The sequence below is a fragment of the Nomascus leucogenys genome, chromosome 10 (assembly GCF_006542625.1).
Source record: "Nomascus leucogenys isolate Asia chromosome 10, Asia_NLE_v1, whole genome shotgun sequence".
Taxonomy (NCBI): domain Eukaryota; kingdom Metazoa; phylum Chordata; class Mammalia; order Primates; family Hylobatidae; genus Nomascus; species Nomascus leucogenys.
The window spans coordinates 638,788-697,153 of record NC_044390.1 but is presented as its reverse complement, the minus strand read 5'-3'; the positions used below and the strand labels follow the sequence as shown (position 1 = coordinate 697,153).

The following is a 58,366-nucleotide window of genomic DNA, read 5'->3' as shown; positions in this document are numbered from 1 at the left end:
GGTTCCATCTTCCTGGCTCCATCCGTCTCCAGGCCATTGCCTGTGCCCCTCTCTGTGCCTGTTGCTCTCCCCACCGCATCCCACGGGTGTCAGAAACAGTTGAAACCGGCTTTGCAAAATTATAACTGAGGAAATTATGACAGTGAAAGAAATGAGACCTAACTGACTCCATCTTGCTTCCAACCTTTCAGCTGTCCTTGTTCATTCCTGGGCACAGGCTGAATTAACTTAGGGAAGGAATTCAGTTCATGGTTTCACTCTGAAACAAAATTGATAATAGCCCTTTCCTGAAAAGACCCCCTTCTTGCCTGGAGACCAACCTGCCTTTGCAGGACTAACAAATTAGCTACAAGATTAGAAATTACCGTTTAGGGGTCATGCAGCTTCTGGCTCCAAGAGTCTGAACCTCCCCAAGTTGCTCCTGAAGATAATGGTACTATTATAAAACCTAAGATCAGTTCTTGGGGTATTTTGCAGATCCAGCACTGGATGGATCAGCTGACAACACACAGACCGGTAATCTGGGTCAATCAGTTCTGCCATCCCACCCAGAACAGAAAACAGCATGAAAAACTCACTTTAACTCCCTGTGAATCCATCTCCAACCTGACGGATCAGCACTCCCCAGTTCCCAACCCTTACCGCCAAATTAATTTTGAAAACTCTGATCCCGGAACGCTCGAGGAGACTGATTTGAATAATAATAAAACTCCTGTCTCTCGAACAGCCGGACGGCTCTGCGTGAATTACTATTTCTCCATCACAATTCCCCAGTCTTCATAAATCGGCTCTGCCTAGGCAGCTGGCAAGGTGAACCCATCGGACGGTTACACAAGGACCCCTCCTGCGAGCGCCTCAGTGTCCCTACGCTGGGTACCGGCTACAGACCCGTGAGCAGGAGCCGCTCCCTCGCTGGTTTAGGACCTGGGTGACGATGGGGTGACCTGAGGACATAGAAGGCGCCACAGTTACCTGAGTTGGGTGCCTCGGCGCAGCCGCTGCCATCGGACTACTTGGGGAAGCACGGCCCGGGAGCAGTGGTCGCCGTCACGGGGCTGCAGAGCCGCCTCTGGGCACCGAAGACGATTCCTCTCCAGCTTCTAGGTTCAGTCACCGCGGTCCCACCCAGCACTCAGGGGCCATAAACTGGGGAAACACCCGCATCACCAATACATAGCCGCTACTAGAGACCCCGGAAGTCTCGGCCTTCCGTTACGTGCACACGTGGAAATGCCTTCTTTCCGAGTGCTCATTGGCTCTGACCGGCTGTCGTTTAACGCAGAGCTTCCTGGGTAATGTAGTTCCCCACTTTCCAGGAGGCTAAAGAGGGTGATACCGACAATCCGTCTGCAGGAAAAGCCGGCCGTCAGGTCAGGGGCTCTCCTTAAAAAGCGCACCCGGCCGGGCGCGGTGGCTCACGCCTGTAATTCCAGCACTTTGGGAGGCCGAGGCGGGCGGATCACGAGGTCAGGAGATCGAGACCATCCTGGCTAACACGGTGAAACCCCGTCTCTACTAAAAATACAAAAAATTAGCCGGGCGAGGTGGCAGGCGCCTGTAGTCCCAGCTAGGCGGGAGGCTGAGACAGAAGAATGGCGTGAACCCCGGGGGGCGGAGCCTGCAGTGAGCCGAGATCGCGCCACTGCACTCCAGCCTGGGTGAAGAGCGAGACTCCGCCTCAAAAAAAAAAAAAAAAAAAAAAAAAAAAAAAGCGCACCCTTCTGGCCGGGCGCAGTGGCTCAAGCCTGTACTCTCAGCACTTTGGGAGGCAGAGGTGGGCGGATCACGAGGTCAGGAGATGGAGACCATCCTGGCTAACACGGTGAAACCTCGTGTCTACTAAAATTTCAAAAAAAAAGTGAGCTGGGCGTGGTGGCGGGCGCCTATTGTCACAGCTACTCCGGAGGCTGAGGCTGGAGGAGAATGACGTGAACCTGGGAGGCGGAGCTTGTAGTGAGCCGGGATCGCACCACTGCACTCCAGCCTGGGCGACAGAGCGAGACTCTGTCTCAAAAAAAAAAAGGCGCCTTTCTAGGACAGAGGACGGGTCTCACCTAGCCTTAGAAGCCGTATTGAGATTCCTGGAGACTAGTGTCTGTAACTAATCACTCAAGAATTTGGAAAAATACTACTTCAGATTTTGGGGAGCTCAAGGTAAATAATAGGGAGGTCAAGCTAAAATTATTACTTAGGATTCTCCCAAAGGCTAAAAATCCAAATTACCATACCCTTTGAAACAGTCGTTCAGTCGCAAAATACCTGCACTGGAAGCAGAGGCTGATAAACTTTATTATAATGTTTCCGAAGGCCCTCAGAAGCATTAGAGTCTCTAAGGCAAATCAAGGACGTTAGAGATGTGCTCCCCTAAAGCAGGAGTGCAAAGCTGAATCTCTGTGATTCCTACAGAAAACAACTCTCCTGCTGATAGAATCTGTGAACGGAAAATCTTGTGGCCTCAAAATTACTAAGCTAAAGGGAAAAGTCAAGCTGGGAACCGCTCAGGGCAAACTTGCGTCCCATTCTATTCAAAGTCTTCCCTCTCCTCACTGAGATAGATGCCTATTCTGATTGCCTCCTTTGGAATGACTTAACAGAAACTAAAAAGAATGCAACTATTTGTCTCTCTACCTGTCTACCTGTGACCTGGAAGTCCCCTCCCTGCTTCGAGTTGTTCCCACCTTTCTGGTCGGAACCAATGTACTTCTTACATATATTCACTGATATCTCATGTCTCCCTCAAAGGTATAAAACCAACTCTAGCGGTCCGGCCGCAGGGGTTATTCAGGGATGCACCGAGAAGTAGTGAGAATGATGAAAGAAAGACACAGAGAAGCGGGATTAGGAGGGACGGTCCCCTGATAGGGAAGCGACCCAAGCTCTGGTTTATTCAGTGCTTTTATACATGCCAGGGGTCAAAAGTCCACACAATAATTGTTTTTGTCTTCAATTGATGCGGCCTCCGCAGTCTGTCCTGTGCTAACCATTAACTATGAAAAGCCATTCACAGCACTTCACTGAGCTGGTAAGAACAGGAAGCTACCCATAACAGGATCTTCAGTGGTCAGGTCTTTGCCATGCCACCTACTTCCCTGTCTGCAGGCTTTGCCAATGCATGGGAATGTGAATTTGGCTCCCCACAACCAACCTGTACCCCAACCACCATGGGCACATGTCGTCACGACTTCCTGAGGCTGTGTCACGGGCATGTGTCCTCAACCTTGGCGAAATAAACTTTTTTTTTTATGAGACGGAGTCTTGCTCTTTGGTCAGGCTGGAGTGCAGTGGCGCGATCTCGGCTCACTGCAACCTCTGCCTCCCGGCTTCAAGTGATTCTCCTGCCTTAGCCTCCCGAGTAGCTGGGAGTACAGGCACGTGGCACCACGTCAATTTTTGTAGTTTTAGTACAGACGGGGGTTTCACCTTGTTCAGGATGGTCTCGATCTCCCTTGTGATCCGCCTGCCTTGCCCTCCAATGTGATGGGGTTACAGGCGTGAGCCACCACGCCTGGCCAGCAAAATAAACTTTTTAAATTAACGGAGACCTGTCTCAAATTTGGGGGGTTCACAAATCATTGTAGCATTCAAGTAATTGAACAACGCTTTTTCCCACTTAGTATCCTTTACTTGATATTCTCATATTCAACTCCTTTTAGTAATTTGACATCAGTCTTGTAAAGAATAAGGCTGGGCACGGTGGCTCACGCCTGTAATCCTTGCACTTTGGGAGGCCGAGGCAGGCGGATCACCAGGTCAGGAGATCGAGACCATCCTGGCTAACACAGTGAAACCCAGTCTCTACTAAAAATCCAAAAAAAAAATTAGCCAGGTGTGGTGGCACACACCTGTAGTCCCAGCTACTCGGGAGGCTGAGGCAGGAGAATCGCTTGAACGCGGGAGGCAGAGGTTGCTGTGAGCCGAGATCGCGCCATTGCACTGCAGCCTGGCAACAGAGCGAGACTCTCTCTCAAAGAAACAAAAAACGATAAAATAAATGGTATCTTGGTAGTGGTGATGGCTACAGTCTGTAAAAAGTACAGGTTCCTCTTCAAAGACTTTCCTCCCATCTAATTAGGAATAAATAGTAACTTCTCTTAGAAGCAAAATTTATTCAAAGACCTGTGCTAACATTCTTAAATATCTGCTAGCCGTAATAAAGAAAATCTATGTACTTTATGTTCTTAGCTCCCACAATTTAGCCTAAATATTTGCCCTGGCATGTTTATACTGGTCCAAGCAAGCATTGTCATAGCCTGTTCCTCTTCCTTGTTTGAAGGTGTTTTTGCCTTTCTTAGCATTCCACAAGTTAATTCCTCCTTCGTTTTCCTCCTGCCTTTGCCTCTAAGTTCTAAGTTGCTAGCCAATCAGGACAAATACAGAATGTGAATTTCTATTTAGCCAGTGGAAACCAGCCATAGCAGTAAGGTGGATGCGTCAGGTTATAAATGACCCTGTCTCCTTTGTTCAGTGTACTCTCACGGCAAAACTGCTGGCGAGTGTAGCGTTTCTGCAGAAAGTAAAAATGGCCTTGCTGAGGAAATTAAATTTATGTTCAAGTGCTATTTCTTTACGGCACCAAGGAACAAGCATTTCGAACAGTCCTTAAAGTTGGTGCTCTCCATCTGGTCATACTGGGCATTTGTAAAAGCCATGAGTTCATGTCATTTATGGGAAGTGATTATCATTGATTTATCTTAAGAGAGGAGGGAGTGTTCTGCATGAAAAATTAATATTACATGAGAGAAACAGTTGTAAATTCCAAGATACAAAAGCCTGTTAATACTGACTAGGTAGGCTGGGCGTGGTGGCTCATGCCTGTAATCCCAGCACTTTGGGAGGCCGAGGTGGGCAGATCATGAGGTCAGGAGATCGAGACCATCCTGGCTAAGATGGTGAAACCCCGTCACTACTAAAAATACAAAAAATTAGCCGGGCATGGTGGCGGGTGCCTGTAGTCCCAGCTACTTGGGAGGCTGAGACAGAAGAACTACTTGAACCCAGGAGGCAGAGGTTGTAGTGAGCCTAGATTGTGCCATTGCACTACAGCTTGGGCGACAGAGCAAGACTCCGTCTCTCCACGCCCCCCAAAAAATATAAAAAGCAAAAAACAAGAAAACACTGACTAGGTAATTACTAAACAGTTTTGACAGAAGTGGGTCTACGGAAACATCAGTAGATGGTGAAAAAACTTACGACCTCAGAAAAATGTTAGCACCGATGTCCAAGAGATTAAATTATGCTCAGCACATAATTGGAATGGTCAGTCTGATGGTTTTGGCTTCAAAATGAGATTCTTCTTCTTCTTCTTCTTTTTTTTTTTTTGAGACAGAGTCTCACTCTGTTGCCCAGGCTGGAGTGCAGTGGCGCGATCTCAGCTCACTGCAACCTCCGCCTCCCGGGTTCAAGCGATTCTCCTGCCGGGTGTGGTGGCTCATGCCTGTAATTCTAGCACTTTGGGGGGCTGAGGCAGGTGGCTCGCCTGAGGTCAGGAGTTCAAGACCAGCCTAGCCAACATGGTGAAAACCTGTCTCTACTAAAAATACAAAAATTAGCCGGGTATGGTGGTGCACACCTGTAATCCCAGCTACTTGGGAGGTTGAGGCAAGAGAATCACTTGAACCCGGGAGTCAGAGGTTGCAGTGAGTGGAGGTTGCACCACTGCACTCCAGCCTGGGTGATAGAGTGAGACTATGTCTCAAAAATAAATAAATAAAAAGATGCCTCAGCCTCCAGAGTAGATGGGATTACAGACACCCACCACCACGCCCAGCTAATTTTTGGATTTTTAGAAGAGATGAGGTTTCACCATGTTGGCAAGGCTGGTATCAAACTCCTGACCTCAGGCGATCTGCCTGCCTTGGCCTACCAAAGTGCTGAGATTACAGGCATGAGCCACCATGCCTGGTCAATCCCCTTTGAATTAAGTTGGTTCATACAATCCTCCATCCAACCTCATGGGATGACGGGTAATTTTCTCACAAAGGAATACTTGTTTTCTGAAAGGAGTTGTTTATAGGTTAAGCAAAACCAATTTAAGAGCCTTCAGCAAAGTACTATGAAAAGCTTCTGTTAATTTCGCCAGGTGAGAGACAGGGTCTTGTTCTGCTGCCTAGGCTAGACTGCAATGGGGCAATCATGGCCCACTGTAACCTCAAATCCCTGGGCTGAAATGATCCTCCCGCCTCAGTCTGCCACACAGCTAGGACTATAGGTATGTGCCACCATGCCCAGCTGTTTGGTACAGACAAGGTCGTGCTGTGTTGCCTGGCTGGTCTCTATCATGCTTGATCCCCACCCTATTGACTTCAATAAGGATGGCACCATGTCCAAGAAGTGAATGAGAGCCAGAGCTAGAAAATGAGACATAGAGCTAGGTGTGTGGCTCACGCCTGTAATCCCAGCACTTTGGGAGGCCAAGGCAGGCAGATCACCTGAGGTTGGGAGTTTGAGACCACCATGATCAAAATGCAGAAACCCCATCTCTACTAAAAATACAAAATTAGCCAGGTGTAGTGGCACATGCCTGTAATCCCAGCTACTTGGGAGGCTGAGGCAAGAGAATCGCTTGAACTGGGAGGTGGAGGTTGCAGTGAGCCGAGATCACGCCACTGCACTCCAGCCTGGGCAACAGGAGCAAAACTCCATCTCAAAAAAAAAGAAAGAAAGAAAGAAAATGAGACACAGGGTTTATTGAGGGCTTAGATACAGGGCAGTCCAGGAGCGGCAGGCTGGACAAGGAAACCACTATCATTTGTAAGAAGCATGCAGTTTATATAGTATTTTCACTTATCACCCTCCACCTAGCTCAAAACAAAGGGCCTCATTCCAAGGAACAGGCCAGGGGTTCAGAAACCTCTGGGTTGGCCACTCCTGGATTCCTTCATTTGGAATGTTGAACCAACACTCTTCTTAGACCACAGGGTCATTCTGAGGGTGTGCTTGAGTTACTGCTGTCAGGTGTATCTGTTAAACAGTGTTGAACTCCTGGCCTCAAGGATGTTCTTGCCTTAGTCTCCCAAAACACTGGAATTAAAGGCATGAGTCCCTGGACATGACAAGATGGGTTTTTATTAATCTCTTTGTTAGTTTCATCAATCCAGAAGACAGGGGAGGGTATGCAAAATAAAAATGTTAGAAGATGGGCCACACTTTACAAATTGAGATTACGTCTCCAGTTAAATGAGTTCCCCTATTGCTGTGTAATTCACAAGAAATTCTCCAAGAGGGAGTTACCAATCCAACACATATTTACCCACGACTTCCACGGTGGCTTTTCTGTAAGGATATGCTTGAACCCAATGAGAGAACATGCAGATCATAATCAGTTCATATTTATAATCTTGGGCTGGAGGCAAATGCATACAGTTTACCAAATATGAAAAGGTGAGGTGGGCAAAGGGAAATGCCCTTGAGATCCCTGAAAAGAAAGAAAATTCAGTTATACATTTGATACTTAAATATATGGGACACCACTTCATTAAATTTGAAGATAAAAACCAAAAGCATGCCAGGCTCAGTGGCTCAACCTGTAATCTTAGCATATTGAGAGGCCAAGGTGGGAACATCCCTTGAGCTCAGGAGTTTTGAGAGCAGCCTGGGCAACATGGTGAGACCTAATCTCTACAGAAAAATTTTAAAAATTAGCTGTGCGTGGTGGCACATGCCTATCCTAGCAACTTGGGAGGCTGAGATGGGTGGACGACCTGGGTCCAGCAGGTCAAGGCTGCAGTGAATTGTGATTGTGTCACTGTACTCCAGCCTGGCCAACAGAGTGAGACTGTCTCAAAAAAAAAAAAAAAAAAAAAAAAAAAAGAGTCAGGCACTATGGCTCATGCCTGAAATCCCAGCATTTTGGGAGGCCAAGGCAGGCCAGTCACAAGGTCAGGAGTTCGAGACCAGCTTGAACAACATGGTAAAACCCCGTCTCTAGTAAAAATACAAAAATTAGCCAGGCATGGTGGTGCATGCCTGTAATCCCAGCTACTCGGGAGGCTGAGGCAGAAGAATTGCTTGAACCCTGGAGGCGGAGGCTGCAGTGAGCTGAGATCGTGCCACTCCAGCCTGGGCAGACAGACGGAGACTCCGTCTCAAAAAAAAAAAAAAAAGAACCAAAAGCGACTTTCTAATTCATTGCAGACGGGAGTATTTTTCTATTTAGTGACACACTCACTTAACCCATTTATGCCAAATATATATATATATATATATTTTTTTTTGAGACCGAGTCTTGCTCTGTCGCCCAGGCTGGAGTGCAGTGGCGCGATCTTGGCTCACGGCCAAGCTCCACCTCCCGGGTTCACGCCATTCTCCTGCCTCAGCCTCCGGGGTAGTTGGGACTACAGGCGCCCGCCACCACGCCCAGTTATTTTTTTTATATTTTTAGTACAGATGGGGTTTCACCGTGTTAGCCAGGATGGTCTCGACCTCCTGACCTTGTGATCTACCCGCCTCGGCCTCCCAAAGTGCTGGGATTACAGGCGTGAGCCACCGCGACCAGCCAGGATGCAAATATTTTTTGTGAAAAATCAGACCTTGTTGATGACCTTAAGCAGTAGGATATAAATAACTCCCACAAGCTTAGCATTCCAGTAAGAACACTAGCCATAAATGGGCTAATCAGTATTAAAATTTTTTTTTTTTTGGAGACAGAGTCTTGCTCTGTTGCCCAGGCTGGAGTGGAGTGGCGCGATCTCAGCTCACTGCAGCCTCTGCCTCCTGGGTTCATACGATTCTCCTGCCTCAGCCTCCCGAGTAGCTGGGACTACAGGCACATGCCACCATGCCCGGCTAATTTTTTTTTGTATTTTAGTAGTGACAGGGTTTCACTGTTGTTGCCCAGGCTGGTCTCGAACTCCTGAGTTCAGGCAAACCACCGGCCTCGGCCTCCCAAAGTGCTAGGATTACAGGCGTGAGCCACCTTGCCAGGCCAATAATAATTTTTTTTTTTTTTTTTTTGAGACAGAGTCTTGCTCTGTCGCCCAGGCTGGAGTTCAGTGGCGCGATCTTGGCTCACTGCAAGCTTCGCTTCCCCGGTTCACGCCATCCTCCTACCTCAGCCTCCCGAGTAGCTGGGACTACAGGCGTACGCCGCCACGCCTGGGGAATTTTTTGTATTTTTAGCAGAGACGGGGTTTCACTGTGTTAGCCAGGATGGTCTCGATCTCCTGACCTTGTGACCGGCCGGCCTCGGCCTCCCAAAGTGCTGGGATTACAGGTGTGAGCCACCGCACTGGGCCAATTTATTTTTTTTTTTTGAGACGGAGTTTTGCTCAGTCGCCCAGGCTGGAGTGCAGTGGCGCGATCTCGGCTCACTGCAAGCTCCGCCTCCCGGGTTCACGCCATTCTCCTGCCTCAGCCTCCCAAGTAGCCGGCTAACTTTTTGTATTTTTTTTAGTAGAGACAGGGTTTCACCATGTTAGCCAGGATGGTCTCGATCTCCTGACCTCGTGATCTGCCCGCCTTGGCCTCCCAAAGTGCTGGGATTACAGGCATGAGCCATCGCACCCGGTAATATTTTTTTAAGACAGAGTTTTGCTCTTGTCACCCAGGCTGGCGTGCAATGGCATGATCTTGGCTTACTGCAACCTCTACCTCCTGGGTTCAAGCAATTCTGCTGCCTCAGCCTCTCAAGTAGCTGGGATTACAGGTGCCCACAACCACATCCTGCTAGTTTTTGTATTTTTAGTAGATAGGGTTTCACGTTGGCCACGCTAGTCTTGAATTCTTGACCTCAGGTGATCCGCCCATCTTGGCCTCCCAAAGTGCTGGGATTACAGGCAAGAGCCACCACGCCAAGCATAATTTTTTCTTTTTTTCAGACAAGGTCTTGCTCTGTCACCTAGGCTGGAGTGCAGTGGTGTGATCATAGCTCACAGCAGCCTTATCTCCCAGGCTTATGTGATCTTCCGGCTGCAGCCTCCTGAGTAGCTAGGACTACAGGCGCACACCAGCACACTCCACCATTTTTTTTTCTTGAGTTTCGCTCTTGTTGCCCAGGCTACAGTGCAATGGCGCAATCTTGGCTCACCGCAACCCTGCCTCCCAAGTTCAAGCGATTCTCCGGCCTCAGTCTCCCCAGTAGCTGGGATTACAGGCATGCGCCACCACGCCAGGCTAATTTTGTATTTTTAGTAGAGACAGGGTTTCTCCATGTTAGGCTAGTCTCAAACTCCTGACCTCAGGTGATCTGCCGCCTTGCCCTCCCAAAGTGCTGGGATTACAGGTGTAAGCCACTGTGCCTGCTCTATTTTCTTATTTCTTAATGTAATGGAAAATAAACAAAATTCATTTTTGTGAATTTTTTTCACAAAAGCTCACTTTTGTGAAGCAACAGACATGAATAGACACTTTAAAAAGAAATACCCGTGTATTTAAAAAATGAATTTTTTTTTTTTTTTGAGACAGAGTCTCACTCTGTCGCCCAGGATCGAGTGCAGTGGTGCGATCTGGGCTCACCGCAAGCTCCGCCTCCCGGGTTCACGCCATTCTCCTGCTTCAGCATCCGGAGTAGCTGGGACTACAGGCGCCAGCCACCACACCTGGCTATTTTTTTGTTTGTTTTTTGTATTTTTAGTAGAGACGGGGTTTCACCATGTTAGCCAGGATGGTCTCGATCTCCTGACCTCGTGATTCACCCGCCTTGCTCTCCCAAAGTGCTGGAATGACAGGCATGAGCCACCGGGCGCCTGGCCTATTTTCTTATTTCTTAATGTAATGGAAAATAAACGAAATTCATTTTTGTGAAGCAATAGACATGAATAGACACTTTATCTAAAAAGAAATACCCATGTATTTAAAAAATGAATTTTTTTTTTTTTGAGACGGAGTCTCGCTCTGTCGCCCAGGATCTAGTGCAGTGGCGCGATCTTGGCTCACCCCAAGCTCTGCCTCGCGAGTGGCACACGCCACCACGCCCGGGAAATTTTTTATATTTTTAGTAGAGATGGGGTTTCACTGTGTTAGCCAAGATGGTCTCAATCTCCTGACCCTGTGACCCGCCTGCCTCGGCCTCCCAAAGCGCTGGGACTACAGGCGCCAGCCACCATGCCTGGCTATTTTTTTTTTTTTTTTTTTTTTGTATTTTTAGTAGAGACGGGGTTTCACCATGAGGATGGTCTTGATCTCCTGACCTCGTGATTCACCTGCCTTGGCCTCCCAAAGTGCTGGGATTACAGGCGTGAGCCACCGTGCCCGGCCTACAAAATGAAAATTAAAAAGGCTAACCATACTCTCTCTGTAAGAATTCTCAGACACTGGTGGTAGGAATACAAAAGGAAGGAATCATTTTAATTTAGATCAGTTTGGTATCTTTTTTTTTTTTTTCAGACAGAGTTTCGCTCTTGTGGCCCGGGCTGGAGTGCAGTGGTGCGATCTTGGCTCCCTGCAACCTCCACCTCCTGGGTTCAAGAAATTCTCCTGCCTCAGCTTCCTGGAGTACCTGGGACTACAGGTGCATGCCACCATACCCGGCTAATTTTTTATTTTTAGTAGAGATGGGGTTTCACCATGTTGGCCAGGCCAGTCTCGAACTCCTGACCTCAGGTAATCCACCCACCTCAACCTCCCAAAGTGCTGGGATTACAGGCGTGAGCCACCATGCCCAGCCCAGTTTGGTATTTTCTTTTCTTTTCTTTTCTTTTTTTGAGACGGAGTTTCACTCTTGTTGCCCAGGCTGGAGTGCGATATCGGCCCACTGCCACCTCCGCCTCCCGGTTTCAAGGGATTCTCCTGCCTTAGTCTCCGAAATAGCTGAGATTACAGTCACACCTCAGGTGATCCGCCCACCTCGGCCTCCCAAAGCGCTGGGATTACAGGCGTAAGCCACCACGCCCAGCCTGGTATTTCTTAAAAAGTTTTACCTACCATGTGACTCAGACACTGCACATGGAGATATTAACATAAGAGAAGTAAAATATATGGATATGAAGAATTATATTCAAATATCTGTATCAGTATTATTTATAACAGACAAAAGTGAGAAGCAACTCAAATATAAAGATGGATTAATATGCAAACACCGATGTTTCACAGCATGTCATACTTCTCAGGAATATAAAAGGAATGAACTAGTCATATATCATCACTAATAGCAAAATAAATGACACAGTAGAGAACCCAAAAATGAAAAGAGGAAATACTTTAAGATATCATTCATATAAAATTCCAGAAAATACCAACTAACTTGTTTTAAAGCATACTAAATCAATGGTTGTCTGGAGAGCAGAGAGAAACACCCCATTAAAAAGCTCAGCCATGCACGGAACACCCCATTAAAAAGCTCAGCCATGCACGGTGGCTCACACCTGTAATCCCAGCACTTTGGAAGGGCGAGACAGGCGGATCACTTGAGGTCAGGAGTTCGAGACCAGCCTGACCAACACAGTAATACCATCTCTACAAAAATACAAAAAAAATTAGCCAGGTGTGGTGGTGCATGCCTGTAATCCTAGCTAATAGGGAGGCTGAGGTGGAAGAATTTCTTGAACCTGGGAGATGGAGGTTGCAGTAAGCCGAGATGGCGACATTACATTCCAGCCTGGGTGAAAAGGCTCTAGGTAGGACAATATAGGGAGGCCTCATCTCTTTAAAAAAAAAATAGTAATAATGCCAGATGCAGTGGCTCACACCTGTAATCCCAGCACTTTGGGAGGCCAAGACATGCAGATCACTTGAGGTCAGGAGTTGAAGACCAGCCTGGACAACATGTTGAAACTCCGTATCTACTAAAAATACAAACATTAGCCAGACATGCTGCTGCACGCCTGAAGTCCCAGCTACTCTAGAGGCTGAGGCAGGAGAATCACTTGAACCCAGGAGATGGAGATTGCAGTGAGCCAAGATCACATCACTTCACTCCAAGCTGGGTGACAGAGTGAGAGTCTGTCTCAAAAACAAAACAAAACAAAACAAAAAGCAGCCATGGTGGCTCAAGCCTATGATTCCAGCTACTCAGGAGACTGAGGTGGGAGGATTGCCTGAGCCCAGGAATTTCAGATTACAGTGAGCTATGATGATGTCACTGCACTCCAGTCAAGTAACAGAGTGAGACCCCGACTCCAAAAAGAAATAAAAAACAATAGGCTCCAGGTAAATATGAAGGCGATGGATAAGTTATACTTTCAAGGATTTCTTTTTTGTTTTTATTTTTTGAGACGGAGTCTCGCTCTGTCACCCAGGCTGGAGTGCAGTGGCGTGATCTTGGCTCACTGCAAGCTCTGCCTCCTGGGTTCATGTCATTCTCCTGCCTCGGCCTCCCGAGTAGCTGAAACTACAGGCACCTGCCACCATGCCTGGCTAATTTTTTTGTATTTTTAGTAGAGACGGGGTTTCACCGTGTTAGCCAGGATGGTCTCGATCTCCTGACCTTGTGATCCACGCGCCTCAGCCTCCCAAAGTGTGGGGATTACAGGCATGAGCCACCGCGCCTGGCCACTTTCAAGGGTTTCTATGAAAGTCTCAACTTACCACATGGTACAGTTTAAATATGTATAGTTTACTGAATGTCATTTATTCCTTATTATGGCTTTAAATAATTGGTTCAAAGGAAAAATGTGGGCTGGACATGATGGCTCAGGCATATAATCCCAGCACTTTGGGAGGCTGAGGGGAAAGGACTGCTTGAGGAGTTCGAGGCTGCAGTGAACTATGATCTCGCCACTGTACTCCAGCCTGGGTCACAGAGCAACACCTTGTCTTAGAAAAAAAAAAAAAAAGAAAAACATGGATTTTCTATTATTTTTGACAAAAATGCTTGACAACTATATAAAATCTCCTCATGCCCTAAGTGCGGCAATGAGTCTCTGCAGCAGCAAATACTGATAAGCCAGGAAGGCCATTTTCACCTCATTAAACTGGAACACTGGTTGGTCACAAAGACCACATCACTGGACTAAGAGATCTCCCTTCTCCCTATCCTCTTCTTCTTGCCAATGCAGGAATTGCCTTGAGGTGAACAGCTGAGAAAGGGTACAGGAATCCACAAATCCTTTATATTATTTCCTTTGACAATGGCCTCAACTACACAAGATTCATAATTATGGAGGTTCTGAGAATTTCTGTACCTGACGGTCCACCATACATAGTAACTGAATCAATGTGGATGACGTGCATTCCAACTCTGTTCTTGCAGTGTCCTCCACTGCCTATAAATGCAGAATAAATTATGATTTCCTGTTATAATCTCATAACCTGGGACACCACCCTACAAAACGGTGGATATCAGGGCACATGGCTGCATTGCAGGACCTAGGGAACAGATTTCCCTCAGCAGTACTGAGCAGAATGCAATATCCCTTGTAAAAGAGAGAAAATTTTCGTGTTGATCTCAGAAGCATCAGAGGATGTCACAAACACTGTTCCCTTCACAGGTTGATCTACAAACCCAGAAATTATTGGAGTATCTAGTCAAGAAATAAGGACCACAAAGTTCTGGAGTCTTTGGAGGCCTTGGGCAGCCATGAAAACTATGCCACAAGTGAAAAGACAGTATATTCTGTCATCATACTGTCCCCTCTGAGGCACACAAAGTCTAGTGATCCCAACAAAAGCTGTTTGCCCCTTATGACACCAGAACCCAGCTGTTTCCAAACCACCCCAAAGAGTAAATACAACTCTCAAGATTGAAGGAAGCTTAAACAATAAGGCCTTATTCATTGCGCAAATCAGAGCAATGGGAGGCAGAATGTTCTTTGGTTGGAACTTAAGAGCCTAAAGAATCACATGAGACCCGCCGGGCGCGGTGGCTCACGCCTGTAATCCCAGCACTTTGGGAGGCCGAGGAGGGCGGATCACGAGGTCAGGAGATCAAGACCATCCTGGTTAACACGGAGAAACCCTGTTTCTACTAAAAATACAAAAAATTAGCTGGGCATGGTGGCGGGCGCCTGTAGTCCCAGCTACTCGGGAGGCTGAGGCAGGAGAATGGTGTGAACCCGGGAGGTGGAGCTTGCAGTGAGCTGAGATCACGCCACTGTACTCCAGCCTGGGCGACAGAGCGAGACTCCGTCTCAAAAAAAAAAAAAAAAAAAAAAAAAAAAAATCACATAAGACCCATAAAGTCCCTGAAAAAGGTAGTCCATCTTTTCAAGCTGACAGAAGACCCCTCTGGACCAGTACTGAGACAGATCCATGGTCTCGCTCATCAGAAAGGAATGACAGCTGAGACTACTCACCAATTCCTCTGGCCAATGAAAGACAACCAAGGTTTACTTCCAGAACATCATGGGGTGAATGAATGATGCACGGTGAACACCTGCCTCGTGGCTGACATAAAATGGATTTGCCAGCTAACTGACAGTCACATAAGTCTGGCAAGGGAACCCGGCAGGGTGAAAAATGCCACAGCTCCAACATAATTGAGTTTATGCAGATGCTGAAGGTATGTCAATTTAGGCAGATGGCTCCCTCATAAGGCATCTCCTCCAGTGTTATGTTTTACAAGAAATAATATTTCCTGTATGTGTACGGTGTTCTCCTTATGAGAACAATCTGTTACCCAATGACAGAAGGTGGAAGGCTTTCTCACATTCATTGCACTCAAGAGGCCCTTCTGCAGGGTGAGCTCTTCTGTAGGTAATAAAGCAAGACTTCTGCATAAAGACTATCCCACGTTTGTCACACTCATAAGGTTCTGATCCAGTAAGAACTCTCTGATCAAGAAGATGCACAGAGGTTTAGCTAAAGAATTTCCCAAATTTCTTTCACTCGTAAGGACTTCTTTCTGTGTGAACTCTCTGATGTCGAAGGAGAGAAGAGCTTCGATGAAATGATTTTCCACATTCACTGCACTCATAAGGCCTTTCTCCAGTATGAACTCTCCTGTGTTCAGTAAGACTGAAGGTTTCGGCAAAGGATTTCCCACATTCACTGCACTCATAAGGCTTTCCTCGAGTATGAAGTCTCTGGTGTTTAAAATGTGCAGACCTTCGAGTAAATGTTTTTCCACATTCACTGCATTCATAAGGTCTTTCTCCAGTGTGAACTCTCCTGTGTTCAAGGAGACTGGAGAAGAATTTCCCACATTCTCTGCACTCATAAGGTCTTTCTGCAGTGTGAGTTTTCTGATGTCGAAGGAGGGAAGAGCTCTGATGAAATGACTTTCCACATTCTCCACACTCATAAGGCCTTTCTCCAGTATGAACTCTCCGATGTCGAAGGAGAGAACAGCTTTGAGGAAATGACTTCCCACATTCACTGCACTCAAACGGTTTTTCTCCAGTGTGAACTCTCTGATGAATACGAAACCCAGAGCTGTCTTGAAATGATTTCCCACATTCATTACATTCATATGGCCTTTCTCCAGTGTGAACCCTCTGGTGTTCAATGAGGTGGGACTTGCCCCTAAATAATTTCCTACACTCCCTACACTCATAAGGCCTTTCTCCAGTGTGGCTTCGCTGATGCTGAATGAGGTTGCCCTTTCGACTAAAAGATTTCCCACAGTCTCCACACTCGTAAGGTCTTTCTCCAGTGTGACCTCGCTGATGGTTCCTAAGGTGTCCCTTTCGACTAAAAGATTTCCCACATTCTCCACACTCATAAGGTCTTTCTCTAGTGTGAACTCGATGATGTTCAGTGAGGGTGCCCTTTTGACTAAAACATTTTCCACATTCTTCACACTCATAAGGTCTTTCACTAGTGTGACCTCGTTGATGTTGAATGAGATTGCCCTTCTGAGTAAAACATTTCCCACATTCTTCACACTCATAAGGTCTTTCTCCAGTGTGAACTCGTTGATGTTTAATGAGGGTGCCATTTTGACTAAAAGATTTCCCACATTCTCTACACTCATAAGGTCTTTCTCCAGTATGAACTCGCTGATGCTGAACAAGGCTGCCCTTATGACTAAAAGATTTCCCACATTCTCCACATTCATAAGGTCTTTTCCCAGTGTGAACTCTCTGATGATTACTGAAGCCATCATATTTGCTAAAGGGTTTCCCACATTCGCAGCAATAACATTCCTCTCTAGGGAGAAGTCTCTGCTGTTGAACAAGTACGTGTTTGGTGTTAGAATGTTTCATGCATTCCCCACAGCTGTAATGAGTATCTCCCCACTGAAAGGAAGACTCACACTCAGTTTTGCTGTTTGACTTCTCCCCAGTGTGAGTGGCCTCCTGCTGCAGTAATCCTGAGCTGGGCAAAAAGTCCTTTCCACTCTGAATGAAGACAGATGACTCCTCTGACACATGGAACTTACACCTCTTCACAAACAATGCTTCCTCAACACTGCGTCTATAGGGTTGCTCTCCAAGGTACTGATTCTGGTGCTGATGGTTTGAACTATCATACAATTTATTCCCCCATGCCTCACACCTGTGCAGTTTCTGCTTGTGATGTGTCCCCTGATGATCTGCCAAGTGCAAAATGTCTCCCAAGATTGCGCCACACATTTCACAAGAGTGGGCCTTCTTGGGAGACACACCTGCCCTAGGAGTGCTGACCTGAGACACTCTTTGTATAGAAATGCTCCTCTTAGAAGGTGCCTCCTCATCTTCTGATCTGCACCAACAACCTGAAAGCAAGAAAATGCTGATGAATTCAAGTTAACTCTGGTGGGAAGGCACAGCCCACCCACAAGCGTGTCTGACAAACCAAGGAATTACTCCATGGAAATATTTGCAGGAACAGAAAGTTGGCTTCACGTGGAAGATGAGGCTATCATTACTGGGCTATAAAGGTCACAGAATGTCGGCCTCATGATATGAAGGGCATTAGCATACATGCAACACAGAATTGAGCCAGGGTCTACAATTTATTTTTTTTTCTTCTTGAGAGACAGGGTCTCACTCTGTCATCCAGCACAGAGTGCAGTGGCATAATCTCTGTCTCCTGGGTTCAGGTGATCCTCCCACCTCAGCCTCCACAGTAGCTGGGACCACAGGCACACACCAATACACCCAGCTACTTTTTGTAGAGGTGGGGTTTCGCCTTGTTACCCAGGCTGGTCTCAAACTCCCAGGTTCAAGAAATCCACCCACATCGGCCTCCCAAAGTGCTGGGATTACAGGTGTAAGCCAATGCACCTGGTGTATAACTCTTTCCTTTGCAAACCACTTGTCTGCAGGAAATTATCTGATGACATGTTAATGCTATATAGAAGGCTATGTCCAGGCCTAAGAAAATGATTACAAGACAACAGCTCTTGGTGAGAACAGTTTAACAATTTGCACACACTTGACCTGGCGTGGTGGCTCAAGCCTGTAATCCCAGCACTTTGGGAGGCCAAGGTGGGTAGATCACGAGGTCAGGAGATCGAGACCATCCTGGCTAACACAGTGAAACCCCATCTCTACTAAAAATACAAAAAAATTAGCCGGGCGTGGTGGCAGGCGCCTGTAGTCTCAGCTACTCGGGAGGCTGAGGCAGGAGAATGGCGTGGAGGCAGGAGAATGGCGTGAACCCAGGAGGCGGAGCTTGCAGTGAGCTGAGATCACGTAACTGCACTCCAGCCTGGGCGACAAAGTGAGACTCCGTCTCAAAAAATATATATATATATACAATTTGTACACACTTTCTAATACACAATGTGTATGCCAGTATCGGACAGCACTCCAGAAGTAAACATGAGAAAATAAATGGGTGAGATGTGGAGTCTAGAGACTGGAAGATTCATTGGGGGATGGACATCAGAGTACAAGTGACAAGGTGTACAACTGACAAATTTGATGTTCTCAAGAATGGAGAGGAAAAGACAGAAATAGTGCCTACTGGCCACAAAAATACTAGTCAAATAGAATAGGTTTCTGATACGATTTGAATAAAATCTCAAACTCATGCCCTCCCACCAGGTGCCACTCCTCAGTGACAGGCTCCCTCTGAGCACATCAGGCTAAGCCTGGATTCAATTGCCTCTTCTGCAGCACTGAGGACTCTCCATCCCACCACCACGATGATGAAGTACATGGAACCTGCATGACTAAGGCAAAGATAGGGCAGAACTGGGGCAACTAGCCTCTGTGGCAGCAAATATTGATGAGCCAGGAAGGCCATTTCCACCTGATTAAATTGAAATGCTGGCTGGTCACAAAGGCCACATCACTGGACTCCCTATCCTCTTCCTCCTGCCAATACGTGCTGGGTAGTTTTCAGCAACAGTGGTTCAAAACATGACAACACACAGGAAAGGAAACTAATTACTAAAAACAGAATTTCTTTTTTTTTTTTGAGACGGAGTCTTGCTCTGTAGCCCAGGCTGGAGTGCAGTGGTGCAATCTCAGCTCACTGCAAGCTCCGTCTCCGGGGCTCACACCATTCTCCTGCCTCAGCCTCCCTAGTAGCTGGGACTACAGGTGCCCGCCACCACACCCAGCTAATTTTTTTTGTATTTTTTAGTGGAGACGGGGTTTCATCGTGTTAGCCAGGATGGTCTCCATCTCCTGACCTCATGATCCGCCCGCCTCAGCCTCCCAAAGTGCTGGAATTACAGGCGTGAGCCACTGCGCCTGGCCTAAAAACAGAATTTCTAAGGAGGGTCTTGCCTTTGGTCTATGTAGGCAGTGACAAAGTGAGTGATGGCAATTCCTGCCACAGGCAGGCATCAAGTAATGTCAGCTAAAGGAAGGAAGTAGAACCTGGACACACAGGAGTTTCAGATCTGGAAAAGTCAAACAGCAGCGTGGGGACATGCAAGGTGAAATGCATTAGATTGACTACAAGACACCTGACTCTGACTCCTTCCCTGACAATCTGCAGCAAAGCAGGTATTGGGGCTGCTCAAGGAGAAAAGGCAGTACACAAACCTCAGACCTACCAACCACAAAACCTACCCAGAGAAGTGGGGAAGGAAGCTGTGCCCATGGTCCTGACATGATAAAGACAGTCTTGCCAATGGGAAAAAAGGGGAAGGGCAGAGATCTATTCAGGAAATAGGGGAGGGTGTGAGGAACTTACCCAGGGAGGATATAAGTACCCAGTTCTCCAGCATCACATCATGGTAAAGGCATCTCTGAACCTCACTAAGGAGACTCCATTCCTCCTGGGAAAAGTTCACAGCCACATCTTCAAATGCCACAGTGCCGTGCTATGATAGTGACAGATGAAACCACAAACAGCTCCTACGCTGAGGTACCACAATCCACCTCTCCCACACCCCCACCCCCTTGCCCATCCTCCTCCCAAGATCCTTAGCACAGAGGAGAAACTAGTCCACTGGTGCCTTTGTCTCTTCGTGGGCCCACTGGTCACTCAGTATAGCCATCAGCAATTAAGAAGTAGGGGAAAAATAGGGATCTATGCTGTGTTTTTTTTTTTTTTTTTTTTTGGAGACAGAGTCTCACTCTGTCACCCAGGCTGGAGTGCAGTGGCATGACCTCAGCTCACTGCAACCTCTGCCTCCTGGGTTCAAGCAATTCTCTGCCTCAGCCTCCCGAGTAGCTGGGATTACAGGCACCCACCACCATTTCCAGCTCATTTTTGTATTTTTAGTAGAGACAGGATTTCACCATCTTGGCCAGGCTGGTCTAGAACTCCTGACCTCGTGATCCACCCGCCTCCGCCTCCCAAAGTGTTGGGATTATAGGCGTGAGCCACCGTGCCCGGCTATGCTGTGTTCTTAACATAAAACGGTCCACCCCCTCCTGACAGCTAATGCCTCTGGTATATCCGAGCTCACATAAAGCCCAATGCAGTTGCCTGGGTCCATTAGACATACTCCCTCTCTAAATACACATCCTTCTTTTTTTTCTGAGATGGAGTCTTGCTCTTGTTGCCCAGGCTAGATTGCAGTGGCAGGATCTCAGCTCACTGCAACCTCCACCTCCCAGGTTCAAGCAATTTTCCTGCCTCAGCCTCCCAAGTAACTGGGATTACAGGCGCCCGCCACACCTGGCTAATTTTTGTATTTTTAGTAGAAATGGGGTTTCACCATGTTGGCTAGGCTGGTCTCAAACTCCTGATCTCAGGTGATCCACCCACCTCGGCCTCCCATAGTGCTGGGATTATAGGCATAAGCCACCATGCCCGGCCTTACACATCATTCTTTAGACAGCACAAGCACATGCCATGGCCACCCCAACATGACATCCCCCAACCATCAGCCTCTTTTGGCCTTAACACAAATTACAGTTTTGGTTTCTTTTAGTCAGGTTCTCCTTTGGTCGCCCAGGCTGGAGGGGAGTAGTGTGATCATGGCTCACAGAAACTTCAAACCCCTTATCCCCAGGCCTCAGCCTTCTGTGGAGATGGGATATTACGTATTTGCAACATCAACCACTTTCTTTTAAGAGATAGGGTGTTGCTAAGTTGCCCAGGCTGATCTCAAACTCCTGGCCTGAAGCAATCCTCCCACCTCAGCCTCCCAAAGTGCTGGGATTACAGCATGAGCCTTCAAGCCTGGCCAACAACTTAAAGTATTTTAATCCCCTTCTTTTCTTTCTACTGTGCTGAGTGGGATTCTCCCCTTAGGGTTATAGTGTTGGGGAAACAATTGACACCTGAGACTGCACAGATGCCATCAACAGCAATTTCAAAATCAAATAACTCACAGCCTGGCAGAGAGGGCCACATGGGGGTTGCACTGTGGACAACAGAGGGAAACCAGGGACAGTGTTATGCACACTTTGTAGGATGAAGAGGGTGTGATAGCCCCTGATTTCTCAGGAGGGTGCCACTGACTTGCTTAAATAATTCTGAGTAGAAATGGAATTGAAACCCAGTACAAAGTATAATCAGAAACTGTGCCTGATCCCTTAATGAAAAGGGTTGTTAGGCCAGGATACATTATCCAATAGAACAGAGTGGGAAGGGGATTTGTGCTCAGGCCATTTGAGGTCATACAGTATCACCACACACCAAGGTTGCACATCACACTGGGCTTTCATTTTCGGCCTTATGACACAACGTGGCTGACAGAATTCAGGGTATGCTTGGCAAATTCAAACAGGATCCAACATTACCACAGAATTCTCATGGCTCCCAATAGCAATGCAGTCCCAAGTCATTCTGTGAAGGCCTTCTTGCATGGCTCCACACCCTCACAGAACCAGGTGGGGCTTTAGATATCCATGGCCCTATTCCACTTCTGTGTTGCACTTGGTGACCCCTCTACAATGACGACTATCCTCTGTCCACTGAGAGTCATTTAAATCCCACTCCCTTGTTATGGAGAATGGTCTAAGAAAAATGGAAAACAAAAGAAAAAACTGAAATAAAATCCCAGCCCATCAGTTGTCCACCCCAGGCCTAGTGTCTGTCACAGAAAACCAAATAAATTTACCCTAAGCATATATCCACCAGGCTGAATGAAAACCCCCAAGCACCAACAAAGTTTTCTCAAAATCTTGGTGAGTCCACAGAGTGGTTTCTAAGTACCAGCCTTGGCCCAAGTGTCATCTTCCTTCAATTATTTCTATGCTTCTGCTTACATCTCTTATCTATTCTACCCTTGGAAGTCTATGCCCCCTGACAAACCATGTTGTCTGACATATCCTGTCTTCATGAGCCCTTGCTTCCTTCTCCTGTGGCAATGTCAGCCAGGGAACCAAGCAAGAAATTCAGCCCTCAGCCTGCAACCACCCCTTCTTGGCTCCCACAAAAGATTTACCGTGATAATTTGAAGTGGTTCAATGTCATAATGGAGGCTAAACTACCTCAGACTTTTAACATGGTCAAAACAACACTCTTCATATCCCCAGTCAATATTATACCTACTAACTACATGCTCATCTCAGTTGATGCAGCTTCCATCACTGCAGATGCTAAGACCAAAAACCTTGTGGTCATACCTGATTCCCTTTTCATGCCCTCACAGTCCATTAGAAAATCTAGTTGCCAGCCGGGCTTGGTGGCTCACGCCTGTAATCTCAGCACTTTGGGAGGCCGAGACGGGTAGATCACGAGGTCAGGAGATCGAGACCATCCTGGCTAACACGGTGAAATCCCATCTCTACTAAAAATATTGAAAATTAGCCGGGCGTGGCCGGGCACAGTGGCTCACACCTGTAATCCCGGCACTTTGGGAGGCCGAGGCGGGTGGATCACGAGGTCAGGAGATTGAGACTATCCTGGCTAACACGGTGAAATCCCGTCTCTACTAAAAAAAATACAAAAAATTACCTGGGCATGGTGGCAGGCGCCTGTAGTCCCAGCTACTCGGGAGGTTGAGGCAGGAGAAGGCGTGAACCCGGGAGACGGAGCTTGCGATGAGCCAAGATCGCACCACTGCACTCCAGCCTGGGCGATACAGCGAGACTCCGGCTCAAAAAAAAAAGAAAATCTAGTTGCTACTTTACAAACTGTGAATCTTGAATCCAGCCACAGCTCTTTACTCATTAATATGGTTCAATAACCCTCACCTGCATTATGGCAGGAGCTTAAACTCTGATCCTCCTTCCTCCTCCCGCAAACACAGTGTGTTCTCTTCTTTGCAGCCAGATGATGCCTGCAGACAAATGGGACTGTGGTAACATCACCTCCTCGCCGCCCTCTTGCCTCCCCACCGAATTTTTACCTCTAAGTATTTCATGACCTGGTACCAACTCTGTAGTTAACCTTCAAAGTATGTTTACATGGGTTGACAGAAATGGGAATACCTCCATACATTCTGTGTCATGGACTTAGGATTCTGGGTTTAGGGTTTCTCCAGTGTTCTCAGATCAAAGGACTGAAAAAAATGGCACGTAAGAGTCCCAGGACATCACAAGCTAGAGAACATGTGAATGGGGAATAAGGCCAGTGAGGGAATGGAACACCCTCCAATTCCCTCTGTGGGTTTTTTAAATTTTTTTTTTTTTTGAGCCAGAGTTTCGCTCTTGTTGCCCAGGCTGGAGTGCAATGGCTCACCGCAACCTCTGCCTCCCGAGTTCAAGCAATTCTCCTGCCTCAGCCTCCGAATAGCTGGGATTACAGGCATGCGCCACCACGCCTGGCTAATTTTATATTTTTGTTAGAGATGGGGGTTTCTCCATGTTGTTCAGGCTGGTCTCGAACTCCCGACCTCAGGTGATCCGCCCACCTCGGCCTCCCAAAGTGCTGGGATTACAGGTGGGAGCCACCTCGCCCGGCCCGCTCTGTGGGTTCTTTACGTGCTTTTGTAGCCAGGAGTGTCTGAGGGGAAGGCAGTCGTTAGAAAGGGGGATCTGATAAGTTCAGGTCTCCTTGAACCTTTTCTTATCGCTGGAGCCAGGTGACCTCGGACTGGTTGTCTGACCTGCGTGTCTCAGTGCAAAATGTCATCTCTACCATCTATGTGATCTATCAACAAAGGAGACAACCTCCCAGAACCCCAAGGTCCTCATCCCCTCTACTATGTTCTTCCTTTGGCCTTTGGGAAACCTTGAAAGCCTGGACTTGGATCGCATCCCTCCTTTCTTCGAAACTCTCCATGGCTTCTAGCGTCTTCAGTGAATACACAGCCACCAGCCTGCTCTTCCAGGAGGAGCTTCGCCTCACACGTTGTTCCCTACAGGCGCCTGTGGACCCCAGGTTCCATCCTCCCGGGTCCGTCCATCTCCAGGCCATTGCCCGCGCCGGTCCCTGTGACTGTCGCTCTCCCCACCGCATCCCACAGGTATCAGAAACAGGGAACTCTCCCGCGAACGCCTCAGTATCCCGACGCCGGGTCCGGGCTGCAGACCTGTGAACAGTCGCCGCTCCCTCGCTGCTTCAGGACTCGGGTTAGGATGAAGTGACCTGATGGCAGGGAAGGCACAATTACCTGAGCCGGGAGTCTCAGCGCGGCCGCCGCCATTCGAGTACGCGGGGAAAGCACGGCCGGGAGCGGCGGGCGCCGTTAAGGGGCCTAAGATCCGCCTTTGTGCAGCAAGAAGGACTCTTCTCCACCTTCTGGGTTCAGACACCGCGGTTCGGACCCTTAGCTCCAGCGCCTCTCACCTCACAAACCGCACACACACACCCAACATTAACCAAAATGGTCGCTACCAGAGAACGCTGAGAATCCCGCCACTACGTTACGTGCGCACACAGAAACGCATTTATTTTGAGCTCTTACTGGTTCTGTCGCGCTGTCATTAAATGTAGAGCTTTCTGGGTAATGTAGTTCCCCAGATTCCAAGGTAGTAAAGCTGCCGCTTCCCAAAGGCGCTTCTGCAGGGAAGTCCCAGCTCCACCTCAGGGGGTTCATTAAAGCGCGCATCCTTTTAGGGCAGAGGATGATCTAGCCCCTCCTTAGAGGCCATATTGAGATTCCTGGGGAATCCCTGTTTGTAACTGACCACCTAAGTATTTGCAAAAATATTAATTCACATTTTTGGAAATTCAAGCTCCCAGGCGCTAAAAATATTGTGAATGCCCCCAAAGGCTACAAATCCAAATTCGTGTGTCACTTTATACAATCGTTTAGACACAAAATGCCTGCACTGGAAGCAGAGGCTGATAAACATTACTGTGTTATAATTCACATGAATGCACTCATGTTACCGGATGGAAAGTCTTGACTGTGAGTTGTCCAGGTTGTTGGCACATTGAACAAAGTGAACAAAACACACAAAAAAAAGCAACGAAAGAACGGACCAATGAAAGCGCAGATTTATTGAGGTGAAAGTACACTCCACAGAAGTGGAATGTAGGTTTGGGAGCAGGCGACCAAGCGGCTCAAGAACCCCGATTACAATGTTTTTTAGGGTTTTATTAGGTTGGTGCAAAAGTAATTGCGGTTTTTGCCATTAACAATAAGCTAGAATTTTATAATACCCCAAGAGCTCTTTAAAGGCCTCCAATCCTATGAAGGATTGGTGCACACGCAGAGGCTGAAGTGGAGACTTCTGTCTTGTTACGACAGGAGTGAGGATGTGGCCTGTGTGCTGCCTCATCTTGCCTAGAACTAGCTGCACCTGCTGTTCTTTTGCTTATGCCTTCATCCTTGGTTACCCTAATTCCCTATTCTCCTGCCTCACTCTGAGGCAATAGAGTTGGTTTTTCAGTCTGCCAGGGGCAAAAGAGAACTAATCCAGATAGGACCATGCCAAGGAAGATAGAGGAGAGGCTAAAGCAAGAGTACAAAGGTGAATCAGTCGTTCCCACGGAAAAACAACTCTCCTGCTTATATAGTCAATTATTGTGTCCAATTCATTGAGCAAAACATTTATTCATGTAATATCCCTTACTTGGTATTCTAACTTATATTTTCAACCCATTTTAGGAACTTGAAGTCAGTCTCAGGTAAAGAACAGTGAGAGAAATCCCACCTTGGTATTGGTAATGGTGGTGATGATATCCACCTGGAGACATTGGGCGTATGTTAAATTATCGAGCTTGTATCTTTCCTGGGAAGTGATTATCATTTCTTTCTCTTGTGACAGCGGGGAGTGTTCTGCATGAGGAACTAATATGACACCAGAAAAAGAGGTGAAATGCCAGTTACAGAAACTTATTACCAACGACTATCTAATAAATGTGATGACAGAAATAGCTCTATTGAAACATTAGTGGATGGTGAAAAAAATTTACCCTTCACAGTTTTCTTTTTTTTTTGAGACAAAGTCTCATTTTTTCCCAGGCTGGAGTGCAGTGGTGCCATCTCGGCTCACTGCAACATCCACCTCCTGGGTTCAAGCAATTCTCCTGCCTCAGTCTCCCAAGTAGCTGGGATAACAGATGCCTGCCACCACACCCAGCTAATTTTTGTATTTTTAGTAGAGACAAGGTTTCACCATGTTGGCCAGACTGGTCTCGAACTCCTGACCTCTGATCTGCCTGCCTTGGCCTCCCAAAGTGCTGACATTACAGGCGTAAGTCACCGCTCCCAGCTGACTTTACAGGGTTTCGCTGTTGTTTTTGAGGAGTTTCACTCTTGTTGCCCAGGCTGGAGTAAAATGGTGCAGTTTCAGCTCACTGCAACCTCCTCCTCCTGGGTCAAGCAATTCATTCTCCTGCCTCAGCCTCCCAAGTAGCTGAGATTACAGGTGCCTGCCACCACACCCAGCTAATTTTTGTATTTTTAGTAGAGACGAGGTTTCACCATTTTGGCCAGACTGGTCGCAAACTCCTCACCTCAGGTGATCCACCCGAGGTGGCCTCCCAAAGTGCTGGGACTACAGGCATGAGCCACTTCGCCCAGCCCAGAAGTTTTAACAATGATGTCTAAGAAGAGATGGAATTAAGGTCAGCATGTGATTAAAAATGGCCCCCTTGTTGGTTTTGTCATTAAAATGAGACTTTCTTCTTTATTAAAAACATTGAACAATACCGGTGAAGAAAAACTGTGCCTGTTCACCCACCTATTTGGGAGGCTTAGAGGGAGGATCACTTCAGCAAAGGAGTTTGAGGCCAGCCTGGGCAGCAGAGCAAGACTCTGTCTCTAAATAAATAATTTAATGAATAAGTAAAAACAGAAGGTGAAATTTGCAGTATAGTATTATCCTCATAGAATTGTGTCTCCCTTTGCCTATTATTCTGTGTGTGTCAATTATGTTACACGTTTTTCATCTCACAGGAAAAAAAGTCAGATTCTATACAGATCTGTACTTTGCTTTTCTCACTTAGCAATATGGTTTGAACAATGAAAAGCTTCTTTTTCACTTCGCATTTGAAATCTGCTTATCTCCACATTCTATTTTTTTTTTTTCCTTTTTTGAGACAGCATCTCACTCTGTTGCTAAGGCTGAAGTGCAGTGGCACGATCAAGGCTCACTGCAGTCTCAACCTCTCAGGCTCAAGTGATCCTCCCATCTCAGCCTTCAGGAGTAATTGGGACTACAGGCATGCACCACCACAACCGGCTAATTTTTGTATTTTTTGTAGAGATGTGGTTTTGCCATGTTGCCCAGGCTGGTATCAAACTCCTGAGTTCAAGCAATCCTCCCGCCTTGGCCCCCCTAAGTGCTGGCATTATAGGATTCGGCCACTACACCTGGCCTATTCATCTTTTTCTGATGTAGAACCCACTCAGTGACAGTGTAAGGAAAATGTCAAGAGTCAAGAAAGAGGCCAGATGCAGTGGCCACGCCTGTAATCCCAGCACTTTGGGAGCCCAAGGTGGGCAGATCACTTGAGGTCAGGAGTTTGAGACCAGCCTAGCCAATATGGCAAAAAACCGTGTCTACTAAAAATATAAAAATTAGCTGGGTGTGGTGGCGCACACCTGTAATCCCAGCTACTCAGGAGGCTGAGGCAGGAGAATTGCTTGAACCCGGGAGGCAGATATTGCAGTGAGCTGAAATCGTGCCACTGCACTCCAACGTGGACAACACAGCAACTCCGTCTCAAAAAAAAAAAAAAAAAGCCAGAATACAATACACAAGCAACTGAAGTATTTCAACAGCAAAGAAACCCTCAAACAATCCAATTTAAAAATGTCAAACGACCTGAATAGGCATTTTTCAAAAGACAACATACGAATGGTCAAAAAATACATTAAAACACACTAATCACTATCTGGGAAACGCAAATCAAAACCGCAATGAGGCATCACTCTCCCCGTTTAGGATAATTATTATAAAAAAGACAACAACAGATGCTGGCAAGGATGCAGAGAAAAGGAAACTCATGCCCAGGCGCAGTGGCTCACGCCTGTAATCCCAGCACTTTGGGGGGCTGAGGCAGGTGGATCACCTGAGGTTGGGAGTTCAAGACCAGCCTGACCAACATGGAGAAACCCCGTCTCTACTAAAAAATACAAAATTAGCCAGGGTGGTAGCACATGCCTATAATCCCAGCTACTCGGGAGGCTGAGGCAGAAGAATCGCTTGAATCCAGGAGGCAGAGGCTGTGGTGAGCCAAGATCATGCCGTTGCACTCCAGCCTGGGCAAAAAGAGCGAAACTCCGTCTCAAAAAAAAAAAAAAAAAAAAAAAAAAAAGCCTGGGAGACACAGCAAGACTGTCCCCCACCCCCACAAAAAAAAAAGTTGATCTCTTAGAAGTAAAAAGTAGAACAGAGGATACTAGAGGCTGGGAATGGTAGTGGGTAGGCAGGAATAGACAAAGATTGGTTGAAAGCTACAAAATTACAACTAGACAGGAGGAATAAGTTCTAGTGTTCCATACCACTACAGGAGAACTAAAGTTAATAATATATAATTTCAAGTTGTTAGGAGAATGGCAATTGAGACTGACTGTTCCCAATATAAAGGAATGACGAATGTTTGAGATGATGGATATGCTAATTACTCTGATCACTCTAAATTATAGGTATCAAAACATCACTATGTACTCCAGGAACATGTACAATTGTAATTTGTCCATTTAAAAACAAAGAATTTTTTTAAAAAAGAAACCATTTAGTTTTATGTGTGGATATGAGAGACAAAGTAGTATGTACACATATAAACTTATTTGTATAAAACAAAATTCAGAGAACATATACTAAATATAAAGCATGGTTATTGAAAATACGTATTTATTTATTTATTTATGTCTATGAATTTTGCAGGGACACTTCTCAGTCCATAACAGCCCTATGTGTGTTACCTAACCTTTATCCCTTGTGAACATTCTGATGTTTTAGGAGGTTGGAGTTGAAGGTAAAAAATTTTCCACAGTCACTACACTCATAAGGCCTTTCCCCACTGTGAATTCGCTGGTGATTAGTGAGGTTAGAGCTCTGGCTAAAGGATTTTCCACATTCACTGCATTCATAAGGCCTTTCTCCAGTATGAACTCTTCGGTGTTTAACGAGGCTAGAGTGGTTACTAAAGGATTTCCAACATTCACTGCACTCATAAGGCCTTTCTCCGGTGTGACTTCTCCTATGTCTAATGAGGCTGGAGCTCTGGCTAAAAAACTTCCCACATTCATTGCACTCATAAGGCCTTTCTCCAGTGTGAACTCTCTGGTGTTGAAGGAGTGTAGAGCTATGGGTAAATGACTTCCCACATTCCCCACATTCATAAGGCCTTGCTCCAGTATGAACTTTCCAGTGTGAAATGAGGTAGGATTTACAGGTAAAGGATTTTCCACATTCACTGCACTCATATGGCCTTTCTCCTGTGTGAACTCTCTCATGTACAATGAGGTCAAATTTCCTGCTAAATAATTTTCCACATTCATGACATTCATGAGATCTTACTCCAGTATGAACTCTCTGGTGTTGGAAGAAACGAGATCTGTAAGTAAACAATTTCCCACATTCACTACACTCATAAGGCCCTTCTCCAATGTGAAGTCTCCGGTGTTTAATAAGGTGACAGCTCTGGCTAAAAGATTTCCCACATTCACTGCACATATAAGGCCTTGTACCAGTGTGAACTCTCTGGTGTGTAATAAGGCTAGAACTATGGATAAAGGATTTCCCACATTCACTGCACTCATAAGGCCTCATTCCAGTATGAATTCTCTGGTGTGTAATGAGGCTAGAGCTATGGCTAAAGGATTTCCCACATTCACTGCACTTGTAAGGCCTTTCTCCAGTATGAACTCTCTGATGTATAAGAAGGTCATACTTCCTGTTAAATAATTTTCCACATTCATCACATTGATGAGGTCTTACTCCAGTGTGAATTCTTCGGTGTGTAATAAGGCTAGAGCTTTGCCTATAGGATTTCCCACATTCCCCACATGTATAAGGCTTTTCTGAAGTGTGAACTCTCAAATGATCACTGAGGCTACAGCTTGTGCTAAAAGATTTCCCACATTCACTGCACATGTAAGATCTTTCCCTAATGAGGTGGTCTCCCTGGTGCTGAACACGTACATGTTTGTAGCTGAAAGCTTTCACACATTCTCCCCAGTTGTAATGATTTCTCACACTGTGAAAGGCCACTGCACTCTTGGTTCTGTTTGACTTCTTTCTGGTGTGAGCAGCCTGTTGCTGAAGAAATCTCGATCTCGCCAGGAAATCCTTCCCAACCTCCTTGCAAGTGAAGGGCTTCCCAGATACTTCAAATGTGCAGCTGCTCAAAAACATGTCTCTGCCCCCATTGCTTCTGAAGTGTTTCTGTCCAACATGCTGCTTCTGGTGCTGATGAAGGTATGCAGTAAATTGTAATTGTTTCCTACGTGCCCCGTCTGTATACAGTTTCTGACCATGGTGTGTACCCTGGTGCTCAACCAAGTGCAAAATCTCTCTCAAGACTGGGCCACATATCTCACAGGGGTTGGTCTTCTGGGGATAAGGAAGGGTGTTAGGAATCCTAACCTGTGACACCCGCTGTGGAGAAGTGCTCTGCTGATAAGGTGCCTCCTCATCCCCTGCTCCACAACCACCTGAAACAAAGAAAATGTTGGTGAAGAGCATGCTGACTTTAGTGGAGTGGGGGTAGCCCATGGACAAATATGCATCCAACAAACCCAGGAACTGAGTCCATGGGGTTGTTTTCAGGACCAAGCTGTTGGGTCAAGTTGAAGACAGGGCTGCCTAGCAGAACTGGGCCTCTAAAGATCACAGAACTGGGAAGGGCTCATGAGTTAAAAAACACAGCCATGGGATGAGAAACATGGAGAAGAGGCAGGATATACAACTCATTCTCTAGAACAACTTTCAGTGAGATCTGCTCTCCTGCTAACACATGCATTGTGTAGAGATATGTGTCCAGGCCCAGGAAAATGTGATAACAAAATAGCAGCTGACATACGTGGACACCTCATAACATATTACGTAGAGGCCAACACTGGAGAACACTGCAGATAAGGCAGTGAGAAAAATGGGTAAGACATGGAGTCCAGAGATGTGGGGATTAACCCCAGGCTGGAAGCAAGAGATGTAGTAACCAGGTGTAGAGCTGACAAGCAGGCTAAGTGTCAAGAATGGGAATGAAAAGGCAGTAATGACATTTGGCTTCAAATGTCATTAGCACCAAAATATTAGTCAAACAGGATATGTCTCTGGTATGATGTGAACATAACCCTGATAGAATGTCCTCCTTTAGGTGTTAGTCTCTAGGGCCAGGCTCCCCCTGAGTCCATCTTGCTGTGGGGAATCACAGCCATCCTCAGAACCACAGGGCCTGTCCACCTGACCCCTACGATCAAGAACATGGAACTTGGAATATGCAAGCACCCAAGACCAGCCCAGAATGACTCTGCACATGATAGCCCACAGGAAAAAACAAATAATACAAGGAGAAATTCAGAGGAGGATTTTGCAAGAGCCACTCGTAGCCCACATAGTGGTGACAATGTCAGTGATGATAATTGCTGGCAGAGGCTGGCATGAGGAAGTGTCCCCTAGAGGAAGGAAGTAGAACCTGGGCCTCAAGGAGCCTCGGATCTGGACAATGTCACCTGGCCAGGGAGAGGCAAACCAGGTGAGATCCATGAGGCCGACTATAAGAAGCCTGACTCTGAATCTTTCCACATGAAAGGGAAGCAGGTTTTGCTTGCTCAAGGAGAAAAGCAGGCAACATACAATCTTAGCCCTACCAACAGCAGCACCTACGCAGGAACAGGAAGCTGTGTCAATAGTCTTCTTGTGAAGACACATCTGTCCCTGGGGATGGGGTAAGAGCAAAGACTAGCTCGGGGCACAGAGGTGGGTGTGAGGACCTTACCCAGGGAGGTTGTAAGTGCCAAGTTCTCCAGCATCACATCGTGGTACAGGCATTTCTGAGCCTCATCAAGAAGACCCCATTCCTTCCAGGAGAAGTACACAGCCACGTCCTCAAAGGTCACAATGCCCTGCCAGGATGGGGACAGATGAAACCACAAACGGTTCCTCCTCTCAGGATCCATAATCCTTCCCCTCACACATTTACCCCATGCTCATCCTCTTTCCAAGCTCCCCAACTCAGAGGAGAAAGCAGTCAACTGGTGCTGTTGTCTCCTATTGGGGCTCTTGGTCACCAGTTGCAGCCATCTGTAACAAGAGGCAGATGAACAAATACATGTATCTAAGCTGTGGGCGTGGCATAAGGGCAACCACTCCTTCCTGACAAGCATTCCTCTCGTATGACCAAGGTCATGGAAGTCTCAACCAGGACACTGGGACCATCAGGCACACACTCCCTCTCCAAGTGCGTATCATCTGAGACATACCTCAGGTCTCCAGATCCCACTGCCACATGACCATGACCACCACTACGTCCCATACCACAGGCAAATCCTGGCCTCCCCACATGCTACCTGCGTGAAAGAGTGGATAACCTGGGCCAGGCGCAGTGGCTCATGCCTGTAATCCCAGCACTTTGGGAGGCCGAGGTGGGTGGATCACGAGGTCAGGAGATCGAGACCATCCTGGCTAACATGGTGAAACCCCATCTCTACTAAAAATACAAAAAATTAGCCAGGCGTGGTGGCATGTGGCTGTAGTACCAGCTACTCGGGAGGCTGAGGCAGGAGAATCACTAGAACCCAGGAGGTGGAGAGGTGGAAGTTGCAATGAGCCGAGATTGCACCACTGCACTCCAGCGTGGGTGACAGAGCAAGACTGCGTCTCAAAGAAAAAAAAAAAAAAGAATGGATAACCAATAGCCAAATACGAGACATGTGACATTGGACAAATGAGATCAACAGTTTCTTAATTTTTTTTTTTTTTTTTTGAGACAGAATCTTGCTCTGTCGCCCAGGCTGGAGTGCAGAGGGGCAAGCTTCACCTCCCGGGTTCATGCCATTCTCCTGCCTTAGCCACCCAAGTAGCTGGGACTACAGGTGCCCGCCATCACGCCTGGCTAATTTTTTATATTTTTAGTAGAGACGGGGTTTCACCGTGTTAGCCAGTATGGTCTTGATCTCCTGACCTTGTGAGCTGCCCGCCTCGGCCTCCCAAACTGCTGGGATTACAGGCGTGAGCCACCACACCCGGCTGAACAGTTTATTAATTAAAGACAAATACTCATAGCCTGTGAAAGAATACCACACTCCACACAGGGCCATACGGAGGCAGTACTCCAGAAAAGAGTAACAACCAGGTGCTGTAGAATGTAAGTTTTGTAGCATTAAGATGGAGAAGCTCCACTGGTCCCCAGAGGAGGGGACTGGCCTGTTTGAATAACTCAAAAAATTGGTAGGGAACTGAAACCCACTACAAAGTAATAAGCAGGAACTGTTCTGGTTCCCTGGAATAAGAAGGGTTCATTTGGCTAAGAAAGCTTATTCATGGGAGCAAAGTGGGAAGAGGAATTTGCTCTCAGGCCATCTAAGGCTGTATCGTTTTCATCAGATGTCAAGGTGACATATCATACTGGGCCTTAATTTCTGGCCTTATACGGCAACTTGGCAGGCAGCATTCAAAGTGTGGATATAAACAGGATCCAAAATCCCAAACTTCCCATGGCTTACACTAGAGGAAGCAGCCTCAAAAATTTCTTTGAAGGCCTCCCTGCCAGGCTGTATTCCTTGCCTCAGACATAGCCACACAGAACCACAGGTGAATCATAGATAACCATGGCCCTATTCCACTTCTGTGCTGCACTTACCATCCCCTTGGCAGTCATATATCCACCTAAAGCTCATTTAAATCCCAACCTCACTGGTCGCTCATCTCACACACAATGACTCTCACAAATGACCACATGACGCTAGCTTAATCTTCCAGCCTGAATGAAACACCCAGGCCCCATCAAGTTATTACAAAATCCTGGATACCCACAAAGTGGTGAATAAGCACGAGTTTTGGCCTGAGTGTCCTATGCGTTTGCACCCATCTCATATCCATTCTTCTCTTGGGAGCCCTGGCCATTGCCAAACTACACTGTCTTTTACATACCCTGCCTTCATGACCACTTACTCTATCATCATCCTCCCCGTCTTGGCCCACTAACAGCTTTAGAACCAAAACCTGGAGCTTGCCCCGCCTGTGACCCACAGCTCACTCACCTTGGTGCACACAACAGCCACATCTTGAATATCTGCACCTTGAACCACTCCCTAGATTTCAAGACCTACACGTTCATCTGCCCACTTAATGCCTCCATTTAGTAGGCTCTGAAAGATCTGACTCTTAGCATGGCGTAAATAAACCTGATATCCCTAGTGAATACTAGTCCTATTGCCAATTTGTTCATCTTAGTTGATGCAACTTCTTTCCCTACAGCTGCTAATACCAAAAACCCTGGGGTCTTCTCTGAGTCCTCTGTTTCACTCCCTCACCACCTACATTATGTAATTTAGTTGTCCCTTTTGAAACCACACATCCAGAATCTCACCACATCACCTAAACCACGATCCTGGGCCAGTAACCCTCACTTGGACTAGTCTACCCTGATTTTCCTTCCTCCTCCCTCAACCCCCCAGTTTGTGCCCCACTGTGCACACAGATGAAGTCTGTGAAGACCTTAGTAAACTACCTCTTTTTTCTGATTCAAACTTGCTATTACCTTCTGAAAACACACTCAACTTCTCAGGCAGCCACTGCAGTCCTGACGTCTATCCTCCTGTTCTTTGCTTCCCACCAGAAAGCAAGGAGACTTGTGGCTTCATAAATGCTCCCAGCTCCGTACTGCACCTAAGCATTCGCACATCTTGTACCTTTCTGGAAAAACCTTCCACACCTGTTCACATTGGCTGCCAGAAATTGGAACAACTCTATATACCGGCTAACATGGACACAGAACCCTGGGCTTGGGGTTCACCCAAGGTCTTCAGAACTAAGGGCTGGGGGAATGGCACTCCACAACCCAGAGAACCTGTGAGTGGGAGTTAGGGCTAGTGAGAGACTGGGAAACCCTCCCCTTCCTGGCGTAGGTCTCATAACCCCCTCTACAGCCAAGGGAAACGTGGAAAGAGCCAGGCCTCAGAAAAGGGCATCTATGGCGGTATTAGATGGGCTCAGGCCACCCTGTAGCCCCATGCCTGGCCTTGGAGCCGGGTGCCCTCGCACTGGCTGTGTCACCTCTGTGCCCCAGGGCTCGGTGGAGCCTCCCATCAGGGGCTCCTTGCCAGTCGCGCCCTCCCTTCCGTAGCACACCAGATGTTGGAAACGGGAGCCCCTCCGACGAGGCCCCATGTCCTGTCCTGGGCTGCAGGGCCGCAAGCTGGCGCCCTCGGGGGTGCTAGGACTCGCGTGGGGAGGGCGGGGAAGGCCCAGAGGACGCGGCACATACCCGGGCCGGGGCCGTCAGCTCGGCCGCCGCCATCTGACTCTGTGGGCGGAGAGGGGCCAGAGAGGAGGTCCTTATTCCGGGCCGGGCCGGGGTACCCCAGGCGCCGCCGAGCCTCAGCCACGCCTCTGTGCAGCGGGGAAGACTCCTCTCGCGCCTTCTCAGTCAGTCACGGATGATGCTGACCCAGCGCTCCGGGGCTTTCTAGCAAGTAAACAGTCCAGACAAATGCCAAAACGACCGACACGAGGAGGACAACGGAAGTCCCGCCGCGACCGCGCGTGCGCTTACGGAAACACCACCTTTCGGAGCCCTCATTGGCTGAAGGTCGCCGCCGCCCAACGCAGGCCATTCTGGGTAATGTTGTAGTTCCCACAGGCGCACGGCGGGAGAGTTGATGGTCGCCTCCACCTCCTTCCGGAAGTAAAGGCCGAACCCCTGTAGGGGGAGCTGGGAAATGGACTCTCCGGGTTGGGAAGGAGGCGGGGCTTCGCTATTTCTTAAAGGAGACGTACCCAGGTTACTACCGATTGCTGTCTGCGAGTGTGTTTGGTGACGTGTCATTTCATGTGTTCCCAGAGGCACATATCCAGATGTCCATATTATTACATACAGTCAATCAGTCACAAAATATATCCACTGGTTGAGAAAGCAAATAAAAATGACCATGTTGCGGCCGGGCGCGGTGGCTCACGCCTGTAATCCCAGCACTTTGGGAGGCCGAGGCGGGCGGATCACGATGTCAGGAGATCGAGACCATCCTGGCTAACTCAGCGAAAACCCGTCTCTAAAATACAAAAAATACCAAAAAAAAAAAAAAAAAAACTTAGCTGGGTGTGGTGGCGGGCGCTTGTAGTGCCAGCTACTCGGGAGGCTGAGGCAGGAGAATGGCTTGAACCCGGGAGGCGGAGCTTGCAGTGAGCCGAGATCGAGCCCCTGCACTCCAGCCTGGGGGACAGAGCTAGCCACCGTCTCAAAAAAAAAAAAAAAAAAAAAAAAAAAAAAAAAAGATTATGTTGCAATTCAAACGCATGCACTCAAGCACTGGAGTCAGTTTTCTCAGTCTCTGTATGTTTGATTAGGGACAAGAAAAAAAACACTCCACACAGGTTCATGACAAACAGGATGAAGGTGGGATGCGGAGGCACCCTGTAGCAGCAGGACATAAGTAGATCCCTGTCTCTGGGTCCCTCTCGTGCCTGTATAGTCAAACATTGTGTCCAATTTACTAAGCAACACTTGTATGCATTTAATCTCACTTTCTCCATGCCTTTATATTCACTTCCTTTTAATAATTTGACATCAAGCTCAGAAAGAGAACAACAAAAGGAATGGTATTTTGAAAAGGCACGATGGCTAGAGCATTCACAGGTGGAACAAAGGGTGCTCTGAATCCCAAATGTAGGGAGTATCTTAAATTCAAGATCTCTTCTCATCGCTGAAATGATTATCTTTGCTCCCATTAGTTACGCTCTTGTTGCCAGGCTGGAATGCAATGGTGCGATCTCGGCTCACCGCAACCTCTGTCTCCCGGGTTCAAGCGATTCTCCTGCCTCAGCTTCCCAAGTAGCTGGGATTACAGGCGCCCGCCACCATGCCCGGCTAATTTTTTTTTTTTGTATTTGTATTTTTAGTAGAGACGGACTTTCGCCATATTGGCCAGGCTGGTCTCGAACTCGTGACCTCAGGTGATCCACCCGCCTCAGCCTCCCATAGTGCTGGGATTACAGGCGTGAGCCACTGTGCCCGACCCTTTGCCCCCATTATTACAGGGCTGTTCTGCATAAAAAATTGATACGATCTCAGAAAAAGAATTGTAAAATACAAATTACGGAAAGCTACTAATAATGGGTGTCGCTTCGCCAGCCAGAAACCACTGTGGTCGCGCCTCTGCTTGAGTTTTGCTCACACCCGCTGGGCTCGTTCCACCCACTCGGCCCAGCAGGCTGCACCTGGATCCCACACTTACCAAGGGCGAGCCAGGCGCGGAGCCGCAAGGGGTGTGTGAGTGAGCAAGTGAAGGGTCCGGCCAGTGCACACAGCCAGGCACGCTGGCTGCTGCGGCGGGGCGGACAGCTCCAGGCGCTGGCACAGGCGCCGGCTCCTTGCAAGGCTGCGACTGGACCAGATATACTGCAGGCGGCTTCTGCTGCAGGCACCAGCATCTAGACGAGGGGAAGTGGTGGCGCCGGAAAGCTCGGAGACACCAAGAACAGCAGAGCCCCAAAGAGGGTGTGGCAGCGTGTCACAGCCCTGGCTCCGGAGTCTGAGGTCTGGGCTCCCGGAAGGGCCACAGTTCTTCTCTCCTTCCCGTTGCTTGCAGCCTGGCAAGCGGGGAGGTGTGTTTTGGGTGGGGTGTGTCTTCAGCTTGTTTGTGATATAGCTCTTTCAGTCCCGCTGCCCTGCTCTGGCCCGCTGCTGCTTCCCGTCGTGGGGGGCGGCCACCCAGTGCTGGCTGAGGGCAGGAGGGCTATAGTGTTACAGCTCTGGCTCGGGGAATCCCAAAGTCTGGGCCTCCAGAAGAGTCGCCATTTTTCACTCACGCAGCCCAGGAGCATGGTTACTCAGCCAGGAATGTGTTACAGCCCCTTTCTCTCCTGCTGTTGGTTAGGTCCCAAGTTCTTGTCCCCCAAGTTCTTATCCCACGTCCAGGAAGAATGAGGTTATGCAGACAACTGGAGGGTGAGCAAGGCAGAGAAGGGCTTTATTGGACAACCCAACAGCCCTCAGTGGAGAGGAAACCTGAAGTGAATAGCTCGCGTCTGCCTACAGATAATCTCCACTGTCTGAGTCTGGCTGAGTCTACGGGTTTTTTATGGGCTCAGAATGGAGAAAGTGTGTGCTCATTGGTCCATGGGTGGGAGGAAGTGCTTGCTGATTGGCCCATGGGCGGTCATGGGCGGGCCTGGGAAAAACACCATCCCATTGGCCGAAAGGCATCAAGGAATTTCTCTCTCTGGGTCACAGACTCCACCTGGAACTGGCAGCGTGGCTTCCAGGCTTCAGGCCATCCGTGGCTTGAAGGTGGGGTTTTACAGAAAACCCACCCCTTCCCACCTAGGAACCTGTCTGCCTCTCATGGCCATCAACATGCTGTTCATGACGCCCAGGCTGTCCACGCTGAAGGTTGCCCACAGGCCTGCCCTGAGCCACCCTCAGCCGCCCCCCTCCCCCACCCAGCCTCCTTCCCATGCTTCTTGGTGCCCAAAGTTTCAGCCTCAAAAGCAGTTTCTGGAAGAGGTCGAGATGGTGGAGGGCTGGCATGCACTGCCCCAAGTGCACACACATTTGGCTGGGTTGTGATAGCTCCCAGGCTTGGCTATCTTGACACGTCCACAACTTTGCTCTGCCATGGAGGAGGTGCTGAGAGTGGGGAGAGGCCAGGGAGTGGGAGCAGGCACTTTTGGGCCTGTGGGAAAAGGGTGCTTCCCAGGTCCCCAAGAGTGCAGGGATGCCCTGTCTGGAGCCACGACTAGGTGGCTGCAGCTGCGCCTGGGAGCACAGGGCTCCCTTCCTGACAACTCGGTATGGCTTGGGGCTCCCACTGGGATCACCTGTTCCCAGCCCCCGGGGGCTCCACGGAGCATTCAGCCCTGGCCATGCCTCCCCATTTGCAGCTGGCATCATCACAGCCACCCCTCCAGATCAGCCACTGCTGCCATTATAATGGCTATGTAGTCATTCAAAAATGGTAGCAGAATCGTGTTTGGGAAATACCGGATGGTGAAAAAAGTGAAGGTCTCACAGAACTCTTTTGTTTTGTTTTTCATTTGTTTTTTGAGACGGAGTTTCGCTTAAAACGGAGTTTTTGAGTCCAAGGATGTGAACTTGGACTGGGAGGTGTGCAGGAGGGGTGCTGAGTACTAGGTCTGCGTGTCTTGTTCTGGTTGCTGTCTCAAGCCATGGTCCACCTGGAGTGTGGGCTAGCTGCATCTCAATAACGGCCCGGTGGTTGACTAACTGCCTTGAAGTAATCTCTGGAATTTTGCAGATAGGTCCCTATGCCTACCAAGTCTGTCTCAAGATTATCCCCAGGAACTTCTAAGTAAGCACATAATTAGATACTAGCATACAATTAGACAAATGTGCATGGTCTAAGGGAGTATATGGTGAGAAGCAGTGGACATGGTGTTTCAAAGAAAGTACATTTCAAGTCCGTATTTTAAGACTAAGGAGAAGAAAAGATTCTGCAGTAAGGTTCAAGGTTATATCACAAGACTAGGGAAAAATGAGAAAAAGGAAAAAAAACTTTTAAAGTGCATTTTCAGGCTAGACTGTTCAGTTACAAAACTAGTTTTAGAGTTGCAGTGTGTCCTTCCAGTAGTCATTAAATAAAACTTGTTTCAGGTTACAGCAGGGAGTTTCAGCAGCCAGGCTTCCAGAGAATTACATTTTTGGCTCAGTGTTATATGCCCTGAATGCTTTTTTTCCCACAGCTCTTTCAACCTGTTTTAGGTGGGTATGACAAGAATGACCCAATTCATATGATCAACTTTCACACAAATAACAGGGATCCCTTCTAAATTTGCTAAATCTGCAGGATTTTTGAGTTTCGACTGGGGGAAAAAACCCACCAAATCTCAAATCAATATGTGTTTATTTTCCTAATAAAAAATAAAATGTTGTTTTCTATTATTTATGTGCTATATAAAGTAGGATGTAAAAAATCTTTGTCAGAGACATGGAGGAAATTTCAATGTGTATTAATAAGCAAAGAAGCCATTCGAAAAGGTTACATAGTGTGATTCCAGCTCTATGACTTTCTTTTCTTTTCATTCATTTTTTTTTTTTTTGAGACAGGGTCTCACTCTGTCACCCAGGCTGGAGTACAGTGGTGCAGTCAAAGCTCAGTACAACCTCAACCACCTGAGCTCAAGCAATCCTTCCATCTCAGCCTCCAGAGTAGCTGGGACTACAGGTGCACACTATGCCTGGCTAAGTTTTGTATTTTTTTTGTAGACATGGGGGTCTATGTTGCCCAGGCTGGTCTCGAACTCCTGAGTTCAAGTGATCTGCCCGCCTCGGCCTCCCAAAGTGCTGGGATTACAGGTGTGAGCCACTGTGCCTGACCAAGCAAGTGTATTAGTTTTCTACTCTTGTGTAATAAGTTACCGCAAAGCTACTGGTTTAAAACAATACCCACTTATTATCTCACAATTGCTGAAAGATGGCTTAGCCAAGTCTCTTGGTCTTCTGAGAGCCTGACTCTCACAAGGCTGTATTCAAGATGTTGACCAAGTCTGCAATTTCCTCCAAGGCTCGGAGCCTTCTTTCAAATTCACATAGTTGTTGGCAGAATTCAGTGTCTTGTTGCAAGAATGAGATTCCCGCTTTTTTTTTTTTTTTGAGATGGAGTTTTGCTCTTGTTACCCAGGCTGGAGTGCAATGGCGCAATCTCGGCTCACCACAACCTCCACCTCCCGGATTCAAGACATTCTCCTGCCTCAGCCTCCTGAGTAGCTGGGATTACAGGCATGCACCACCAAGCCCGGCTAATTGTTGTGTTTTTAATAGAGATGGGGTTCCTCCATGTTGGTCAGGCTGGTCTCAAACTCCTGACCTCGTGATCCGCCCGCCTCGGCTTTCCAAAGTGCTGGGATTATAGGTGTGAGCCACTGTGCCCGGCCGTCTTGTTTTATTTTAATGGCTGATCTATGTAATCACGGAGGTCAGTATGTACAGACAAGAAAGGGGGAGCTTTTATTGCTTCTGTCTTCCTCCTTGGACAAAGTCTTGATATCACCTTCTTCTTGGCCTGGGTGCGCTCTTCAGCCGCTTGTGTGCTTGCTTGTTCTCAGACCTGTGGGCCTCCGCCTGGGCAGCCAGGAGCTTCTTTTGGGCCTGTTCTGCCTTCAGCTCATGGATGTGCTCCATGAGAATCTGCTTGTTTTGAACACATTTCCTTTCACCTTCAGGTACAAGCTGTGATACATTTGGTGGTCAGTCTTCTTAACTTCATGGCATCTTCTGAGCAGCCCGTGCAGAATCCTCATTCTCCTCATCCAAGTTACCTTCTCTGGCATTCAGGCATTGGCCATACCCTTTAGCTTACCTATATCCATGTACTCACCCTTCCAGCAGGCCAAGGCATTTTTCCATCATTGAGCCCAGGAATGGACAGTCACAGGCTTGTGGATGTTCAGCCTATCTTTGATCAGCTTCTGGATCTGCTGATGGGAGTTGGCATTGGTGATTTCACTGGTCTCCTTGGGGTGCAACTAGACCTTCTCCTTGCCACAGCAAAGGACACGAGAGGTGAGCCTCTTCTGAAGCCTGAGCATACTCAGGCTTCGGCCACAGCAGCAGCTAAAGGAAAGAGCTCCGATGTTCCCACTTTCTTGCCGGCTGTTGCTGGGGGCCATCTCAGCTGCTAGAGGCCCGTGGTGTGGCCCTCTCACAGCAGGAGGATCTCGCTCCCGTGTGCTGAGGCAGTCTTACAGAACAGTGAAGTGGGGGAGTATCTTATTGCCTTTGCCTAATCACAAGAGTGACGTCTGTCAGATTCACAGCCCACACTCAATGGGAGGAAATTAGGCAACTGAGTGCACCGAGGGGTGAGAATCTTGGGGCCATCTTATAATTCTGCCTCCCATCGCAGTTTTTGCTAATAGACATCTGCCCACGAAGATCCATGTTCTTCCCTTCCTTGTTCACTTGATACTTGCTACAAAGCAGCCCAGTCTCTCCACGCTGGAGGCTACGTATGGCATGGCATGTTCCCAGCAGAACTAGAACTGGAGCATGAACCATGCTGGCTACCACCGCCTGGAGGACCACGCACAGTCTATAGTCCCTGGTGGATTCCAGAGCCACCAAGGCATGCAGGAGCCTCCTCCCTGTCTTCCCTCTCTCTGGACTGCTCATCTGGAACTCCTGAGTGCAGGTGATCCGCCCGCCTCTGCCTCCCAAAGTGCTGGGATTACAGGCATGAGCCACCGCGCCCAGCCTGGGCACCTCATCTGATTTAGGACCCTGGAATAGAATTGCTCTGAGAATTATCGAAGAAGGAATAGATTTTACCCCTGCATCTGCTGGTTCCATTGCCCCTCACCTGCTTCCAGGAGAGCTTTGAATTGTGGGCAAAACCAGGTGGCACTGGCAGAGATATTCTTGGAGTTGGTGTCTCCCCTAAAACACACTGCGCCTTCTAGAGAGGTTCCCTAGAAGTCACCATCTTTGCTGAGAAATATCCACACATGCTTTGCCCATTGTCGATCATAGGAACATGCTGCCCAACAAATATTTGTGGCATAGTAAAATGTTTTTAAAAGCAGTTGCTATGGATTGAATGTATCCCCCCAACTCCCCGCCATCAATTCATGTGTCCAAGCTCCAACTGGTGATGTGATGGTATTTAGAAACAGGCCTTCTGGAGGTGATTAGGTCATGAGGATAGAGCCCTATGCATGGGGTTAGTGCCCTTACAAGAAGAGGCAGGAAAGAGTTTCCTCTCTCTCAGGAATAATGGTGCTCAGGAGAACCCAGCCATACTGGCACCCTGATCCTAGACTTCCAACTTCCAGAACTGTGGAAAATACATGTTTGTTGTTTAGGCCACACAATCTATGGCAGACAAGCTGGCTAAAACTGCAGTCTTGCAGGTTAGTGTCTCCCTAGTTAGGATTTGATCTCAGGGCCTCAGGGGCTGGGCATGGCTCTTGCCTCAAGGACTGAGGTTGCAGGGAGGGACATGGAGGCCTGTCCAGGCCCTGGGAGTTGTGCCTTGGTACAGCGCCCTGGCCGCTCTGTCCTGTGCCCCCGAGGCTGCCCATCCCATGTGTGATTCCTCCTGGCTGCATATGCAGGCAGGACCAAGCTGTCAGCTTGAGAAATGCTTTGCACTGTCCCAATTTCTAATATACACACCCACTTTTCCCTTCTCACGTTCTCTGTTCTAATTTTTAAAATTTAATTTAGGAAAGATGGAAACTGAAAGGAAGGGTTAGAAGACCTGAGTCTGAGTTCAGTTCATCCTCAAGATAGACTAATTTTTTTTGGTTTTTTTGTTTGTTTGTTTGTTTGTTTGTTTGTTTTTGTTTGAGACAGAGTCTCACTCTGCTCACTCTGTCACCAGGCTGGAGTGCAGTGGCTCGATTTTGGATCACTGTAACCTCTGCCTCCCAGGTTCAAGCGATTCTCCTGCCTCAGCCTCCCGAGTAGCTGGGACTACAGGCACCCGCCACCACGCCCAGCCAATTTTTTGTATTTTTAGTAGAGACGGGGTTTCACCATGTTGGCCAGGATGGTCTCAATCTCCTGACCTCGTGATCCACCCTCCTTAGCCTGCCAAAGTGCTGGGATTACAAGCGTGAGTCACCACTCCTGGCCCAGACTAATTTTTTTTTTAGCAGCTTGACTGAGAGTTATTTCATATAGTGCAAAGTTTACTCTTTTAAAGTCTGCAGTTCAGACCAGGTGTGGTGGCTCACGTCTGTAATCCCAGCACTTTGGGAGGCCGAGGCGGGTGGATCACTTGAGGTCAGGAGTTCAAGACCAGACTGGCCAATGTGGTGAAACCCTGTCTCCACTAAAAATATAAAAATTAGCTGGGGGTGGTGGTGGATGCCTGTAATCCCAGCTACTTGGGAGGCTGAGGCAGGAGAATTGCTTGAAACTGGAAGGCAGAGGGCCAGGCGCGGTGGCTCACACCTGTAATCCCAGCACTTTGGGAGGCAGACGCAGGAGGATCATGAGGTCAGGAGATCGAGACCATCCTGGCTAACACGGTGAAACCCCGTCTCTACTAAAAATACAAAATGATTAGCCGGGCATGGTGGTGGGCGCCAGTAGTCCCAGCTACTCGGGAGGCTGAGGCAGGAGAATGGTGTGAACCCAGGAGGCGGAGCTTGCAGTGAGCCGAGATCGCGCCACTGCACTCCAGCCTGGGCAACAGAGCGAGACTCCATCTCAGAAAAAAAACAAAGCAAAAAAACAGAACCTGGAAGGCAGAGGTTGCAGTGAGTCGAGATCGTGCCACTGCTCTCCAGCCTGGGTGACAGAGTGAGGGAGACTCTGTCTCAAAAAAAATAAAAATAAAATAAAATATGCAATTTAGTGGTTTTTAGTATATTCACAAAGTTTACAACCATCACCACTATTAAATTTTCTAACATTTTCATTTTTCTTTTCTTTTTTTTTTTTTTTTTTTAAGACCAAGTTTGGCTCTGGAGCCCAGGCTGGAGTGCAGTGGCACAATCTTGGCTCACTGCAACCTCCACCTCCTGGGCTCACGTCATCCTCTCTCACCTCAGCCTCCCAAGTAGCTGAGACTACAGGCTCATGCCACCATGCCCAACTAATTTTTGTATTTTTTGTGAGACGGGGTTTTGCCATGTTGCCCAGGCTGTTCTCAAACTCCTGAGCTCAAGTGATTCACCTGCCTCAGCCTCCTAAAGTGCTGGGATTACAGGCATAAGCCACTGTGCCTGGCCGCTAACATTTTCATTCCCCATAAAGAAACCTCGTACCCACAAGCAGTCTTCCCTCTCCCGCTGCCCCAGCTCTTGGAACCACCAATCTACTTTCTGCACCTATACAGTTGCCTATTCTGACCATTTTTTAAAAACAGAATCACACAGTATGTGTCTGGCTTCTTGCTCTTAGCATAATGTTTTCCAGTTTGTTTATATTGTAGTGTGCGTAATAACTTCACTCTTTTTTCTTTCTTTTTTTGAGACAGCCTCGGTCTGTAGCCCAGGCTGGAACGCAGTGGCGCAATCTCGGCTCACTGCAAACTCCGCGTCCCGGGTTCACGCCATTCTCCTGCCTCAGTCTCATGAGTAGCTGGGATCACAGGCATGCGCCACCACGCCCCAGCTAAATTTTTGTATTTTTAGTAGAGACGGGGTTTCACCATGTTGGCCAGGATGGCCTCGATCCCTTGACCTCATGATCCGCCCCCTTGGCCTCCCAGAGTGACTTCATTCTTTTTTGTTGCTGAAAAATATTTAATTGTACAGATAGACCACATTTTGTTTATCCATTTATTCGTTAATGGACACTTGGGTTGTTTCCACTTTCTGGCTCTTATGAATCGTGCTGCTAAGAGCATTACTGTGCAGGTTTTTGTGTGTACATGTGTTTTCACTTCTCTTGCATGTATACCTAGGAGTGGAATTGCTGGGTCATACAGTAACTCTATGTTTAACTTTCTGAGGAACCGTCAGATTGTTTTCCAAAGCAGCTGCGCCATTTCACTCACTCTTGCCTCTTTGCATTCCCACAGCCCTTGGTGTCCACTTGCTACCTCTGGCTGTGCTTCTTAGCTCCTTGTCTGTGGGCCTATTTCCCTCGACAGAGCTGGAACCTGACAGCGATGAGTGTGTATTTCTTTTTTGTGTGGAGATGGGGTCTCACTATGTTGTCCAGGCTGCTCTTGAACTCCTGGACTCAAGCAATCTGCCTGCCTCATGCTCCCAAAGTGTTGGGATTACAGGCATGAGCCATCATGACTAGCCTGGATGAGTGTGTTTTATTTACTTATTTTATTTAATTAATTAATTTATTTATTTATTTTTGAGACAGGATCTTGCTCTGTCAGCCAGACTGGAGTCCAGTGGTGTGATCTCTGCTCCCTGCAACCTCCGCCTCCCGGGTTCAAGCGATTCTCCTGCCTCAGCCTCCTGAGTAGCTGGGATTACAGGCGCATGCCACCACACCCAACTAATGATGAGTGTGTTTTAATCCGGTGTCATATTTATTTTAACATCCTCAGTTTCCTCATGTGTACAAAGGAAACAAGGTATGGAACCGACAGGTAATCTCACCAGGAAAGTTTTGCTTCATGAAAGCTATTCCCTGGCATAGTCTGGGAGACAGCCCCCCAAAACTACTTGTGCAGTATTTCTGGTCAGGTGCAAGAGAAGAAAATCCTGACAAGTTCTCTTAACCCTTAACAAAGTTGGATTCTTTTCTGTTTTCCAATTAAGTTATAATTATTCATGAACTATGAGAGCCAATAAGCAAGAGTTGCTATATCATGTGGCTTTATTTTCTGGGATACACATCTGGCATTTCTTTCTTTGATGCCCTCTTCCACAAGGTTCTCTGGGAGCAAGCCACGCCCACAGGCTCAGTCTCCCAGCATCCCCATAGTTTCTCCTCTGCCTCAGCCAGCACCTCTGTCATCTGCGTTCACAAGTCTTCCATTTTTCCATTATGTGACGCATTCTTTGTTTTTTTTTCTGTTACTGAGTTTTGCTCTTCCCTCAGTTTCTTAATATTTTTCCTTCTTTTTGATCTAATAACTAAAATGTAGAAACGATGTTATTGAGATAGTAATAAGTGAGGAATAAAAATGGAGACAAAAGGGGTGAGGGAAAAAGCCTGGAAAAATAGAGGTACCAACGGTGGAATTTCCAGAGGATTCATAATGAATGTTATTTGTCTGAAAAGGATGGTGAAAATTAAATTTTAAAATTATTTTCCCATATTTTGTATTCAAGTTGTATAAATGCCCAGTAAAAGAAGAATGTAAAAAAGTTATAATCCAATGTGGTAAAGAGACGTTGGGAAAATGTTTTCTACAGGTTATGACAAAGCCCTCTGCCTCGGTGAGCATCAGTGATCTCTCCTGCTCTGGCTCTTCTGCCTCTTTCTGGCTATGTCTGAAGTTTTTAGAGAGTAAGTCCATGTGAGGATGGTTAGTATGGCTGAATCACACACTGCACTCTATAGGTTTCTCTCTAGAATTTTTTAAACAGGTACCCACGAATCTCAGAACTTCTAGGCTGGGCTCAGTGGCTCACACCTATAATCTCAGCACTTTGGGAGGCTAAGACGGGAAGATCTCTTGAGCTCAGGAGTTTGTGACCAACCTGGGCAACATGGCAAAAACTGTCTCTACTAAAAATACAAAAACTAGCCTGGCGCGGTGGCTCATGCCTGTAATCCCAGGACTTTGGGAGGCTGAGGAGGGTGGATCACTTAAGGTCAAGAGTTCGGGACCAGCCTGGCCAACATGGTGAGACCCCATCTCTACTAAAAATACAAAAATGAGCCAGGCATGGTGGCGGGAGTCTGAGGCATGAGAATCACTTGAACCCAGGAGGCAGAGATTGCAGTGAACCAAGATCACACCACTGCACTCCGGCCTGGGCAACAGAGCGAGACTCCATCTCAAAAAAAAACCAAAAACAAAAATAAGCCGGGCATAGTGACATGCACCTGTAGTCCCAGCAATTCAGGAGGCTGAGGTGGGAGGATTGGCTGAGCCCAGGAGGTTGAGGCTGCAGTGAGCTGATATTGCACCACTGCACTCCAGCCTGGGTGACATAGTGAAACTCTGTCTCAAAAAAAAAAAAAAAAAAAGAAAGAAAGAAAGAAAAGGCCAGGAGTGGTGGCTCACGCCTGTACTCCTAGCACTTTGGGAAGCCGAGGCTGGTGGATCACTTGAGGTCAGGAGTTCAAGACCAGCCTGGCTAACTGGTGAAACTCTGTCTCTACTAAAAATACAAAAATTAGCCAGGGGTCATGGTGCACCCCTGTAATCCCAGCTACTCGGGAGGCTGAGGCAGGAGAATTGCTTGAACCCAGGAGGCAAAGGTTGCAGTGAGCCAAGATTTCGCCACTGCACTGTGGCCTGGGTGACATAGGGAGACTCTGTCTCAATAAAAAAGATAAATAAATAAAATAAATTCTACAGGCAGGGTGCATTGGCTTATGCCTGTAATCCTAGCACTTTGGGAGGCTGAGGCGGGTGGATCACGAGGTCAGGAGATTGAGACCATCCTGGCTAACACGGTGAAACCCCGTCTCTACTAAAAATGCAAAAAATTAGCTGGGCGTGGTGGCGGGTGCCTGTAGTCCCAGCTACTTGGGAGGCTGAGGCAGGAGACTGGCGTGAACCCGGGAGGCGGAGCTTACAGTGAGCCGAGATCACGCCACTGCACTCCAGCCTGGGCGACAGAGCAAGACTCCGTCTCAAAAAAAAAGAAGAGAGAGAGAGAGAGAAAGAAAGAATTGATCCACCACTGCCAGCGAGAGACAGAGAGAGAGAGAGAGAAAGAAAGAATTGATCTGCCGCTGCCAGCTTGGCTTTCCTGCGAATGGCTCTGACAGGTCACACTACCTGAGTGGATGAACTTTTCCAGCTCGTTTTCGTTCTCTGCAAGTAGGTGCGTGGACTCATCCTCGTCCTCTGAGCCCTCTTCTTCATCTCCTAATAACGGTATCCTGAGGTTCTTATAAAGTGACTCCAGCTGTTGTCTTTCCTCAGCCTGTGCCAGTCGACTGGAGAATGATATAAACGAATTTAGAAGCACAGTTTTCATGGTGAATAATTCATTTCTCAACCATGCCACTTTTTGACTGGAAAGGCGTCGCTTGCGGAGTGGGTGCAGAAATAAGACTTTGAAACCAGACTAATCATGGTCAGATCTCAATTATCTACATGGTCAGGCCATTTCCTGGAGTAAGGAGTAACTCTGATCATTCCAAAGCATGGATCAAAGCCAGGACCGACGTGAACAAGGCACTCGCCTTGGGTTCCAAACTTACGGTGTTGACAAAAAATCCATAATCAAACAAATCGTCTTTCTTTCCCTTTCTTTCTCTTCTCTTTCTCTTTCTCTTTCTTTTCTTTTTTTTCTTTCTTCTTTCCTCTCTTTCCTTCCTCCCTCCCTTCCTTTTTTCTTTCCTTTTTCTCTTTCCCTTTCTCTCTCTCTCTCTCCCTTTCTCTCTTTCTTTCTTTGGAACAGGGTCTCATTCCGTCACCCAGGCTAGAAGCGAACTGATGCAATCATGGTTCACAGCAGCCGCAAACTCCTGGGTTCAAAGAGTCTTCCCTGCTCAGCCTCCTGAGTAGCTGGGACCACAGGCTCATGGCACCATGCCTGGCTAATTATTTTTGTATTTTTTTGTAGCAATGGGGTCTTGCTATGTTGCCCAGGATGGTCTCAAACTCCTAGGCTCAAGCTATCTTTCCTCCTTGGCCTCCCAAAACACTGGAATTACAGGTGTGGGCCACTGTGCCCAGCCATAATCACATTTCAGTGTAATATTTTACAAAATAAAAATTAATGCCAAGAAATCCGTGATGAACAAACTAGGACAGAATGCATGTTACTGATTTTTCTACCTTACTGTAGGTCCAATCCTGGAAGTGGATCATTGAACAGCTAGTTCTATTTGGTGTGGAAATGGATGACAGTGTTTTCCTAACAAACTTACCTTCCCGGTACTATGTGAATTATGTACTAAAAAAATACTTTTAGGGGCCAGGCGCGGTGGCTCACTCCAGTGATCCCAGCAATTTGGTAGGCCGAGGCGGGCAGATTACCTGAGGTCAGGAGTTGGAGGCCAGCCTGACCAACATGGAGAAACCCCGTCTGTACTAAAAAAATACAAAATTAGCAGGGCGTGGTGGCACATGCCCGTAATCCCAGCTACTTGGGAGGCTAAGGCAGGAGAATCACTTGAACCCGGGAGGCAGAGGTTGCAGTGAGTTGAGATGGTGCCATTGCACTCCAGCCTGGCCAACAAGCGTGAAACTCCGTCTCAAAAAAAAAAAAAACTTTTAGGGTTAGCTTATTTGTTTTTTGTTTTTCTTGCTCAAAAGGCTGGGACAGGAGCAAGATTTGAGTGACAAAAGGGAGGTGCTCACCTCAGTGCGAAATGTAAGGAGGTGCCCCAAACACTGAAAAATGAAGATGAGTATTTTAACTCAATTTTTTTTTTTTGAGATGGAATTTTGCTCTTTTTGCCCAGGCTGGAATGCAGTGGTGTAATCTTGGCTCACCACAACCTCTGCCTCCCAGGTTCAAGTGATTCTCCTGCGTCAGCCTCCCGAGTAGCTGGGATTACAGGCATGTGCCACCATGCCTGGCTAATTTTTTTTGTATTTTTAGTACAGATGGGGTTTCTCCACGTTAGTCAGGCTGGTCTCGAACTCCCGACCTCAAGTGACCTGCCCACCTCGGCCTCCCAAAGTGCTGGGATTACAGGCGTGAGCCACCACACCCAGCCCTTAACTCAATATTTTTAAAAATTGAAATGAAGTAAAAAAAAAAAATCCAGGATATACCAGATATCAAAATTGTAAACAGAGATAGGATCCAATAGTGCTGTGCTAAACCACAGGGGAGCTTGAGTCAAAAGGAAAGGTGTGAGTCCCTATACACATCTTTTAATGTATTTTTAAATGCTTATTCTTTTCCAAAACACTTAAGAAGTTCAGAATAGATTTTTTTTTTTTTCTTGAGACGGAGTCTCGCTCTGTCGCCCAGGCTGGAGTGCAGTGGTGCGATCTCGGCTCACTGCAAGCTCCGCCTCCCGGGTTCACACCATTCTCCTGCCTCAGCCTCCCAAGTAGCTGGGACTACAGGCGCCCGCCACCACACCCGGCTAATTTTTTTTTTGTATTTTTAGTAGAGACGGGGTTTCACCGTGGTCTCGATCTCCTGACCTCGTGATCCGCCCGCCTCGGCCTCCCAAAGTGCTGGGATTACAAGCATGAGACACCACGCCCGGCCCAGAATAGATTTAATAATTGAAAACTGGTGTATGAAAAGTCACAACATTAAGTTTAAATATTTTATCTAGGCCAAGTGCAGTGGCTCACGCCTGTAATCCCAGCATTTTGGGAGGCCGAGGCAGGCAGATCACGAGGTCAGGAGATCGAGACCATCCTGGGTAACACGGTGAAACTCCGTCTCTACTAAAACTACAAAAAAAATTAGCTGGGTGTGGTGGCGGGCACCTGTAGTCCCAGCTACTCGGGAGGCTGAGGCAGAAGAATGGCGTGAACCTGGGAGGCAGGGCTTGCAGTGAGCCGAGATCGTGCCACTGCACTCCAGCCTGGGCAACAGAGCGAGACTCCGTCTCCAAAAAAATAAAAATAAAAATTTTATCTATACCTCAAACAAAATTAATTGTAATTTTACTTTCCTGGTTTAAATAAAAGCAAACTTACCAATAGTATTTTCAAAATCTACTTCTGGAAAAAAATGAACCACTAAAAATTACATAAAACTTGTACTTTTGAACAGGTGTTTTATTTTGTTTGTTTGTTTTGGTTTTGGTTTTGGTTTTGGCCCCAGGCTCCACTATAGCTTAGTGCTAATACAAATGTGAAAACAATAAGAATTGACTAGCTCAGCAACTCAATTCAACAGAGTGTCCAGCAGATATGCTTTACTGAGTTGCATTAGAAAACTTTATATTTATTAATAGTTTTGTCTATAATAATGAAATATACAGAAGCTACAGTTACATAATTTTTTTTTTTTTTGAGACAGAGTCTCACTCTGTCGCCCAGGAGGAAGTGCAGTGGTGCGATCTCAGCTCACTGCAACCTCCACCATCAGGGCTGAAGCCATCATCCCACCTCAGCCTCTTGAGTAGCTGGGACTACAGGTGCGTGCCACCACACCTGGCTACATTTTGTATTTTTTGTATAGACGCGGTTTCACCATGTTGCCCAGGCTGGTCTCAAACACCTGAGCTTAAGGGATCCACCCGCCTCGGCCTCCCAAAGTGTTGGGATCACAGGCGTGAACCAGTGCCCCCAGCCTATACAGTTACATAAAGTAAGTGGATGTAGTGGAGATAACCCACAAGCAAGCATGCAAGTTACGCTCTCATTAGCAAAATTTTTCCCCTTTTACCTTCAATGTCACTTTGTCTTCATGTGACCTACTCCAAGGTGGTCTTAACATAGCTGCCTCAAAAAATATCCCGCACATGGCAATATATCCCGTTTTCATGCTTAATTCTAATGAAGCAAGTAATTTTGTACTTCTCAAGCTGTTTCTGGTGGGATACAATGGAATCCTAGCACGGAATTATAGAGTAGGAGTCAGAGTCTGTTGGTTTGGTCAGAACCGCATGAGATCACAGTGTGTCTCACCTTTTTCTACCGTGAATTTCAAAACGACTACATCACTCAAAAGAGCTTGACCCCAAGCTTTATTTGCGAAGACGGTGACGTATCATCCCCCAAAGCTGCTATCACCCCAGACTGCACTGACACATTTCTAGTGAAAGGGAGAGTGGTCGCTCTTTTCTGCTGTGCACTATTGAGATTCCTTCCAAAGTAGCAAGTTCTTTCTTTATTTATTTATTTATTTATATTTGAGACAGAGTTTTGCTCTTGTTGCCCAGGCTGGAGTGCAATGGCGTGATCTCTGCCCACTGCAACCTCTACCTCCCAGGTTCAAGCAATTCTGCCCCAGCCTCCCGAGTAGCTGGGATTACAGGCGCCCACCACCACGCCCAGCTAATTTTTGTATTTTTAGTAGAGACGGGGTTTCACTATGTTGGCCAGGCTAGTCTTGAACTCCTGACCTCAGGTGATATACCCACCTCAGCCTCCCAGAGTGCTGGGATTACAGGCATGAGCCACCACACCCAGCCTCAAGTTTATTTTAAAATACCAAATTCTGGGGTCTGGGAATGGTGGCTCACACCTTTAATCCCAGCACTGGTAGGCCAAGGCGGGCAGATCACCTGAGGTCCAGAATTCGAGACCAGCCTTACCAACATGGAGAAACCCCATCTCTACTAAAAATACAAAATTAGCCTGGCATGGGGGCATATGCCTGTAGTAATCCCAGCTACTTGGGAGGCTGAGGCAGGAAAACTGCTTGAACCCAGGAGGCAGTGGTTGCAGTGAACCGAGATCCGTACCATTACACTCTAGCCTGGGCAACAAGAACGAAACTCCTTCCCCTCCCCCACAAAAAAGTAGAAAAAATAAAATAAAATACTGAATTCTGGGAGGATGCCAGCATCTCAAACTGTGTCTTTCAAACATTTTTGATCATGACTCCCAGTAAGAAATATGTTTTATTTCACAATCGTGTGTCTCTGTGTGTATGCATGTCTCACCTGTGTCTGAAAAGTTTAAAAATCAGCCTTTTACATTAATACTTTCAGTAATTTTTTTTTTTTGAGATGGAGTCTCACTCTGTCACCCAGGCTGGAGTGCAGTGGCGCGATCTCGGCTCATTGCAACCTCTGCCTCCTGGGTTCACACCATTCTCCTGCCTCAGCCTCTCCGAGGAGCTGGGACTACAGGCGCCCGCCACCATGCCTGGCTAATTTTTTGTATTTTTAGTAGAAACGGGGTTTCACCGTGTTAGCCAGGATGGTCTCGATCTCCTGACCTTGTGATCCACCCGCCTCGGCCTCCCCAAGTGCTGGGATTACAGGCATGAGCCACCGCGCCCGGCATATTTTCTAATATTTTCTATTCTGCTGAATTGTATTCTGTCCTATGTCTGTCTTTCTTTTTTTTTCATGTGTATCATGCCTCAACATGAGTACAATCCACATGTTGAAAAACACTAATCTGGAAATTTATAATGACTATAATAATTTAGCAATTATAAGATGTGTCATCATCATCCTTTGCCACTAAATAATAACCAGTTGACTTGTTATGTCTCATTTAAGGACAGCAGATGTTATTTAGCAGATACTTACTATATCATATAGGAGATTGCCATCCCACATATCAGGGCAATGCTGAAGGCTATGCTCGAAATTAAAATTACTTTAACAAGAGCAGGTCTATGCCGAATTATTGCTAAAAAGAAAGAAAAGAAAATAAGTGCTCAAAAATGTTCATTTTAGCTATGTCTTTCAGTTAACATATTTGTCCTTACAGAGGGGAATAGAAGTCAAAACCAGAAACACTTTAAAAAATAGCTTTTTTTTTTTTTTGACACAGAGTCTCGCTCTATCACCCAGGCTGGAGTGCAGTGCATGATCATAGCTCACTGCAACTTCCGCCTCCTGGGTCCAAGCGATTCTCCTGCCTCAGCCTCCCAAGTAGCTGGCACCACAGGCATGTGCCACCACACCTGCCTAATTTTTTTGTGTTTTTGTAGAGATGGGATTTTGCCACGTTGCTCAGGCTAGCATTCTTAATTTTAGAAAACACTGAAGTTAGATTTTTAGTGAGCCGAGATCGTGCCACTGCACTCCAGCCTGGGCAACAGTGCGAGACTCCATCTCAAAAAAAAAAAGAAAAAAGAAAAAGAAAACTGAAAACGGACCATGGGATCGGGCATCCAAGAGGTCACTAGAGACCTGGGCAGAGGCCGTATTAGCTGTGTGGTGGGGACACAATTGAAGCAGGTTCAGGAGGGAGTGAGAAGAAAGTAACTGGAGACCGTGAATTTTGAAAATTATTTTGGGGAACTTTGTATAAAAGAAAGAAGAGAAATGGGCACAGCTCCTAGAGGAGTCTAAGGGATCGAGAGATGGATTTTGTTTTTTAAGATGTGAACACTGGCAGCATGTTCGTGAATGGGAATGAAACAGTGTATCGTGATACTACAGTGCCAGTTCATTCTGGCTGCTGTAACAAAACACCACAGGCTTGGTGGCTTAGAAACAACAGACCAGGTGTGGTGACCCACTCCTGTAATCCCAGCACTTTGGGAGGCCGACGCAGGCAGATCACTTGAGGTCAGGAGTTCAAGACCAGGCTGGCTAACATGGTGAAACCCCGTCTCTACTGAAAATACAAAAATTAGCTGGACATGGTGGCACGTGCCTGTAGTCCCAGCTACTCAGGAGGCTGAGGCAGGAGAATTGCTTGAACCCCGAGGTGGAGGTTGTGGTGAGCCGAGATAGCACCACTGTACTCCAGCTGGGCACAGAGCGAGACTCCATCTCAAAAAGAAAAAAAAAAAAAGGATCAGAGAGCCAGGCAGAGAGGCCAGGGAGCCAACAGTAGTGTCCTTTCCTCGGACACAAATTAGATGCAAATGTATCACACACAGAGCATTTCCCTTGCATGGAATGGAGATTGTTTGTAAGCATCATATATCTCCACAAAGGGTTGCTGAGCTTCAAAGATTGTCAGGGTTGGTTTTGCTGTTATAAGATAAACAAACATCCTCTAGTACTCAAATTAGAAGGGAACCATAGAAAATGCTTATAAAGAATTCTCAGCTGGGCACGGTGGCTCATGCCTGTAATCCCAGCACTTTGAGAGGCCGAGGTGGGCGGATCACCAGGTCAGGAGATCAAGACCATCCTGGCTAACACGGTGAAACCCCCATCTCTACTAAAAATACAAAAAATTAGCTGGGCACCTGTAGTCCCAGCTACTTGGGAGGCTGAGGCAGGAGAATGGTGTGAACCCAGGAGGTGGAGCTTGCAGTGAGCAGAGATGGTGCCACTGCACTCCAGCCTGGGCAACAGAGCAAGACTCTGTCTCAAAAAAAAAAAAAAAAAAAAAAAAGAATTCTGTACACTCGCAAACCTTCTGTGTCTAGACTTGCATGCTCTACTGCCAAAATGCGCACCAAATTCAAGTCAGACAGACACATCTGTGTAATCTGGATGGGATCAAGGTTTTTGTGTGTGCTAATTAAAGTGAAATGAAAAAGAAAGAGAAGAAAGTGGCAATCCCTAAAGAGAAAGCACTTAACAGAGAGTGAAGAGCATAGGATCTAATTTCCAAGCAAATGTTTATCTAATTACACTCTATTTTATGGACCTTTCTACCAGCAAGCACACAGTACACATTCACATGGCAGATAAGAGGACTCCAGGCTACGATTCTCACTTCACTGAATGAGGAATTCAATGACTCACCCATGGATCTCGAGGCAGCCCCATGAATCCCAGGCAACTGGGTTTTATGAAAGAACACTTTGGGCTCTTTGGTGATGTTTCTGGGTGGTTGTGACCGTTTATTGCCTTGAAAAGAAAACTTTTTGCGGTGAAATGTAATTACCTTCTTTTTATCTCCCCCGAAACAGCTTTTCAATTCTCCCTGAGTCACGTAAAACCAGTGGTTGAAGCTACCTGGTAAGCCTGTTATGTTTCCAGCGGGATGGAGTCCATCTGCATATGGCATGCATAAATGAAGTGGACATTCCATTAAAAACAAAAACAAAACGAGGAAACCATTCTGAACCTTGTCCATCACTCTCAAATTATCAGTATTTTATCCTATAGATGAAAGGAAATACTTAGCTACAGTCCAGAATCTGCCCTCTATTTATCTGAGGAATCAAGAAGTTCTACTCCCTTCAGAATGTTTGGGCAGTGACTTGGAGCCACCAGTGTGAGGTCAGTCCTTGCTGTGGTAATGGAGTTCCCTCATGGAACCAAGCTGACCAATGGGGACACTACAGTGTAAGAGGGCAGTGCTTGGAGGTGCAGGCATGATGAGACCAGGTCCCTATCTGCAGTGTGCAGATTAGTGAGGAGGCAGAAAGAAATCAATTAGTCAGCCCTCCGCATGCATAGTTCCCCATCCGTGATTTCCAACAACCTCACTTGGAAAATGTTCAGGAAAAAAGGAATGGGCACGGTGGCTCATGCCTATGATCCCAACACTTTAGGAGGTCAAGGTGGGCAGATTGCTTGAGGCCAGGAGTTCAAGACCAACCTGGCCAACATAGCAAAAGCCCATCTCTACTAAAAATACAAAAATTTGCTGGGCGTGGTGGTGCACACCTGTAGTTCCGTCTACTTGGGAGGCTGAAGCATGAGAATCACTTGAACCCAGGAGGTGGAGGTTGCAGTGAGCTGAGATCATGCCACTGCACTCCAGCCTGGGCGACAGAGCAAGACTCTGTCTCAAAAAAATAAAACAACAACAAACACAAAAACAAAAACTAGCCAGGCATGGTCGTGTGTACCTGTAGTCCCAGCTACTCAGGAGGCTGAGGCAGGAAGATCACTTGAGCCCAGGAAGCAGAGGTAGCAGTGAGCCAAAATCGTGCCACTGCACAAAGAAAGAAAGAAAAGAAAGTGGAAGGAAAGCAGTCACCCTTAGAAGGGAGGCAATGTGCACAGGGGAGACCCACAGCAGGAAGGTGAAGGGGGACTCCTGATGACTGAAAGTGGGCCCTAGACTTCAAAGATGGGAGGAATGGAAGATGGGCTCAAAAAAGGCAATGAACTATGTCATGTATGAGGGAGACAGAGGGGACCTGGGAGTCCTGGACGTTAGGGAACACTGAAATCAATAGTGTCCAGGCTGTGCATGATAGGTGAGAGGAAGGGAATACTTCCAGGAAGCAGCAGAAGTCTGGGACTTTCTTTTGACTCGTGATGTGAACTGAGCCACAGGAGGCCCTTTTTTTTTTTTTTTTTTTTTTTTTTTTTTTTTTTTTTTTTTTTTTTTTTTGAGATGGATTCTTGCCCTGTCACCCACACTGGAGTGCAGTGGCACAATCTCAGCTCACTGCAACCTCCACCTCCTGGGTTCAGACGATTCTCCTGCCTCAGCTTCTGGAGCCGCTGGGATTACAGGCGTCTGCCACCACACCCAGCTAATTTTTGTATTTTTAGTAGAGATGGGGTTTCACCATGTTGGCCAGGCCAGTCTCGAACTCCTGATCTCATGATTCACCCACTTTGGCCTCCCAAAGTGCTGGGATGACAGGAGTGAGCCACTGTGCCCTGCCAGGAGGCCCTTTAAGACATTGAAAAAAACTCTATCTATTTAAACAGAGATGGGATCTTGCTATGTTCCAAGGCTGGCCTTGAACTCCTCAGCTCAAGCAATCCTCCTGTCCCTCCCAAAATGCTGGCA

The 58,366-nt window shown here is 47.3% G+C and overlaps 3 protein-coding genes and 1 pseudogene across 8 annotated transcripts; all 4 read right to left on the bottom strand.

Moving 5' to 3' along the window:
- Window positions 1-7,046: 7,046 nt before the first annotated feature.
- Window positions 7,047-25,213, bottom strand: ZNF418 (zinc finger protein 418). 6 transcript variants are annotated; one of them, XM_030819477.1, is made up of 6 exons: window positions 24,569-25,213; window positions 23,289-23,374; window positions 21,891-22,107; window positions 19,888-20,017; window positions 15,168-17,509; window positions 7,047-7,414 (listed from the first exon to the last, which is right to left on the bottom strand). In XM_030819477.1, exons 3-5 carry the CDS (start codon window positions 21,954-21,956, stop codon window positions 15,696-15,698), a joined length of 2,010 nt encoding a protein of 669 aa, XP_030675337.1. In that variant the 5' UTR covers window positions 21,957-22,107; window positions 23,289-23,374; window positions 24,569-25,213; the 3' UTR covers window positions 7,047-7,414; window positions 15,168-15,695. The 6 variants fall into 6 exon arrangements, with proteins under 6 accessions (XP_030675337.1, XP_012355552.1, XP_030675339.1 ...); XM_012500098.2 differs by having other exon boundaries at window positions 24,650-25,213; XM_030819479.1 differs by lacking the exon at window positions 21,891-22,107 and having other exon boundaries at window positions 24,650-25,213.
- Window positions 25,214-29,271: 4,058 nt separating this feature from the next.
- On the bottom strand, window positions 29,272-36,150 carry ZNF256 (zinc finger protein 256). The gene is made up of 3 exons (XM_003277232.4): window positions 35,866-36,150; window positions 32,377-32,503; window positions 29,272-31,093 (listed from the first exon to the last, which is right to left on the bottom strand). Exons 1-3 carry the CDS (start codon window positions 35,896-35,898, stop codon window positions 29,367-29,369), a joined length of 1,887 nt encoding a protein of 628 aa, XP_003277280.1. The 5' UTR covers window positions 35,899-36,150; the 3' UTR covers window positions 29,272-29,366.
- LOC101178074 lies at window positions 36,028-42,146 on the bottom strand (annotated as a pseudogene).
- A 4,684-nt stretch (window positions 42,147-46,830) lies between these two features.
- Window positions 46,831-56,746, bottom strand: C10H19orf18 (chromosome 10 C19orf18 homolog). Its single transcript, XM_003277283.3, has 6 exons — window positions 56,626-56,746; window positions 56,375-56,517; window positions 56,315-56,318; window positions 54,286-54,388; window positions 48,932-49,092; window positions 46,831-47,108 (listed from the first exon to the last, which is right to left on the bottom strand). The coding sequence occupies exons 1-6, from the start codon at window positions 56,744-56,746 to the stop codon at window positions 46,996-46,998; spliced, it is 645 nt and encodes a 214-aa protein (XP_003277331.1). The 3' UTR covers window positions 46,831-46,995.
- Window positions 56,747-58,366: the final 1,620 nt, after the last annotated feature.

Coding starts and splice junctions, on each gene's coding strand:
- ZNF418 (XM_030819477.1), bottom strand. CDS start 21,956: ATGCAAGAAGGCCTTCACAGAATGACTTGGGACTGCATTGCTATTGGG. Junction 20,018..21,890: donor GGAGCCATGAGAATTCTGTG/GTAATGTTGGAT, acceptor TCACTATCATAG/CACGGCACTGTGGCATTTGA. Junction 17,510..19,887: donor GGTACTTATATCCTCCCTGG/GTAAGTTCCTCA, acceptor TCTTGCTTTCAG/GTTGTTGGTGCAGATCAGAA.
- ZNF256 (XM_003277232.4), bottom strand. CDS start 35,898: ATGGCGGCGGCCGAGCTGACGGCCCCGGCCCGG. Junction 32,504..35,865: donor AGCTGACGGCCCCGGCCCGG/GTATGTGCCGCG, acceptor CCATCCTGGCAG/GGCATTGTGACCTTTGAGGA. Junction 31,094..32,376: donor GGCACTTACAACCTCCCTGG/GTAAGGTCCTCA, acceptor TCTTTGTTTCAG/GTGGTTGTGGAGCAGGGGAT.
- C10H19orf18 (XM_003277283.3), bottom strand. CDS start 56,746: ATGGACAAGGTTCAGAATGGTTTCCTCGTTTTGTTTTTGTTTTTAATG. Junction 56,518..56,625: donor AAACATAACAGGCTTACCAG/GTAGCTTCAACC, acceptor TTTCTTTTCAAG/GCAATAAACGGTCACAACCA. Junction 49,093..54,285: donor GCAATCTCCTATATGATATA/GTAAGTATCTGC, acceptor ATCATTCTCCAG/TCGACTGGCACAGGCTGAGG.